The 70435-nt window shown below is 46.8% G+C and overlaps 5 protein-coding genes, 1 long non-coding RNA gene and 2 pseudogenes across 7 annotated transcripts; 6 read left to right on the top strand and 2 right to left on the bottom strand.

Moving 5' to 3' along the window:
* The first annotated feature begins 14005 nt into the window (after positions 1-14005).
* LOC123088216 (pentatricopeptide repeat-containing protein At3g13880) lies at positions 14006-24655 on the top strand. Of its 2 annotated transcripts, XM_044510409.1 has the most exons (5): positions 14006-15810; positions 16515-17894; positions 22961-23036; positions 23817-23956; positions 24323-24655. In XM_044510409.1, the coding sequence occupies exon 1, from the start codon at positions 14052-14054 to the stop codon at positions 15660-15662; it is 1611 nt and encodes a 536-aa protein (XP_044366344.1). In that variant the 5' UTR covers positions 14006-14051; the 3' UTR covers positions 15663-15810; positions 16515-17894; positions 22961-23036; positions 23817-23956; positions 24323-24655. The 2 variants fall into 2 exon arrangements, with proteins under 2 accessions (XP_044366344.1, XP_044366343.1); XM_044510408.1 differs by having other exon boundaries at positions 22961-23956.
* On the bottom strand, positions 19425-25308 carry LOC123084319 (ATP-dependent zinc metalloprotease FTSH 4, mitochondrial-like; annotated as a pseudogene).
* LOC123084320 (uncharacterized) lies at positions 25307-27955 on the top strand. The gene is made up of 3 exons (XM_044505985.1): positions 25307-25312; positions 25407-25758; positions 27181-27955. The coding sequence occupies exons 1-3, from the start codon at positions 25307-25309 to the stop codon at positions 27471-27473; spliced, it is 651 nt and encodes a 216-aa protein (XP_044361920.1). The 3' UTR covers positions 27474-27955.
* A 2216-nt stretch (positions 27956-30171) lies between these two features.
* LOC123083216 (uncharacterized) lies at positions 30172-31042 on the top strand. Its single transcript, XR_006439244.1, has 3 exons — positions 30172-30490; positions 30581-30639; positions 30728-31042. It is a non-coding gene; the product is annotated as an uncharacterized lncRNA (long non-coding RNA).
* Positions 31043-34536: 3494 nt separating this feature from the next.
* On the top strand, positions 34537-38289 carry LOC123084322 (sulfite exporter TauE/SafE family protein 2-like; annotated as a pseudogene).
* A 1889-nt stretch (positions 38290-40178) lies between these two features.
* LOC123088217 (cytochrome P450 704C1) lies at positions 40179-44136 on the top strand. The gene is made up of 6 exons (XM_044510410.1): positions 40179-40529; positions 41057-41272; positions 41621-41905; positions 42357-42692; positions 43204-43404; positions 43840-44136. The coding sequence occupies exons 1-6, from the start codon at positions 40185-40187 to the stop codon at positions 44029-44031; spliced, it is 1575 nt and encodes a 524-aa protein (XP_044366345.1). The 5' UTR covers positions 40179-40184; the 3' UTR covers positions 44032-44136.
* A 124-nt stretch (positions 44137-44260) lies between these two features.
* Positions 44261-45696, bottom strand: LOC123088219 (uncharacterized). Its single transcript, XM_044510414.1, has 5 exons — positions 45414-45696; positions 45265-45332; positions 44993-45177; positions 44595-44721; positions 44261-44510 (listed from the first exon to the last, which is right to left on the bottom strand). The coding sequence occupies exons 1-5, from the start codon at positions 45601-45603 to the stop codon at positions 44391-44393; spliced, it is 690 nt and encodes a 229-aa protein (XP_044366349.1). The 5' UTR covers positions 45604-45696; the 3' UTR covers positions 44261-44390.
* A 69-nt stretch (positions 45697-45765) lies between these two features.
* On the top strand, positions 45766-48272 carry LOC123088218 (nudix hydrolase 14, chloroplastic). Its single transcript, XM_044510413.1, has 6 exons — positions 45766-46158; positions 46271-46348; positions 46748-46840; positions 46931-47023; positions 47242-47340; positions 47824-48272. The coding sequence occupies exons 1-6, from the start codon at positions 45781-45783 to the stop codon at positions 48073-48075; spliced, it is 993 nt and encodes a 330-aa protein (XP_044366348.1). The 5' UTR covers positions 45766-45780; the 3' UTR covers positions 48076-48272.
* Positions 48273-70435: the final 22163 nt, after the last annotated feature.

Consider the following 70435-nt stretch of genomic DNA (forward strand, 5'->3'; position numbering starts at 1 on the left):
CTCTTCTGGTCGCGTGACACGGCGAGGAGGTCGAGGGAGGACCGGCGGAGCTTCCTGGGGCGTCGGTGAGGCTAGGGGTGGCCGGTGGCCATGGGTACGGCGACGATGGCGGCGAGCTCCGCTCGGTGCTGTGCGCGAGAGGGAAACAGAGGAGGGAATGGGGTCCAGGGGGAGAGAGGGGAGGTGCAGGGGGCGAGGGCGTCTCCGTGGCGTGAGGGGGAGGCTCGGGAACGCCTCGGTGGAAGCAGGAGGTGGCCGAGGCGGCATCGGCGCTCGCCACCGAGCTGCTTCGGTGCGAGGGGAGGAAGAAGACAAGGGGGAGGAGGTGGGCTGGGCCGGCCAGGTGGGGGGGGGGAGCTGGGCCGGCTACAGGTAAGTGGCCCAGGTACTTCCTTCTCTCTCTCTCTTTTATTTCTATTTCAGTTCTGTTTTCTTTTTTTTTAATTCTTTTGCCACTGTTTTGAATTAAAATAATAATTCAAACAATGCCAAAGCTCCTCTGAATATTTTATATTGCTAGATGGACTTTTCCAAAAGCTTATAAAATATTTCAGGGGGTATTTGAAATTATATTCTAATTATATGAATATAATTCAAATTCAAATAGCTAATGAATTAAATCCAAAGTCCCAAAAATAAATCCTTAAAAATGTTCAATATTTTGGTTGGGACCAGAACCCTTACCAAAAATTATCAAACATTTAAGAAGAGCCTTTTGGAGCAATGAATGAGATTTCTAGGGTTTTTGCCCCTCTTTTATTTAGGGTTTTGAGGCTTCCAATATTCCTCAATTCAAGTTTCAAAAATATAGACATGATGCACACATGAAGCTAGCCTAGAGCAATGCCAGAAGCTAGGGATGTGACAATCGAGCAGAGCACGCTCGAAGCAGAGGCGGATCGATCGCAGCCGGCCGAGAGGTGGCCGCCCAGAGAGGAACTTGGGCCGACGCGGGCCAAGGGAGCGAGAGGAGCGCCCTCCTGCGGCCAGATCCACCTGCCCCGACCGGATCGGGCAGAGGAGGCAGCTCCCACGAGCGGGGGAGGCGAGCGAAGCCCGCTCGGGATCGACGGGATCCAGCGGAGGGGGCAGCGCCCACGAGCGGGGGGAGGCGCTCGAAGCCTGCGCGGGATCGACGAGATCCGGCAGAGGAGGCAGAACTGGGTAAGAGTACCCTGTTCCGCGAGAAAGCCACGCAACAGCTGAGAGATATACTCTCTAGCAGAGTCAGCATGAAAAGTACGAATGGGCGTGGAAAACTGAGTACGAACCATGGCAGCAAATCGTTTATATATAGAGAGAACCTCGCTACGAGATTTCATGAAGTAGAGCCAAGTGTAGCGAGAGAAATCATCAACAAAAAAACATAGTAGCGATGGCCACCTTTCGAGTCAAAGGGAGCAGGACCCCAGACATCAGAATGAACTAAGTCAAAAGGATGCTGAGAGATAGACTCACTAGTAGGATAAGATAACTACGTCTGTTTGCCAAGCCTGCAACCATTACAAGGTAAGGAGACATCTCCAGATATAGGCCCTAAGAGGCCTTGACAAACTAACGAAGACAAGCGAGAGCCACAGATGTGACCAAGACAATGATGCCACTGCTGGAACAACGCAGACGAAGAGGCAGCAAGAGCATGGGAGTCGGCAGAAGTGGTGGCAGCGGAAGGAACACAAAGCCAGTCAACCTCCCAAAGACCCTCTGACTCACGGCGCCGGGGGCCAGCACCAACCAAAGCGTTGGTGCGACAATCCTGAATGGAGCAAGAGTCAGTATCAAGAATGACACGACAACCAGAATCAGTGAGTTGGGCAGCAGAAAAAAGATTCATGGTAAGGCGAGGAACATGGGAAACACTAGGAACAGAAAAGGATGGAGTGGAAAGAAGACCACGACTAGCAACAGGAAGAGGGGTGCCGTCGGCAGTAAGAACATTAACAGGTGAATCAAGAGGTCGAAGAGAAGACAGCATAGAAGAATCAAAAGACATATGAAAGGAAGCTCCAGAATCCAGAACCACGAGGATGTACCTGACTGTGTAGAGGTCTGTGGTGATGTAGAGGGGGGTGCAGTCATAGCAGCAGCTGAACCAGTCGACGAGGAGCCAGAGGAGGCAAGTAGACGCTTGAGGCGTACAATGTCCTGGTCAGTGAGTGACTGAGTCGAGGAAGATGCAGGAGGGCCACTGGAAGAGTAGTGTCTCTGGTCTCGCTTCTTCTGGCGACAATCAGACTCTGGGTGACCTGACCGGGAGCAGTAACCAGAGAAAGTGTCACGGCGCGACGTACTCTTCTCAGCAGAAAGAGGACGGCTCACCCCTCCCCCCCCCCCCGAAGGAGTAGGCAGGAGTGGTGGAACAGTGTGGCGAGCAGATGACACAGGAGCCCAGGTGGCCAACACTGAAGGAACCACAAGTAACCCAGCAGAGTGAAGACGGGTCTCCTCAGCACGAAGCTCAGCAAGCACCTCCGAGATAGGAACACGACCACGAGCAAGCAAGTGAGCTCGGCGGGGCTCAAACTCGGAGCGGAGACGAGATAAGAACTCATGAACCCTCTGAAACTCCAAGTCAGACCGCGTAGTCTGACAGCAATGGCAAGTGCCACAAACAACAGTCCTCAGTGAGTCAAGCTGACGCCAGATGGTAGAGCACTGAGAATAGAACTCATCAACAGACGAGTCACCCTGCTGGAGAGCATGCTCCTGACGCACCACAGAGAGGTAGAGAGCATCACCAGAGGGCTGATAGCGCTGACAGAGATAAGACCACATTGCGGCAACGGTGCCGAGCCCCATGAACTCCGAGGCAACTGAGGGAGGACACTCGCAGTGAGAACAGCAGCAGCTCGAGCATCATCATTGCACCACTGAGTGTAAGCTGACAGATCATCCAGGTATAGAGAGAGAGCATCAGAATAAGCGGATACCTGCTGATCATAAGCATCAACCGCAGCATCATCCAGAGCCTTGGCAGCATCCCGGTCAGCCTGAGAAGCATCAGCAGTAAGGACCGGCGGCACTGGGGGGATTGGGTCCACTGGCGCAACCGGGCATGGCGGGCAGGGAACCTCGCCAGAGAGAACACCCCACAGAAGGAGTCCACGCATATGGATGCGCATGAAGCCCACAAACTCAGCATAGTTGGTGCCATCAAAGATCACTGAGCACCGAGGAACAACAACATAGCCCGCAGAAGACATGACGGAACTCTGTGTGGCTCTCCTTTTCCTTTTTTTTTGAGTCAACTCAGGGGATCGAGCAGAGCACGCTCGAAGCAGAGGCGGATCGATCGCAGCCGGCCGAGAGGTGGCCGCCCAGAGAGGAACTTGGGCCGACGCGGGCCAAGGGAGCGGGAGGAGCGCCCTCCTGCGGCCAGATCCACCTGCCCCGACCGGATCGGGCAGAGGAGGCAGCTCCCACGAGCGGGGGAGGCGAGCGAAGCCCGCTCGGGATCGACGGGATCCAGCGGAGGGGGCAGCGCCCACGAGCGGGGGAGGCGCTCGAAGCCTGCGCGGGATCGACGAGATCCGGCAGAGGAGGCAGAACTGGGTAAGAGTACCCTGTTCCGCGAGAAAGCCACGCAACAGCTGAGAGATATACTCTCTAGCAGAGTCAGCACGAAAAGTACGAATGGGCGTGGAAAACTGAGTACGAACCATGGCAGCAAATTGTTTATATATAGAGAGAACCTCGCTACGAGATTTCATGAAGTAGAGCCAAGTGTAGCGAGAGAAATCATCAACAAAAAAACATAGTAGCGATGGCCACCTTTCGAGTCAAAGGGAGCAGGACCCCAGACATCAGAATGAACTAAGTCAAAAGGATGCTGAGAGATAGACTCACTAGTAGGATAAGATAACTACGTCTGTTTGCCAAGCCTGCAACCATTACAAGGTAAGGAGACATCTCCAGATATAGGCCCTAAGAGGCCTTGACAAACTAACGAAGACAAGCGAGAGCCACAGATGTGACCAAGACAATGATGCCACTGCTGGAACAACGCAGACGAAGAGGCAGCAAGAGCATGGGAGTCGGCAGAAGTGGTGGCAGCGGAAGGAACACAAAGCCAGTCAACCTCCCAAAGACCCTCTGACTCACGGCGCCGGGGGCCAGCACCAACCAAAGTGTTGGTGCGACAATCCTGAATGGAGCAAGAGTCAGTATCAAGAATGACACGACAACCAGAATCAGTGAGTTGGGCAGCAGAAAAAAGATTCATGGTAAGGCGAGGAACATGGGAAACACTAGGAACAGAAAAGGATGGAGTGGAAAGAAGACCACGACTAGCAACAGGAAGAGGGGTGCCGTCGGCAGTAAGAACATTAACAGGTGAATCAAGAGGTCGAAGAGAAGACAGCATAGAAGAATCAAAAGACATATGAAAGGAAGCTCCAGAATCCAGAACCACGAGGATGTACCTGACTGTGTAGAGGTCTGTGGTGATGTAGAGGGGGGTGCAGTCATAGCAGCAGCTGAACCAGTCGACGAGGAGCCAGAGGAGGCAAGTAGACGCTTGAGGCGTACAATGTCTTGGTCAGTGAGTGACTGAGTCGAGGAAGATGCAGGAGGGCCACTGGAATAGGAGTGTCTCTGGTCTCGCTTCTTCTGGCGACAATCAGACTCTGGGTGACCTGACCGGGAGCAGTAACCACAGAAAGTGTCACGGCGCGATGTACTCTTCTCAGCAGAAAGAGGACGGCTCACCCCCCCCCCCGAAGGAGTGGGCAGGAGTGGTGGAACAGTGTGGCGAGCAGATGACACAGGAGCCCAGGTGGCCAACACTGAAGGAACCACAAGTAACTCAGCAGAGTGAAGACGGGTCTCCTCAGCACGAAGCTCAGCAAGCACCTCCGAGATAGGAACACGACCACGAGCAAGCAAGTGAGCTCGGCGGGGCTCAAACTCGAAGCGGAGACGAGATAAGAACTCATGAACCCTCTGAAACTCCAAGTCAGACCGCGTAGTCTGACAGCAATGGCAAGTGCCACAAACAACAGTCCTCAGTGAGTCAAGCTGACGCCAGATGGTAGAGCACTGAGAATAGAACTCATCAACAGACGAGTCACCCTGCTGGAGAGCATGCTCCTGACGCACCACAGAGAGGTAGAGAGCATCACCAAAGGGCTGATAGCGCTGACAGAGATAAGACCACATTGCGGCAACGGTGCCGAGCCCCATGAACTCCGAGGCAAACTGAGGGAGGACACTCGCAGTGAGAACAGCAGCAGCTCGAGCATCATCATTGCACCACTGAGTGTAAGCTGACAGATCATCCAGGTATAGAGAGAGAGCATCAGAATAAGCGGATACCTGCTGATCATAAGCATCAACCGCAGCATCATCCAGAGCCTTGGCAGCATCCCGGTCAGCCTGAGAAGCATCAGCAGTAAGGACCGGCGGCACTGGGGGGATTGGGGCCACTGGCGCAACCGGGCATGGCGGGCAGGGAACCTCGCCAGAGAGAACACCCCACAGAAGGAGTCCACGCATATGGATGCGCATGAAGCCCACAAACTCAGCATAGTTGGTGCCATCAAAGATCACTGAGCACCGAGGAACAACAACATAGCCCGCAGAAGACATGACGGAACTCTGTGTGGCTCTCCTTTTCCTTTTTTTTGAGTCAACTCAGGGGATCGAGCAGAGCACGCTCGAAGCAGAGGCGGATCGATCGCAGCCGACCGAGAAGTGGCCGCCCAGAGAGGAACTTGGGCCGACGCGGGCCAAGGGAGCGGGAGGAGCGCCCTCCTGCGGCCAGATCCACCTGCCCCGACCGGATCGGGCAGAGGAGGCAGCTCCCACGAGCGGGGGAGGCGAGCGAAGCCCGCTCGGGATCGACGGGATCCAGCGGAGGGGGCAGCGCCCACGAGCGGGGGGAGGCGCTCGAAGCCTGCGCGGGATCGACGAGATCCGGCAGAGGAGGCAGAACTGGGTAAGAGTACCCTGTTCCGCGAGAAAGCCACGCAACAGCTGAGAGATATACTCTCTAGCAGAGTCAGCACGAAAAGTACGAATGGGCGTGGAAAACTGAGTACGAACCATGGCAGCAAATCGTTTATATATAGAGAGAACCTCGCTACGAGATTTCATGAAGTAGAGCCAAGTGTAGCGAGAGAAATCATCAACAAAAAAACATAGTAGCGATGGCCACCTTTCGAGTCAAAGGGAGCAGGACCCCAGACATCAGAATGAACTAAGTCAAAAGGATGCTGAGAGATAGACTCACTAGTAGGATAAGATAACTACGTCTGTTTGCCAAGCCTGCAACCATTACAAGGTAAGGAGACATCTCCAGATATAGGCCCTAAGAGGCCTTGACAAACTAACGAAGACAAGCGAGAGCCACAGATGTGACCAAGACAATGATGCCACTGCTGGAACAACGCAGACGAAGAGGCAGCAAGAGCATGGGAGTCGGCAGAAGTGGTGGCAGCGGAAGGAACACAAAGCCAGTCAACCTCCCAAAGACCCTCTGACTCACGGCGCCGGGGGCCAGCACCAACCAAAGCGTTGGTGCGACAATCCTGAATGGAGCAAGAGTCAGTATCAAGAATGACACGACAACCAGAATCAGTGAGTTGGGCAGCAGAAAAAAGATTCATGGTAAGGCGAGGAACATGGGAAACACTAGGAACAGAAAAGGATGGAGTGGAAAGAAGACCACGACTAGCAACAGGAAGAGGGGTGCCGTCGGCAGTAAGAACATTAACAGGTGAATCAAGAGGTCGAAGAGAAGACAGCATAGAAGAATCAAAAGACATATGAAAGGAAGCTCCAGAATCCAGAACCACGAGGATGTACCTGACTGTGTAGAGGTCTGTGGTGATGTAGAGGGGGGTGCAGTCATAGCAGCAGCTGAACCAGTCGACGAGGAGCCAGAGGAGGCAAGTAGACGCTTGAGGCGTACAATGTCTTGGTCAGTGAGTGACTGAGTCGAGGAAGATGCAGGAGGGCCACTGGAATAGGAGTGTCTCTGGTCTCGCTTCTTCTGGCGACAATCAGACTCTGGGTGACCTGACCGGGAGCAGTAACCACAGAAAGTGTCACGGCGCGATGTACTCTTCTCAGCAGAAAGAGGACGGCTCACCCCCCCCCCCCCCCCGAAGGAGTGGGCAGGAGTGGTGGAACAGTGTGGCGAGCAGATGACACAGGAGCCCAGGTGGCCAACACTGAAGGAACCACAAGTAACTCAGCAGAGTGAAGACGGGTCTCCTCAGCACGAAGCTCAGCAAGCACCTCCGAGATAGGAACACGACCACGAGCAAGCAAGTGAGCTCGGCGGGGCTCAAACTCGAAGCGGAGACGAGATAAGAACTCATGAACCCTCTGAAACTCCAAGTCAGACCGCGTAGTCTGACAGCAATGGCAAGTGCCACAAACAACAGTCCTCAGTGAGTCAAGCTGACGCCAGATGGTAGAGCACTGAGAATAGAACTCATCAACAGACGAGTCACCCTGCTGGAGAGCATGCTCCTGACGCACCACAGAGAGGTAGAGAGCATCACCAAAGGGCTGATAGCGCTGACAGAGATAAGACCACATTGCGGCAACGGTGCCGAGCCCCATGAACTCCGAGGCAAACTGAGGGAGGACACTCGCAGTGAGAACAGCAGCAGCTCGAGCATCATCATTGCACCACTGAGTGTAAGCTGACAGATCATCCAGGTATAGAGAGAGAGCATCAGAATAAGCGGATACCTGCTGATCATAAGCATCAACCGCAGCATCATCCAGAGCCTTGGCAGCATCCCGGTCAGCCTGAGAAGCATCAGCAGTAAGGACCGGCGGCACTGGGGGGATTGGGGCCACTGGCGCAACCGGGCATGGCGGGCAGGGAACCTCGCCAGAGAGAACACCCCACAGAAGGAGTCCACGCATATGGATGCGCATGAAGCCCACAAACTCAGCATAGTTGGTGCCATCAAAGATCACTGAGCACCGAGGAACAACAACATAGCCCGCAGAAGACATGACGGAACTCTGTGTGGCTCTCCTTTTCCTTTTTTTTGAGTCAACTCAGGGGATCGAGCAGAGCACGCTCGAAGCAGAGGCGGATCGATCGCAGCCGACCGAGAAGTGGCCGCCCAGAGAGGAACTTGGGCCGACGCGGGCCAAGGGAGCGGGAGGAGCGCCCTCCTGCGGCCAGATCCACCTGCCCCGACCGGATCGGGCAGAGGAGGCAGCTCCCACGAGCGGGGGAGGCGAGCGAAGCCCGCTCGGGATCGACGGGATCCAGCGGAGGGGGCAGCGCCCACGAGCGGGGGGAGGCGCTCGAAGCCTGCGCGGGATCGACGAGATCCGGCAGAGGAGGCAGCACCCACACGACGGAGGAGCAGGGGAGGCGCCCGAAGCCGCTCGCTCGTCCGCGCAGCTCAGAAGAGGACCACAAGCGAGGGGGTCAGCAGGGGCGCCCACGCGGCGACGGCAACGGCGACCGGAACGGCAGCTGCCGGAAAGGTTGGCCGAATGGAATCGAGGGAGACGAGGAAGAGGGAGCACGGAGTTGTGAGCGTGCGGGAGCAGGAGAGGAACCTAAGCATCTGATACCATGTTAGGAATGAGCAACTTAGCTTTACTGAGGGCCAATGGCCAGTACATATACAGATGTGGTAAAGTGCAGAAAAGCGCTTTATATAATGAGGATATACAGAATGAACTATACACATACTTATCTAACAATGGCATGTTTTACTTTATCGAGCTTCTGAGGGTTGGGACTGTGCTTTTGTTGTTTGCAAATAAAAGTCCTACATAGATATATTTTCTTTCTCTTTTTGTAAGCTAAAAGTCTCAGATAGATTTGGCCCTGTTCATGTGCCATGTTCAGGCCATCTCTTCCCTGAACCATACAGAATCTGAATTTGTGGTGCACTGCAGAATTTGAAATTTCTGCGCTCACCTTTTCTTTTACATTTCGCTCTGCTTAGGAATTGTCTTGAATATTTCGCAAAAAAAAAAGGAATTGTCTTGAACTCTTGATGGAGCACTGTCTTGTTAATCTGTTAGATAGTAGCTTTGATGATGTTATTTCCTCGCTTCCTGTTTGACATTCTAGATGAGGTTATTTTTGTCTCTGCGTGTAGGATCTCTCCGCTTGATGTTTTTTTTTAGTTGAATCAAACTTGTCATATTTACTTACTTGCAACGCACCCTGTACTATGATTTCTTTGATGCCTTTTCTGGGCTCTAGCAGTGTAGCTGTAAAACAAGACTGATCATCTCTTAAAACTGCGTCATCATTCAGAGGTGCATGAAGGTCTAGGTGTTTTCTTATCTTGAACACCTTGAAGAAAGGCTTGTGGTTTGGCAAACACCTATAAATTGCTGCCATCGCAAGCTTGCCCTGCAGACAACCGGCATAATCCATGTAGATGTAGTGGTCGTTATGATTGGCGCGGTTGACCCTTTGCATGGCTAGCCGATGTTCTCCAGTGATCATTGGTGCACCGTCCTCGTTCATGCCAATGTCAAACTTGACGGGTGCACCTTCATAGTCTAGGCCATAGAGCTCGCCATTACACAAGGCCATGTCGACAAGGCTTTCCCTAGGGCAACCTTGTACTGTCCACCCACTGTCCGCACAACCAACTCTACATTTAAGTGTCATGGCGGCCATGATACAACTGTCTGAGGTTGGCGGCTCTGAGAATGCAATTTTCAAGGCATAGACCTTGCGGGGTGCATCACGACAGCCCTCGCAGATGACCCTCTCCTGTTTCTCACCCAGCATCACCTCGGCGCCGGAGAAGAGGTTCGCCACCCTGAACGAGCCCATCGTAGACGAGACGACCCAACCGCCGTCGTGCCCTCCCGCCAGCCATGTCCACACCCCCTCCCCCACCCCGACGGGCTTGCTTCGTAAGTCGACGACGGTGCCGTCCTCCGGGCAGTGGAGGCGCTTTATCATGTTACCATCTTGCCGCGACAAGAGCAGCCACGGGAGCGCCGCGACGGGTGGTGCCCCGCGCGCCGCGGTCCGCCGCGACCGGCAAACGGCGGCGAAGCGTGCACGGCCGCGTGGGGAGGCGACGACGATGAGGATATCGTGTGGGAGCGTGGACGACCATGGCTGCCGCGCCTGTGCGCGCGGGCTTCGTCTCCTGTTCGGCGGCGGCCATCTGCGTCGGCATCGTTGACGTACGCGCTACCTCTACCGATTTCGATCAAATAGCAAACGAGTCGTAACAAACTTCGGGCACGAATCGTATCGCCACCAAAGTTAATTGCTATTTTTTTGCGGGGTAAAGTTAATTAATAATTATATACCATAATAACAAACTTTCTGTTTCCTATGAAAAAATATATCTATATCTATACTTAGACCTACCTATTTATTTTTTATATGTTCATTTATATTTACTTACTTTTTTTAACTAATAAAGGGAATATGATATTCTTAGTCCGCCACCAATTCTTAGTCCGCCACCGATATTTGCACAAAAGTCCCTATGTTTTTTAATCAACCTGCAGTCCTTGATTTTCATTTTGGATGTTGATATTCACCTTTTTCTTTTTCTTTTTGAGACAATCTCATGAAGTTTTATTTAAATTGTCACAATGTTTACAGGGATGAAACTGAGATCACCGGGTGTCCTAACCAAACATGACCAGCCCACCTCTAAATTTAAAGCATACTTCGCTAAATTGTGAGCTTTAAAATTTGAACTCCTAAACTCATGGATAAAATTACATAAAGTAAAAGGACTACTGTAGTGTATAGTTTCATGTATTATGGCTCCATAGCTAGCCAGGCTCTGCTACTTGATGTTGTCCACCACCACCTTGCAGCCGCATGCAACGTGAATCCTTTGTTGGTTAAAATCTTCGGCTAGGGCTAATGCCTCCCGGACAGCAAGTGCCTCTAACATCGTCGGATTAGTTATACCTTACCTCTGAACATGATCAATCAATCTCCCATAAATTTGACATCATGCTCTCGGCAGACCGCTACAACAGCCATGTTCACCTGACTGTCAGTCTGGGAGCTCCCACACCAAATGAATCGTCCGGTTGTATCAATCGATCCGATCGAACGAATACGTTTGCGAAGATAATACTACACACACGGAAAGAAACAACGAAGTTTTATGGACCCATCTGCGTGCCCTACTTTAATTGGCCCCCCCCTGATTTTCACCGGTGGGCAAGCCTCACTTAACCAAATCTCAGCCAATCAACTCTAACCACCCCGTCAATCCCCCATGAACTGCCTATGAGTCTAGCATTGCTCTGTTCGGGGCTACAATCCGTCACTTAACCAAATCTCAGCCATTCTTTTTTTTTTTTGAGGTGAAAATCTCAGCCTTTTTTTTAGGATCAGGTGAAAATCTCAGCCAATCAACTCTAACCACCCCCGTCATTCCCGTACAAACCCAACCGCCCCAACCTGAAAAAAAAGGCCACGTACAGCCCATTAGCCTAGTGTTGCACAAAAAATGTCCAAAACCAAAGAAAAAACAATGATAAAAGATACAAAACACAGAAAAATACATAAAATGGTTTTGTTCAAACAAACTTTGCATGTTCAAAAAATTAAAATTTCCAAAGTAACCAAAATTAAATTTCTGAATTTGCTGTGTTAAAAATATATTTCAATGGTTTAATTTTTTTTGCCACATGTATTGAAAAGGGAAACGTTTACAATCGGTGCACCGGCGGAACATTGCGCCGGTCCGCTGCACACGTGCCATGCGAACATGGGTCCCAGACACGTCTTTATCCCTGCGCTGCTCGTCCACAGAAATCTTATTCCTTGCATCGTCTTTTCTTTGTCTTCTTTCATCTGCTCAAACAGCTTGCCCGCCTGCATGCCTCCTTTTCTCTCGTACGCGTTGTCGCATCCTAGCTCCGGCGAGGCGACCGCCAGCGCACCTCCCCTGCACGACCATGCTCCAAGAAGGCGTACAGTCGTCAACAGCGCCGCCACAGTGAGCGTCGCTGTGGAGCTACACGAAGCAAAAAAGAAAAGGCTACAACCGGCATCGGTGAAGACGTCGCAACGCTGCTACAGGAAACAACCGGCATTACATCCTGCTACAGCCCTCACGCCTCCGCGGCACCGCCATGGAATCCGCCACCTCTGGAAGCCGCAACCAGCTGAGCCAGAAGCTGCGACCGTCGTTGAATTTTGCTACATCCACCACGGCGAAGCTACGACCTACTACGGCGGTTCCTTTTTTATTGCAAGGTCCTTAGATTTTGCTACCACCAGCGAGGGATTTTGGTACATCCATCATGGTGGAGCTGCGACACGTGACGGCGACAAGATGAATTGCTGCAACCATCATCAGTTTTGCTACAACCGGCAACAAAATTTGCTACAACTAACTGACCACTTTGCGTCTTGTGACAACGACGACAATGGTTTTTGCTGCAACCATCATCTCTTTTTGCTACGACAAGCTAAATTTTTTGCTACAACCTATTGGCCATACTGCGCCTCACGATTAAGAGACGACCCGTTTTTTTTTGCATCCGCCGTCTACTTTTGCTACTACCGGCGAGGTCGAATTTTTGCTGCAACCGCCATCTACCACCATCTACTTTTGTTAACCTGCGAGTTCATTTTTTTGATAAGTTGCAATCTTTGACATGAAATGGTTCAACCTTATATTTGAAAAGCTTCAACCCGGCGACAAAAAGCTGGAACTGGCACCTCACTATTGATGCAATGGCGGCGCTCCTTCGTTGGAGCTATGACCTTCACCGGCAGGAGCTGCATGCAGCGGAGCCGGCGAGAGCCACGGCGAACCGGGGTGCTGCAACAAGGCGGGCCATACTGGGAATAAGCGACGGTGACGCTGGAGAGGAGCCGGCGGCCGGTAGGACGTCCTGGAGACGGGGCGGTCGAGGGCGGCGGCCGGCGGCGACGAGTGCGGCGGCCGGTAGCGACGTGGGTGGCCAGCAAGCTGATTGACATCTGGGAGATCACCGGAACTACTCGTGATGAAAATACGCCATGGTTTTTCTAAAACTAGCAAAAGCGGTCGGGGGAAGAAGGCATTGGGGCTATTAGCAAACGAATCGTACGTACCCGGTGCGACCCGCCGAAATTTCGGCCGGCGCACCGGCGCCTATCACTCGCCTATTGAAAATCATAGAGATGCATACTAACATAACAAAATTAAAAAAATTGCCATGTTTTGGAAGAGTAGTGCTTTGAAATTGAACGTAAGAAAAATAAACAAAAGTTGCCATGTGTCACAAGAATCTTATAGTTGCCATGTGTAACATAAGTTAGAGCATCTCTAGCAGACCTCTTAAAAACGCCAAACCTGTAAAATTCTAGCGGATTTATGGTTCCGGATCAATTTTGTGTTCAGAACAGACCCTGTAAAAGTTCATCGAATCGTAAATATTTTACAGGGCATCGAAAACGTGAGCCTCAAACCTATATTTATACTGTTTGAAGGGGCAGTATACAGGCCACAAACTGGCCGGAATTCTCCGCTCTCCACGCGCGCTGCCGTCCGTACCAGAGGGCTCCAGCCATCAATCTCTTGTGGCTCCGGTGAAGTCCGGCCTTCTCTTTACGTTTCCTCGCCTCAATCCCAACCAGATGGTCCAATTTCTCACGGCGGCGCGCGTGTGGGCGGCGGCTGACGGGCGCGGGTGAGCAATCTGAGCGGCGTGGCGCAGGCGAGCGGGCGGAGAGCTGCGTCTTGCGTGGCGAGGACCGGCGGCGCGACGGGGATCTCGGGAAATATTCTCTTTTACCGCTCGGGTTCTGTTTCGCCGCAGCCGATTTCGGGCTTTAAACCGCGGTTTTCTCGGCCCTTATTCGGGGTTTAAGGTTTACGAGGTCCGCTAGAGATGCTCTAGCTGCGAGCTTGATGTAAATGTTTTAACCCTGGTGTGATTGCACAGTAGTTTGGAGGCTGTTAATAAAATGTCTCTCGAGTGAGTGAGACGGGGGCCCAGCTGTCAGCGTGACACAGAACTTCGTTCACATCCCCATCTTTCCTACTCCAAGTGTGATCTCCAAGGGAGCAATGAAGAAAAAATGGGGAAATTAATAAACCTCGTCCGTCCGGTCGTTCCGACGACCGATGCTGCTCCCGCACCGGAGACCCAGCCACCGTCTTCTCCGGCAGCAGCCGACCCCGCCCCCGCCCCCATCCCAAACGCCGCCGCCGCCCCGTCGCCGCGTCCCTCCTGCGGAGGCTCCGCCACCACCTCGCCGCCGCGCCCCTCCCCTCGACCCGTCGGCCTACGCGGGCCTCCTCCGGGCCGCGTCGAGGGGGCGGTCGCTGACGCTGGCCAGGCTGACCCACTCCCACATGCTCCGCGCCGGCTTCCATCCGGGCCTCTTCCTCCGCAACAACCTCCTCGCCGCGTACTGCCGCGGCGGCGACATGCGCCATGCCCGCCTCCTGTTCGACGGAATGCCGCGCCGGGACGCCGTGTCCTGGAACACCCTCATCGCGGGCTACTCCAGCCAGGGCGGGGCCGGCGCGCGCCTCTCGCTCGCCGCCTTCCGGGACGCGCGGGCCGGCGGCGTCCGGGCGGACAGGTTCACCTACGCCGCGGTGCTGGCGGCGTGCGGCAGGGCCGGGGACTGGAGGCATGGCCGGGCGGCGCACGGGCTGGCCGTGGTGAGTGGGCTTGCGCAAGACGTGTTCCTGACCAACTCCGTCATCGACATGTACGCCAAGTGCAGGATGATCGACGAGGTGAGGCTGGTGTTCGACCGGGCTGAGGAGTGGGACGAGGCGTCGTGGAACCTGCTGCTGTCGGCATACGTGCGCATGGGGTGGCCGGAGGTGGCCGTGCACGTGCTCGTCTGGATGCACCGGTCAGGGGTCAAGCTTGATAGCTTTGCCTTGGGTGGGATCCTCAAGGCTTGCTCCGAGCTCCAGGGCTCCGAGGATGTCCGGAGGATGCTGCATGGCTGCGTGGTTAAGGTTGGTTTGGACTTGGATATGTTCGTTGGGAGTGCCATGGTGGACATGTATGCCAAGAACGGTGGACTTGAGGAGGCGATCAAGGTGTTTGACTGCATCCCGAATCAGAATGCGGTGGTCTACGGTGCCATGATCGCGGGGTTCGCTCGCTTAGGTAATGACCCTTGCCCTGAGATTAGAATCGAAGCTGTCAGGCTTTTCTCAGACTTGCTCCGGATGAGTGTAAAACCGTCCAGGTTTACTTTCAAGAGTGTGCTCGAAGTCTGCAATTTGACCAATGCGGTGCACTGTGGGAGGTTGATACACGCTCATGTTATATTCAATGGGTTTCAGGATGACGAGTTCATAGCAAATGCGCTGATCAACTTGTACTCCAAAGCACGGTCAGTAAGTGACAGTCTGAGATGCTTCCAGATGACTCCCAGGCAAGATGTCGTCACATGGACATCCATGATTACAGCATTCGCGCATGATGAGAATTTCGAGAAGGCACTAGGCCTGTTCCTAGAGTTTCTTTCTGTTGGAAAAGAGCCAGACCAGTTCACCTTATCGAGTGTGATGAATGCCTGTGCTGCTCTGAGTCTACCAGCAACCTGTAAGCAGATACACTGTTATACGGTCAAATCTGGACTCGGTCAGTTCACTGTGTGCGGCAATTCTCAGATTTCTATGTATAGGAATATAGGTGATGTTGAGGCTTCAAAGAAGACATTCAGCAGATTACATGTCTGGATATATTCTCATGGTCTGCAATGATTTTGAGCTACGCAGTCCATGGCCATGAAGGCGAGGCTCTAGTGCTCCTGGAGAAGATGAAGGATTGTGGTGTCGTGATAAATGATAATGCTTTGTTTGCCGTTCTCATTGCTTGCAGCCAGCAGGGGCTGGCAGAGGAAGGTTTCAGGTACATACTCTTGCAAAGTAATGATTGATCTGCCTGTTTTGTTGTTTCTCAAAAAGTGCTTTGTCTTCCTCCTGTGAATTTTTAGTATCCTCATGTGTATTATATATGCTAGTAGCAACTTATGAAGGACCTTTCTAATTTACATTAAACGTTCAATATTCAACTCATCCTACACAGAAAGTATATGCCATAGCAAGGGAGATATGATAGTCTGGGAATTGTGTTGTGCAATGCAACATAGCTAGGTGTAGCTCCAAAAATCAATTTGCCAAATGCCCCACATTCTTGCTCCAAAAAGACATGTTAAATTAGCTATTTACTTGCGCCAAACCTAGGGGTTACTTATATTGTGATATCATACCTACCCTCCAGATTGGAAATGTAGCTTGCGTTCAGTTTCTAATGTGAACTATATTAATACCTTTCCTAGTTACCAATGTCCAGGGACTGGTATGATCATCAGACATGAAGTAACACCGCCAATGCCGGTCCCAAGCCCGGATGCAAAAGGTGGAGGGTTCAAGTTTGACATACCCTTCCTGAACAAAATTATGTATGCTCAGAACTAAAGTGTATGATGCTAATTGAAGAATGTGCTATAAAGGAACTTTAGAAATAGGGCAGTCTCCTCTATTTCTGGCATTTATATCCAACTTCTCAACAATGTTCACAATTCATCAAGTATCTGTGTTTTTGTAATGCAGACATTATGAGAGCATGCTATCAGATTATGGCTGTTCCCCAAATACGAAGCACAAAGCTTGCGTAGTTGAACTCCTTGGCCGTGTTGGCAAGATGGCTGAGGCTGAAGATTTCATAATGGGGTCTGGATCAGAAAATGACCCAATACTTTGGCATGCACTGTTGCGGGCATGCAGAATCCATGGGGACAAAGAGAGAGGTATAAAAACCGGAGAGAAATTAATGGAACTCGAGCCCTTCGCTGTTACTTCATATGTGGTGCTGTACAACCTCTACATGGATGCCGGCAAAATCTCATTGGCTATGAAGACTAGAGGCCTGATGAGAGAGCGAGGCATGAGTAAGGAAGCCGGGATTAGTTGGGCCGAGTTTGGGGGATCCATCCATCATTTTACTGATGGAAATAACTCCTGCCGACACAATAATGCAGTTCATGCCAGATTAGAAGAGATGCTGGTCAGTGTGAAACAGAAGACCGAGCGTGGTGGAACGGACATTTGGGAATTAGGATTCCAGATTAGAAAGGATGGCGAGACCTCACTTTCCAGACATGGTGAACTGCTGGCGGTGGCTCTTGGGCTGTCCACTTTGCCATCTGCTGCTCCTGTAACAGTTATGAAGAACCAGAGGATATCCTGGGAAAGCCATGAAACACTGAAGTTGCTATCAGCAAGGGAAAACAGGGGAATAATTATCAGAGATCCGACCCATTTTCATCGTTTTGATCAAGGTTCGTGCTCTTGCAGAGACTACTGGTAGACATAGGTGATATATAACCTTGGGAGTACAAACCTTAGAAGGGCCAGCGGAACAGTTTGGCTATTCTTGCAGCTGAGGTTGAAACTGGTGTCTGGCAGTTGGGATCAGAGGAATGAGAGGATTACAGTAAAGGGTACAGTGACATTCCACTGAACAGAGGCTGTGTCATTCCACTGAACAGAAGCTGTGAACATGTAGCATACGATTGTGCTTGATGATGTCCAGCTCCAGCCACGCATCACTTTGCGATTAAGCGTCCACGTCCCGAGCTGTTCATCTCTGCTGAAATCGTAGGATTGCTGGAGATGTGAAGGCAGAACTGCTTCCCTGCATCTCAGCTAGAACTGTGGCTTAATTGTATATACTTGGGGCATTTTTGTGAGCAAAATGTGCTGACCTGAACAGCCGGCAGCTGCTGTTTTTTGCGCCATGGTCGAATCTGAGGCCCATCTGCAGCACGTACACTATAGTCACACTACTGTAGAAGCTGTGGTCAGAAGTGTTAATATTGAGAAGTTCCTGATGGGGAGAAAAGCTCATTGCGAAACGAATGAGGTGCTACACTCTCACCAAGATGAAAGAATTCGCTGGGATTTTTTTGCACAGGCTGACGTAGGTTACAGGTACAGTTGCAAACACATGCTACGTTTATGCAACTTATGATATTTTTACATAGCTGTTGAACTGAAATTATACCCTTGTGCTCAATCGCAGAAATTCTAATAATAAAATCCTTGGTGTACATTCGTGTTTTAGATCCAAATGCAGGAGTTTTTACTGATTCAAAACACATATCATTCTCTTCAGACTTAAGAAACAAAAGTCATACATAATAAATAGAAAACAATCTCCTTAGGTCAGAACTATTTAGCCTCTCACCTTTTAGGGTGAAGGAGGTGTTTCTTGATTCTGCCGACAATTGTTAAAACCGTTTACTTGCCTGTATACTAGTTTGGTGATTTGCGCTAGAACAGGGTTGTGCTGTGTGTGTGTAGTTACCATATTGTATAGGGGCTTCTTTGCTTATTTCCCTCTTGTGTGTATGTACTGGCTGTTGGCCCCATTCAATACAAGAAGCTCATTTCGTAAAAATCTGGTCTCCAGTGAGAGTTTCATGCTCAAGGAGGGCGCTGGCTAGCACATGAAGCTCCTTACTGTGCGTCGTGAGAGTCATTTTCGCATTCTTGTAAGCCTTGTCCAATAGCTGATTCACCTCCTCATCGACCTGTTCAGTCTTCTGCCCCCTCATGGTCATCCTCTTCCACCGCGACTTTAAAAAACAGGGGCGGGGGGGGGGGGGGGGTGGTGGTGGTGGTGGTGGTGGTGGCAAGCTTAGCCCTGGAATTTTTAACACCTATAACACACAGAAGATTATACTAAAATAGTAGTAGGTAATTATTTTTTTCCACTTATAATACACATGGCACCCCCACTAGATCCTTCCCTGCTGCCACCACAATCGTCGTCGTCATAGGAAACAAGGCCGACCCACCCACTAATAGCATACCTGGTGACCCGTGACCATGACTATTGCAAGTGCTTCGCCTGGCTTAGATCAGCCAATGCACCAGCAGTCACCTCGCTCTCACCAAGCTGAATAACTCGGTAAGAATTGTTTTGCACAAGCTGACGTAGGTTAGCAGGTATAGTTACAAACACATGATACATTTATGCAAAGCACCTAATGATATACTCCCTCCGTCCCAAAATTCTTGTCTTAGATTTATCTAGATACGGATGTATCTAACACTAGAACATGAATAGATACATTCGTATGTAGACAAATTTAAGACAAAATTTTTGGGACGGAGGGAGTATTTATACAGACTTTTGCAGCTGAAAAAATGTATGTAACTAGGACTGAAATTGCAATTATTTATCCTTATGCTCAGTCACAGAAATCCTATTCAACTCTGAAATACAAATCTCAGGGGACGAAGGGGTGTGTGTGTGGGGGGGGGGGTGTCAAGTTCATGTTTGAGATCCATAGCACCAGTTTTTTTTATGATTCAAAGTTTCAAACACACAATATGCAAAAGTGCAAAACACTTCAGACTTGTCTGAAACAAAAAGTCAGAGACATCTAGACCGTACATCTCCTTTGCATTTGTTGGCATGCAGCTAAAGGATCAAAAGACGGAAGAAAAAACTTGTTAGGACAAAACTGTTTTGCGTCTCTGTTCTTTTCTCATTTAATTACTTGACGATACAAGTTCATTTATCTGGTCTGCGGTGAGAGTTCCGTGCTCGAGAAGGGCATTGGCTAGCACATGAAGCTCCTTGCTGCGCGCCGTGACTATCTTCTTCGCGTTCTTGTAAGCCTTGGCAAGCAATTCTCTCACCTCCTCATCGGCCAGAGCCATCGTATGCCCACTCGCAGTCGCCGCCTTCTTCCCGCCGCCACCATCATTGTCGTTGCCGTAGGAAACAAGGCCGACCAGCTCGCTCATACCATACTTGGTGACCATATCTTTGGCCAGTTTAGTCGCCTCGCTTAGATCAGACACGGCGCCAGAGCTCACCTCGCTCTCTCCAAACATAAGCTCCTCAGCCACCCTGCCTCCCATGAGTATGTCCAATTTGGCCAGCATCTTCTTCCTTGAGACTTTGTACACATCTTCTTCCTCCGGCAGCTGCGTTACCATGCCAAGAGTGTTCCCCCTTGGGACAATGGTAGCCTTGTGGATGGTGCGAGCACCGTCCGTGTGGATAGCAACAAGGGCCCTCCCTCCCTCGTGGTACGCACTCATCTTCCTGCAATTATCAGGTAACACTGCTGATTTTCGCTCGCTGCCCATCATGATCTTGTCCTTGGCGTATTCAATGTGATCCATTGTAACAGCTTCTGCCTTATCCTTGGCAGCCTTCAGCGCAGCGTCATTCACCAAATTTGTAAGGTCTGCACCTGAGAATCCCGGTGTCCCCCTCGCAATGGTCATCAGATTCACACCCTTGGCTTTGACCTGAAAAGAAGGATCATATAGAGAAAGGTCACAGTCTTGCAGTGAAGACTACGAAGATGCCTTATCTTTTTGGACAGAGTATGTACCTTTGCCATACAAGCCTTGAGGATCTGTCGTCGACCCTCGACATCTGGACTAGGAACCTGAACATGACGGTCAAAACGCCCAGGTCTAGTAGCAGCTTTATCCAGCAATTGGGGGAAGTTGGTCGCCCCGAGAACAATGATCCCGTCATTCTGCTTGAAGCCATCCATCTCAACAAGCAGCTGGTTCCGGGTCTGGCTCCGCGACTCTGAAATGTCTGAGTTCCAGCTACCAGCAATGGCGTCGATCTCATCAATGAATATTATGCAAGGGGATCGCCTTTTTGCTGCACTGAAGAGCTCTCTCACTCTTTGAGCCCCAACACCCACATACTTCTCGTCGAATTCGCTGCCGCTGCACGCGAAGAACGGGACGCCGGCTTCCCCGGCCACAGCCCTCGCCGACATGGTCTTCCCTGTGCCTGGTGGGCCAGAAAGCAGAACGCCCTTTGGAAGCTTGCCACCAAGGCGCGTGAAATACTGCGAAATCAAGCAACGATAGAATCAACATCAAGAAAGAAAAGAAGGAAAGTTGAGTTGACAACACCAGCCAGGCTGCCTGCATGCAGGGGTTTGCTAGCTGATGATGGCGACGTGTCGCTCTCACCTACCTTGGGATTTTTCAGGTACTGAACAATGTCCTCAAGCTCAGCCTTGGCTTCGTCGACTCCCTTGACATGACTGAATCTCGTGGTTGGTTTCATGGACACGTCATTCGAGTCATCCAATCGGTCGAATGTGCCCTGCTTAACCAGTCTGTCAGCCAGACCATTGCCGTAATAGATCACAAGGCCGGTGGCTGCAATGGTCCGCAGGGTAGGCCAAAGCTCCTTGATCAACTGGTCTTTGAACTGCCTGCGGGCAAAAAAAAAGCAAGTTGTGGAACAAATTGCGTGTTGGTGGGATGAATCAAAAAGGAGAATGGTAGCGAAAGAAACCTCCAGGGTGACGAGGGCTTTTACGTAGTCGGAGAGAGCTGGAGACTGCGACGGATTCTTGGATTCGAAGTCCTGCACGACCCCCTGTGCTCTCCGAAGAGCAGGCCTCGTTCCGTATCTCCTCTGTAGGTTTCCGCCTGCATCAAGCATGCACCATGTGTATCATAAGTTGTACAGAAGGAAGCCTATATAACCAGTTCCTCCATGGCAATGGCAGCAGCCAACCTAACAGGATGCAGGTAACTGAAAACAGTACTAGTTCTTTTTTTCTTTTGCGTGTCATCCTTTGGCAGGGGCATGCTAATCTTCTCGCTGTCTGTCGGGTAATTGGCAGTTGCCGCACAAATATATTATCTCTCCCTAATAATAAAGCACGGATTGACTCTCCGGGTTCACCGTCACAGCGTTTTTACATAAAGGTCCCCGTGCCTTTTAGGAATTAACCCGCCGTCCAATAAAGGTCCCCGTGCCTTTTAGGAATTAACCCGCCGTCCATGTAACAAGTCAACCGAACCGGTGCGGGTGATAGAAAAAAAGAATGCAACCTTCCAATCCCGTCTCCACCTTCGGTGCGCCGCCACCCCCTGCCCTGCCGCCGCGCACCGGACTGGCGCGCGTGGACATGGTGCCTGGCGGGGGAGGGGAGTGCCGCACCGCAAGTCTCGCGCCGGCGGTATGCGCGCTCCTCGAGCGGCTGGAGGCGGCGTGGCTGCTCGACGCAGAATGAAGGCGGCGGCCGGGGCTTGCAAGGGATGTATTCGTGTGCGACAGGGGCTGGGGAGGCGGATCTGGAGGCGTTTGGCGAGGCGGGGTTCGCCTATGACGACGAGGATGGCCGGAGCGCGGCTTCCCGGGAGGATCCATAGCATCTGCGGCTCCAGGACAAAAAGGAGACACGGTGTTGAGGGAGAGAAGAAGGGAGAAAGGAGGGGCGGTGCGGCGACCTAGGCCGGAGCTCACCAGTGTCCGGCAATGCTACTGCATCCCTGGTATTCCTCCTCTCACCTCTCCCGCCTTAACGACATCGGCACAACCCCCGCACCACTAGCTCGACCTCATATTTCCTTCCCAACGCCCGGCACAGCCCGCCCTCCTCTCCAACTTCTGGCATGGAGAACCCTCCTCTCCGACTTTCGGCCTCTCCCGGACCTCTGGCCGGTGCTGCAGGATGTACACAATACCTGCCCTCCATGCCATTGCAACTTGCAGCCGCGAAGTCCATCGCCTTGTCTAGATCCAGTGGCCATCTACACGGATGCACGCCAACTGTTCGGTCAATTGACCCAACAGATAGGAGGTAATTTTCTGTTTTTTTTGGTTCCTTCGGTGTTCCATCCAGCAGTAATGTGAAAGTGTTCGTTCATATACATTCTGATTGATTATATATTTAGCGTAGAGAATGGAGAGAAAGAGGAGATGTTGTCTTCCGCATGATACTGAACTATTGAAGCGACATGAAGATGAGCGTATCGTGCAAGAGTAGATCCTGGCCACCGTCCTGTGCCTCGGCGACCAGTACGACCACGTCCTTGCGTGCCTCCTCCTGGCTGATCCGGTGCCAGCAACTGTCATCTTCCCAAAATTTAAATGGGCATTTGGATGTTCTTAATTTTCTTTCTTCTGAAATGAACATAGCTGTGAGTTTTTTCTTGGGTGGAATCAAATTCTGATGGAATTTACAATATACTCTATTGTTGTTTTTTAGCTCTTACACATCTCGACGCCCCACATCGAGCGCTAAATCCAGGAAAACAGTCCCGCCCCGCTGCCGCTCCCCATCGGTCAGCCTTTTTGTTTCTCATTCAGAGCTCAAGAGTTCAGTAATATGAATTTATCATGTGGCTAATTTTCCATATGATTTTATTGCTCTTGAAGGGGATTAGAAGCTTCCTCACTGGCTAGAATCACAAAGTATTAATTTTGCTTTTGGATATGTGCATATTGCTATCGGGATGTTAGAAAGAGAGAACATAATAACAGAGATGTACAGTTTTGAAATTTGCGTTGTATTTTCTCACCACATGTTACGCAAATGACAGTGCACTTTTTTGCACTAGATGTTAACATTATTTGGTAGCCAGTTCCAGGTTTCTTCTTTTTAATCAATATTGCTACTTGCTACTATTTGTTTGCTCTTACTATTTCCATTCTTGAATAGCCGATCAGTGTACTACACAAATGTTGTAACTGAATCATTGTTTTCTGAGATGGCAATAAAGTCAGATACTTGTACAAAGTGATGGACTGTTGAAATGTGCATTGCTGTTGTCACTTTTACAAGTTGAAGCCCCATTCAGAGGCCGTTTTCATCAGCAGCATACAGCTGACCACAGGGTGGAACTTGATAACACTGTTGATTATTGGTTGCTATAGAAATTCTAGGAAAGCTAATTCTGGGAGTGAACCATGAATATTACGGGGGTCAGATTAAATGAATGTTGTGTGCTAACATGGTGCACCGCTGGAGATGTATTTAGTATTCGCTTCTTGAACTTAGCACTTGGAAAGTTAGTTGACACATATCTATGATAATATAAGAAGTAATAATTATCTCACAATAGGAAGAAGTAAGCCCTGTTGCCGGTGGACTACTGGACGTCGATATATCGATACGGTCTCCTACAACCGCTGTAGAGGAGCGAAAACTTGCAGCAGCATCTCCGACACCCTCCTGACCATGACCACTTCGTTGACAAGAAAGGTACTACTGCCTATTCCATACCCCCTTCACAAGAAAGGTACTGTTGCTCCCTATTTTTTTACTACTGCTCCCTTTTGATTCAAATCCATGAACTAATAAGTTCATGAAGAAGTTTCTATTTGCTCCGTGTTTGATTCAAGTCTGAAAGATTCATATTTTGAGAGGCTGAAAGTTCATATTCTTACTTGATAGTCAAAATCATTCAGAAGGGTTTAAGGTTTCAGAAAAAGGACGGTATTCTCTTCACAATGAACTTGGTCAAAGTACATAATGCAATTTCTCTATGTAGTGGAATTTGTTATCGGCTAGAGGGAGTTATGGGTTTAGAACTTAACATAATTACTTACTGTCTATTTATTGCTACAGATTGAAATGTTTGCTTCTAGATACTCAAGCATGGGTGGCAGCATGGATTTATTTACGAAGGGTGGTAGACACAACCATGAGGTGTGCACACACATTTACCTGCATTCTTATCTTGACCATGGGAGCCAATTCTAATACATGCCAACAGTAGAGAAATGTATGATCATGAGAGAAAGGAGTAAGCCTATAGAATTTGTGACTATGTATAAGGGCTCTTCACCAAGTGTGTGCACTGTACTTTATGGATTTTATTTGTGAATTTTTCCATGATATGTTGCACAAAGTCGCAGAATGTAAACATGAACAAATTAATGTTTTGGATGGATTCTCTGAGATGCCTGGCTCCCGTTTTTCAGATAGCATAGAACTTCAGGTGCAGAACACTCATAGATAAGGCTAGGTAGTTATACAAGACTGTCATAGCAGCCATCCGTAGATTAGACTGTAATCTGAAGGTGGTCTACAAGAAGGTGAAGCTGATGCTCTTGTGATGGTATCTCGTCAGTCTAACAGATCATTCATTTAGAGGTGTTGATGCTTTTTTGGTGGTATTTCGTCAACCAAACCGATCATTCATTCAGATGTGCCTCCAGCATTCAATTTTTATTTTCACTGAAAAGTTTTGCTGGCATCAAAATATTTTATTTGTAATCATTTTCCTAATGGGACCAAATTATCTCTTCACTGCAACTTCATGACATGTAAATTAGTAGCCTCGAAGTGTGATACTTGAATTTATCTACTCATTTTTAGTCAAAGGTCCCTGTGCTTTTTAGGAATTAACCCGCCGTCCCTACTTTAGTTAAACGATTCGTCCAAGGCGTCTTCGTTTCCAGCCGCGCCGCACAAGGATGGATAAGGCGGAGCAGTGGAAGGAGCGCCGGGGAGGGGGACACTCCACGTCGGCGGTGCTTGGGGCTCTGACGAGCGGAGGCGAGCGGCGATAGGAGAAGCTCCGCGGCGACGCCCTGATGGCCATCAGCCATGGCCGTTGTGGCTTCGCGTGCGCCCGCGAGCGGCTGCGCGTGGCTGGATGGTGCGCACGCGGCCGCCGACCTTCGCCCTCTAGCGCGCCGCACACTAGCCCCGCCGCTGCGCGCTGCCGCCCCTCTCCCTCCCTGACCCCCAGCGCCGCAGCACCTCCCATCCCCTTCTCCTTCCCAACCCAGCGGACGGCCAGAGGAGGAGGAGGAGGAGCTGTCTTCTCCCACCCTCCCCTGCAGCAGTGAGCCCTCTACAACGGAGACGGCGCCATCTCGCCGTGCACGCCCCCAATTTGGACGGTGGAGCAGAAGCCCGCGCCCCTCCTCCCCACCACGGCACATCCTCTCCAGGTCGCCAGATCCGGCTTATATCCCTGCCGGCCGTGGTACCACTGGAGAGTGATTTAGTGCTGACACTCTTGGTTCTATGGATTGAAATAGTCCAGTATACAGGTACGCATTAGAATTTAGTTATTGGTTATGGATTCATGATTCTCCCATGTGTATTTCAGTTTAGTCATAGCAATTTAAGTACAAAAGAAACAAAAGATCTGTAGACTAAAGTTCCTAAAGCAAAATTGTTATGGGATTCAGTTACTATATATACAAGTAAATGCTTAGGTAATGAAAATAAAAGGTTGCTGCAGCGCCTGTCCGACCAAGTTTTTGGTTGCCTGTCCCACCAATATACACACAACTTTTGGTTGTTAAAGCAAAACTATTATGGGATTAAGTTACTACAAGTAAATTTTAAATTAACTACACGCAAGACTGCTTTTTCTGGTTGCCTGTCCGACCAAATTTTGAGAGATAGACTCATTATAGTGAATTGGCAAGAAAAGGTTTGCAAGTATTGATCATGCAGGTAGTTGCTGGTGGTTGTGTTGTAGCAGCTGCAGTATCTGTGTTCCTGGAGAATCTTGATAAAACTCTTGGATCCAAGGAACAAATGGTGATTGCTGAATTTGCAGTCTTTGTTCATCATACCAAAAGTTTGATCAGTTATACTTTTGTATGTATGATACTTGAATCCTGAACCACATGGTTTACTAATGGGAGTGTGGCTGTGTGATGACAAGTTTTCTCTATTTTTTTTTTACTTTTCATGATTAGTAAAATCCTTGCAGCTGGTAGTCTTTGAAAGATTTTGCCCCTGTAATATCTACAATGCTGATTCTAGATTGCTCCGCTAAGAGCTCAGTTGAGCATGGCTTGGGTGCTGATCTTGTTTGTCATTGATGCGTGCTAAATAGTAACTGAACCTGTTAAATTTTGTAAGGATGCAGAAAACACGTGGACACATATATCTGCTATCTTATACTATTGTTGGTACCTTGAGGCCTCACAGTGTGGTTCATGGCTAGCATACATCGCTCTATGTGAATTTCTCGTCAATATAGAATGTTTGGCAATATAATCAGGTTTCTTGCTTGCGATATATCATGTTTCTCGCTTTCTAAAATGAATCTTGGTGGTCTCAGAATATTGTCATGCGAATGTCATCAGTAATAGAGGCAATCTTCACATGATAATATTTCTTGCTGTTGTATATAGGCTTGTAGGCATTTTGTTGTGGCATATATGCTTCTATATTGAAGTGCATATGAAACATGAAATTATTTCATTGTCTAGATAAAAGCTTTTGGCCATAATGTGATTGATAGATATGACTATTGATTTGAAGTCATAGTGTCAATATTGCACTTTCAACTTTATGGATAAATATAATACAGTCTACAGTGTCAACTGCATCTGCTATACATGTCCATGCACTCCCCTTACTTTGCTAAATATGTGCACTAAGAGAATTTCAATATCTTCTGTAAGCCAACTGTGAAGATTTCGATTGGTGCATGAATATTCTGTGCAACACAGATAGCTTATATGCAAGGAAGGCGCTCCAACTCAGCCAGCTCCAGCGACGGACCATTTGGCAACGAATCTTCTCCTTCGTATCCAACTCTAGAGCCAACAACAACAACACCAGCAATGGGAACAATACTGCTGTCATGCAGCCGGCGGCTAACAGCGGTGGATCATCAAGAACAGGGAGTCCATGGCATGGTTGCGGGCGCAAAAGCAGGCTTACTCGAACCAGTTGGATATGGAATTGGCCCAGCTGCGCAGGGAGAACCAGATGCTCATCCAGCGGCACAGGGATCTCATAAACGTAAGTATGCACATTTAATTGACTGATGAGTTCCTCAGCCTTACTCTATGCCAATATTTCACTTAGGAAATATGTTAAATTTCTACTCAAATGAATAGACATTTTGGATGGTTATGTCTAACCAGCTGGTATGACTAGGAAAATAACTCATATTATTTTGTGTAGCTGCACCTCTAAATTACAAACCTCTTTTTTGTAACCACTCTGTAATTGCCTTTAAATAAATTTATTGGTATTATACTGTTATCAATGTTACACAATTGCATGGCCTGTATTTTATGTCCATTTTAATCGTTCTAGGAAATATATGTGATCCTTTTTGGTCAAAAAATATATGTGATCCTTGCATAGAAACCAATATTAGGTTTTGTGGGTCTCAATTTCTCGAGATTACAAGGAGCATCGCAATTAAATGGTAGGAGTTTTGCAGCATAGTTGTTGATTTCGACTATGTCTTTGCCAGATTAAATCCATTTTCCTCTTGCAGGATAGATAAATGTTTTCCTCCTCATGTCCTGACTATGGAATGAAAGACAAAAACGTCTATTGGCCATTCCCTGGCAAAATCTACACTGCCCATATAATATTTTTTTTCGAAACGAACTATAATATTTATTTTGAGTGCTTAAAGCTGCATGTGATGTTGCCTTTTGTATACATAGCTATACCCACACTCATGCAATCATGTGTTTGCATCTTGTATAATGGTTGATTTGTTGCTTTGGCATGCTACTACTTTTGACAAGATCTATCTGCCTTGAGGATTATCATCTGATTGGAAACTTTGTAACGTTTGACAGCGAGAATATCTATTATGGGGAGTCAGTGCAAGGCCGGCTTTCTTAGGGATCATGTTGCGGTTGCATTATGTGATTTCATGAATATAAACTAAATGATATTGTTTGAATTAATATACATATTCCTTGAACAACTTAGAAATGTATTTTCCTACTAAGAGAATAATGTAACACAGCAGGAAGAAAAGAAAGTAGCTCTGCATAAGTTTGACCTAACTAGCTCTAGAATTTGAGCAGGAAAGTCTTTTCTGTTTAGGATTAGATTAGTTTCTCGAAAGCCCTTTTATGTCTAGGCGTAGGGAGTAGCTCGTGGTCGATGAGATTTGTTTCTAAATTTTTAAATGTTCTCTTGCGTGGCACAATGACAAGTGCGGTGTGCAATTCATAACCTTGGGATTGATCATGTCTGAGTGCGTTAAGATCAAGTGGACACGACAAACATCATCATCGAGGGTGGAAAGAAAGATGAAGTGGCAACAAGGTGGGGCAGCTTGTTAAAATAAAAGACATAGATCTGTGTGGGTATTGAGCCATATTTATTAGGTTAGGGCGTATTATTGTTGTCTCACATTGCAATGCACGGGCTCGGCCTGCCCGATACGCATGTGGAGGACTAGGAGCTTGGTGTTTTCTCTGCAACGAAGCACAAACGTCCCGCGGTGCAACACACATACTCTTTTGTTATTGGATAAAATAAATGGTGCTTAATGTTGTTGCTTTGCATCGCCTTTTTTTGCCCGGTGCAACGCACGGGCATCTGTACTAGTATGAATTTAAATCTCTAGACTAGATCTACATACATACGCCAGTGTGTTTTGCAGCAGGTACCCTGAAGGAAGGAAGGAACAGCAGCCGCCGCACCGCAAACCTGCCTCGCAGCCTGCGACAGAAACACGCGCAGAAATCAAGACAAGACGACAGGAGAACATAACCTTATGGCATCCAGCCCCAAAATCATCACTCTGAAAGAAACGCCGGAGGACAGTGCGTTGCGGTTTCAGGCAGCATTGGGTAAGCCATCAGGTACACAAGGGAAACGAATGCCTGATGAAATTTGACGAACAAGGCAAAATTCATGCTTGCTCGCTGGAGATAAGGAAGAAATACGTACCTTGGTGAGGGCGAGGCGGCAGGCCATGTTGCTGCCGATTTTTGGGCCTGGTTTCCGCTGCCTCGTCTACTTGTCGTGAATCTCTAGGCTAGATTTATATGGCCCGATCCATCACATCATGTGGCGTGTGTCTATCTTTGCAGTCCCGGCTCTACCACGCAGGCCCGCAGGAGCCGTGCAGGCAAACGAGGCACGGACCATCGATCTGTGCAAGCCCGCGTGCGTCAAACCATGTCGACGGCGGCCAACGATGGACAGGAAACTAGGGCGGTGCTGGTCCTCGGAGTTCCCCGACGATCTCCTCATCGTCATCTACAGCATGGTAGCCTCCCCGCGCGGCCGAGCACGCTTCGCCGCCGCCTGCAGGTCGTGGTGCGAGATTAATCTTTTGGCGGCCGGCTTTTGGTATATATCCACATATACATTCGATAAACTCTGCGAGATTAAATCTCGATGAGATCTCCTGCAATGTACCGAGATTCAATACATCACCAACATCCATCTCTATTTCCACGCGGATAGAATAGATATACAATTCCAAAGACTCTCTTACAATGTAAGTGTGAAGAGACACATGCTTGAATACTCTCTTATAGATTCTTCATTATAAGATGGCAGGGTTTCAAATCAATTCACAATTTAATATTTGTTCTTCAAGAAAAGCTTGGAAGCAACCGGAAAGTAGTGAGATAAAATAATAACACAAAAATATAATTGCCAATAAATATGAAGATAAAAGATAGTAGTATATTTTTCACGGGCAAATAGCTCCTGTGCGACGTGTTTGATGTGAATTTGCTTGAGTGCGACGTTGTTCGAGCGAATGGCTGTGGTGCGACACATTTAAGCAGGTAAATAGCCCAGGGCCACATGGGGTGTTAAATGTGGTTAAATTGGTCGTCAACCAAGCCCGTTTATGTTAGGACATGTGGGTCCAACTTAATTGCTCCTCAAAACAGCTGACCGTGCCCTGCCGCCCGACCGTGCCGGACCCGCCACTCTGCCCCCTCCCCCCTTCTTCTCCGGTGGCGGCGGATCTTGCGTTCTCAACGGCGGCGGCGGAGCCCTCGTTCTCAACGGCGGCGGAGCCTTCGTCCTCAAAAAATGGTGAGTGAAAACCCTAGTCCCCCTCCCGTTCCTCTCTCGGCGCCGTAGATCTCAGCTCGTTTCCTCTGTTTTCGCTTGTTGGATCGATAGGTTGTGAGGGGAGCCCGTGGGCATACTGAGATGGAGCCCCCAGATTCAACTTCGAATAGGTAATGCTCCTCTCTCTGATCCAATTTTGCATGCAATTAGGGCCTAGTCTGCTCTTTCTCACGGGCTCACACTGTCCACCACTGACAGAGGGGATGCTGCCGCTCGGACCTTCGAATTGACGGTCAATTTCTTTCCATCAAAGGCAAAATTAGTTGATGGTAGCATTCAGAACATTGAGAGAGACACAATTGTTAAATGGGAGGTTGAGTTTACAGAGATTGATCCACAAGTTCTACAGAACATGGGAGAGAAGGCAGTGAAGAAATGGGTGGAAAAAATTGGGGAGAATGTTGTTTGGGGTCCAGAGCAAGAAGTATCACTGTTGCGGTTTGATGATTGGAAAGGAGAGTATGTGAGAATGGAAGATGGTGAACAGATTGTTGATGAAATCGATCGGCAAAACGGCTGGACAAGCAAACGAGCTAATTTTTTTGCTGAGCTGGTTGATCTGAATATTTTTTCGAAGGTTGGATATGTGCCATCACAATTGGCTGCACAGATGGTAGATGATGATTGGGCTACACAGAGGCCATTGATTCCCATGTGTACTGAACTTACAGTAATAGCCGAAGAGGGACAGGTGACTGGAATTGAAACTGAAACTGCAGCAACTGTTGATTGGAATGTAGTTGAATTAGATGAGCCTACTGATTTGGTCATTGCACCAATGCCTGACATTGAGATGGCCAAACTTTTTGGCATTCCAGTTGATGACAGAGATAAGCAGGAGAGGGGAGAATCTAGTTTTCCTGCTAATGTTGATGATGTAGATGGACAATTGATGGAACAAGCTGCAGATGAAGTAGATGATGCACATGATGATGAGCTGGTGCATGTGTATGACAAAGAAAACCCTGTCATTGAAGTAGGCAAGTTCTTCACAAGCATGAAGGAGTTTAGAATGTGTTTCAAGACTTATGCAGTGAAACATGAGTTTGATGCCAAGACTGTTTGGACTGATAGAAAGAAGTTTTATGCGAGGTGCAGAGGATTTGATGGTAGTGTCAAGCCTTGCAAGTGGTACATATCTGCTAGACTGCAACCTGATGGAAGTACTGTCAGGGTTAACCAAATCCCCAATCAACATACTTGTATTACAAGTTCACAGAGAGTATCAACCATGACATCACAACTTTGGGTTGCAGAAAAGATCACCCCAATTTTAGCCAAAACACCAAACACTACTGCCAAGAAACTCAAAGTAGACTTGGAAAAGATGTACCCCATTAAACTGAAATATACCACAGTGTGGAAGGCAAAACAAAGGACAATGAAAAACTTATATGGTGATTGGGCAAATACATTTAGGATGCTTTACAACTTCAATGCAGAGGTGGAAAAGAGGTCACCTGGTAGTGTTGTGGAGATAGATACAGAGGTATCAGCCAAAGGTGAAGTCAAGTTCTCCAAGTTTTTTATGGCTTTGAAGCCTTGCATAGATGGCTTCAAAGCAAGGTGCCGTCCATATTTGAGCATAGACTCATCATTTTTGACAGGCAAGTGGAATGGTCAGTTGGCAGCATGCAATGCTCTAGATGGACACAACTGGATGTTTCCTATTGCTATTGGCTTGTTTCAGTCAGAAACAAATGCTTCATGGACATGGTTCATGATCCAGTTGAAAAGATGCCTAGGGCCAGTGTCACCTTTGGCCAAGAACCTAGAAAACAGTAACATCAGTGGTAGTTAAATCTGGCCATCAGTTCCTAAAGCAGAAAATCGAGTATATAATATTGCATTTCAACTAAAGTAGGGAACACCATGCTACTCAACTACTAATCACTTGTGCTTTCAGAAGAGTACGGCAACTAACAGCAAGCAGTTACCAGACCCTAATATAAGAAAGTTGCATGGTTTAAAATCACTTCTCAAGTTATAAATTCATTTTTCCTTTAGAGTATAAATAACCATTTTCATTTAACGAGTCTTCTTCCAATGATCAGGCAGGACCTCGTATCTGCTTGGGGAAAGAATTTGCATACAGACAGATGAAAATTGTGGCCGCTACACTGATACAGTTCTTCAGGTTCAGACTGGAAGATGAATCCAAGGGTCCAATATACAAAACAATGTTTACTCTCCACATGGATAACGGCCTCCATCTATTTGTGTACCCCCGTGAAATTTAAGCTTGGACATCAGAACAAGCTACTAGATCCTCTGTTGTTCCACTGAACTATGTATGTTATCAACATCTACTTTTTCAAGTTGTAAAAATAAATGTCACCGGTTGAAGTTAAATCCTGGTTAGTCAGATTATCCGTACTATTTACCTTTGCAAGAAACAGAGTAAATTAAACTGTCAGAATTTCCCGCAAAAAAAAATTTAAACTGTCAGAAAGCAGAGAGATATCCAGACTGGTGTAATGTCAACCCCAAATTTGTATGTTTTGGATGCCATTCAGCTAAATTTCCATTTACATGAAATTTGTGCTGATCCTAGCTAGGTAATTTTCCTCCATATTTAGTTCAGAATGCATCAGACTGTAGGTGTTCAGTGAGCATACCAGGAGTATGAACCTGGATCGTCCCCCAGATAAATGTCATGCATAGAAGTACAAACAGATGGAACTAAGTCCAACTGCTGTGTCGTCATATAGATGTCGCTGTCAAGTTGCGAGTCCTTGACTGCCAATCCACTCGAGAATTAGTTTTGGTCTCACCACAATCCAGTAAAGTGGTATTGTGTCTCCATCAATTCCAACACTCTTGTCTCATTTCAGTTTTGTGATACATCAAACACTTGCAAAGCGTCTAGATACATAGTTGACCAAACTGAATTATTAGCTAATTAAATAACATCATATATTCATCTATAAGTGTCTTTAGTGCCTCTAAACTACAAATAACCAGAGAAAGCGGATATTAATTATTCTAGACAGAGTCAACCGAACTCTTTTATTCCTTTCCTGTTGCCGATTGGGGTCTATGCAAAGACATTGCCATTTTTGTTATCTGTTTGTGCATATACCAGCAAAGACGCCAACACCCTCAATACTACATAATACCGGCAACAAATACACTGGCCTCCCTTCGTACAACGATCGATAGGCTGGACCAGTCACTTGTGGACACCTATCAGGCCAGATGTCCCCAGGTTACGGAAACTGGGACTAAGTAGTCACTGGCCTCCCCTTTTTTCTCTCGGGTAGTCAGGAGGTTAGCCTAGAGATCAATTCCAACACTCTTATTTCATTTGAGTTTGTGATACATGAAACACCTGCAAAGAGTCTAAATACATATAATTGACGAAAACTAATTTCTTTACTTAGTTAATTGACAGAATATAAGTAGACAGTGTAGTCGGTGCCTCTAAAGTCTAAACTAGAGACAAAGAGTAGAACGCTGCACACCATACGGAGCAAGTGGACGTTATTATAGATAGACAGAGTGTTAATATAGATAGACAGAGTATGCCCATTGGCCACTGCTAGGCGCCGGCGCGCCGGCCGAATTTTCGGCCGGTCGGCCCCCAGCCGTAGTATTAGGCCACGTCCTGCCGTTGATTTCCTCTGTTTCCTCACGCATCTGCTTTGGATCTCGTCCGCGTTGACCAGCCGATTGCCTCCATGGCAGACTCCGTGCTTGCCGTTGCCTACGCTCGTCCTTGGCTGCTCGTGTTTGCCGATAACCAGCGTCGCCTGCCCTTGTTGTCCCGGCTGCCCGCGCTCGCCGGCCATCCGCTCTCGTCCCTCAACTGTTCGCCTTCGTTTGCCAGCAGTCGTGTTGTGTACGATGCAGCACGGCCGTCCCAAAAATCCTGGAGTTGTCCTAGTATCACCGATGTGGTCATGGCAACCACGGTTGCCGGTGCTAGCATCCCGAGCTGCATGTGGTAGCAACTCCGGTGGCGTCGTGTGGCCGTCCGACGATCGTGCTGGTTCCAGCAAAAATCCATGCCGGATGTAGCAAATTATGTCGCCGGATGCAGCTCCGCTGCGCTCACGCTCAACTGCTTCCAGCAAAAAGTAAGACGGCTGTAGCGATTTGAAGCAGCGATCGTAACATTTTTTCTCCCTGGTTGCAGCTCTGCCGCACCGATGGTCGTACTCGTTACTCGATTGGTTCCAGCAAAAAATGATTCCGGATGTAGCAAATTATGTCGCTGGATGCAGCTCCGACGGCCGGTTCCCAGCACATAGTCTCTGCGATGTAGCAAATTTGGTTCTGGTTCCAGCACATTGCATAGCCGGTTCCAGCACGGCCAGCCGCCGGTTGTAGCACCGCGACACTGTGGTCGTAGCAGTGCACAACGCCGGCCGTAGCACTGCCTCGCCATGGTTGCCATGGCTATAACCCTCGCTGTGCAACGAGACCGTGGTTGCAGCAAAAAAAACAAGCGCTACCACTGGCTCGTTGGCAGCCTGCGCAAGGTGGGGATAGAGAGTAGCCTGCGAGATGCGGGAGAGAAACCTGCGAGATAGGAAGGGAGAGCAGTCTGAGCGAGCATGGTGGGTGGTGGGGAGAGAGAGGAGCTGTGCTAGTGCTGGAGGTGGGAGACGATGTGAGGTAGAGAGGAAGAATCAGAGGAACGAGTTGGACCGGGACTAGATAAGGCTGCTGGATGCATGTTGGTGTGTGGACCCATAGGAGATCCACGTATGTGGAAGGTGACCGGCGCGTCGTTCGGCCGGTGCGCCGGATGTAAACGATTCCCATGCCCATCCGCATATTTGCCGAGAAAAATGCACCGTCAGAAGGGCCAGTACCCGATCTTTATATGCCCGTGCGTTGCACCGGGAGAATCAAAACACACCTCCCTAGCCCAATGACCCAAGATAACATTCTGTTGCATCAGCCATGTAATGTATATTTTACCAATGATCTTAAAATGCATGTATGAGATGCTACACTTCAATCCTGAAAGAATTGATTAATTTAAATATCTAAATTACCTTCCTAGTTAATTTATAGTATAATGAGTCATTACCTTCATCATTTGATTTATCATTGAGAGCCTAAATCATGAGGATCGTACATGTATGTACATATATAAGAAATTAAGGTTTAATTGGTAAGTTACCATACGCCCGTTACTAAGTTACCATATGCCCATTACTGATTTTCGTTACCAAATTTCTTCTAAACTTACATGCACGGAGACCTATAAAGTCTAAAGTACAACTCAATTTTCTTTCATATAGAAGGAAACATAATAAACAGATTTGCACATACCACACTAAAATGAATTTTTTATTTGAAGAGGTCACAATAATTTTCATGAAATCAGGTGTATGATTCGGAATTTCTTTTTTAACCATGCATGCTTCAGATTCCATGGAAAGGCATTATTCCCAGTGTGTTGCAACAGAAAAAAATCATCCCTCATACGCACACCTGAGAGCATCGGCGAATCCCTTCAAATCTTTCACAATGCCCCACGAGAAACAACATGATAAGTGGTGTAAGTTCATAAGGTTGTATTATTTGTGAAATGTATTCAACATGTTTCCAATTTATTAGACTACAGAAATATCAACGTTAAGCCGGGATTTTCAAAATACCCCATATAAAGAAGATATTAATAAAGGTTGCATCATAAATGGAATTTTAGGAATGATGATTAATATAATAGCATATTTGAAATCTACACATCTTTTTAAAGGGATTTCCATATATAACATGTTAGATTTGGCGTTAGGATTTGAAAGTGATTAATATAGTACCATATTTGAAATCTACACATCTTTTTAAGGGATTTCTATATATAACATGCTAGATTTGAAGTTAGGGTTTGAAAGTTATGAGTATTTTTGACATTGAAAGTGATTAATATAATACCATATTTGAAATCTACACATCTTTTTAAGGGATTTCTATACATAACATGTTAGATTTGGAGTTAGGGTTTAAAAGTTATGATTTTTTTTTGAAATATATGAATATGTCCAAAAATAGAGTAACTGGTACATTGTGCTGCCCATCTGCTAAGTGACGCTGGAGCGAGTAGTAATATCCTACGCCTACCAACATTAATAGGAGAGAAAAATAAAAGGAGGAAAAGGGAGCAAGGGGACTCGAACCTAAGTCTCCCAGGTAAACAGGCGAGCCTCACACCACTGCGCCACACACATGCAAGCTGTTGATTACAGGGGCTTCACTTTAATAACTTGAGTAGGTCGCGGATTTTAGAAAAGGGTAAACCGAACCGTTTTTTCCACTTACCAATGGCATGGTGGGTAATTATTTACAACTTCAAGGGCACTTTTAATGACGGACGACCAGAAGCACTCCGTACTTTATTAGTAGGGAAAGATATACTACCTCCGTCCGGGTTTAAAGGTCCCGATAGCCACCCAACGTCGTCCCGATAGTGCCTGCTTCTCGGGGTGAGCGTCGGGGTGGTGTGCAACGTCATGTTCCCCGAGTGGCTCATCACCGTGTGCTCTTCACCGCGTTCCTCTCCTTGGCAACGTTCAAGACATACGGCACCGGGCTGAAGCGGTGGCGAGCGGAGTCGGCAGCAACGGAAAGGGGGGTGCTTGAGGGAGCGAGCACCAGGGAGGGCGCCGAGGAAGCGCTGCTTATTGGCCAGAAAGAAGGGGCCGGCCATGGGTATCACTGGGTGGACTTAGCGGTGCTTTTCTCCGTCTAGCTTTGCTTCTTCGTCATTCATCTCTTCATAGGAGGTGAGGGTGCCAAGGTATGATAATCTCTCGACTACAGAATCCTGATTCCTGAGTCCTGACTGTTCCTTATCATGCAATTAACTTTTTCCATCGTCATGTCTTCAATCCTCCAAATTAGTAGTATGTTTCTTAACTAAAATTTATGAGGACTGGACACTTCCATCAGGGGGCCTTTGACATAAAGCCATGCGGCGTTGCATACTGGCTCATCACAGTCGCTCAAATCCCTGTCGCCGTGGCTTTCACGGCATGTATCGTGCACCAAAAAGGAAAATCGCAGACTCAGAAAAGCCAAGTGGTTGAGCTGGTATGCTGCAACAGCCAGTCTCCAAAAACACCACCTTTCTTCACTTGATCTGCGATAACAATTTTTCCTTTTCTGTTTGTCTGACGACACACGAAGGCAAGTTCCATGAAGAGCAGGCTGGACGCTTTGCCGGTGTACGCCTTCCCGGTGGCTGCTCTGCTGACCGGTGTGATGGGCGGACTCTTCGGCATTGGAGGAGGACTGCTTCTCAATCCTGTCTTGCTCCACATTGGAGTGCCCCCAAAAGTAACTCTTTCTTTTTTGGGTGTTAATGTCTTGCTCAAATCAACAACTAACGGCAGGCTCCGTAGTTGATAATTTTGATGGTTTTGATTCCGATTTTATTTCTCAGACAGCGTCAGCGACGACAATGTTCATGGTCCTCTTCTGCGCCTCCATGTCGATGGTCCAGTTTATAATCCTGGGAGTTGACGGGATCGTGGGCGCGTTGGTCTACGCCCTCACCTGCTTTGTGGCTTCCATCGTTGGGCTGGTCGTGATAGAAGGGGCCATCAGGAGGTCGGGCAGGGTTTCGCTCATCGTCCTAATGGTTGCTGCCATCTTGGCGCTCAGCGCCGTCGTCATAGCTTGCTCCGGCGGGGTCCATGTCTGGGCGCAGTACACCACCGGGCAGTACATGGGCTTCAAGCTCCCATGCTAAAGCAAGAAACTAGAAGGGATTAAGCACGCTTAGCCGTGCAAGGGAGATCCGAGTTGTTCCAATAACCTTTTGTTTATCACGCTCTGCCGCACTGTTAAGGCAGTGGGTTTGATATAAATTGTACACTTCACTATGCTAGGATGTTTAACTAGTGAAGAGTTCACATGTAACACTTACACTATTTCAACTGCTAAGTTTGTGAAACAAATATTTTCGATATAGACATGACCCATGGATTGTATTGTTATCCTAGGATTATCCTAACAGGTCCTGAGTTAATGAAAGGTGAAAAAATGACAGATATGAAAAAGAAAATCTATAATGGATTGTGAATATGCATCTAAATTGTGTCATAACAAATGTACAATGGTAAGCAATGCAAATACGAGGCATAAATACGGCTTTAGACTGAGAAATGTATATCATAGGTACCTCATGACAGGCGTGTACATTGGTCGGATAAATGAAAATCTGTGTAAGATAAGAGACAATCAACCAACTTGAGCACCAGGTGTGACCTACAACAGTACATAATAGAAGCGGTAATAAGTGTCAATACTAATTTACTGGAACGATTTGCAGCAGGAACAAGTTCACACATATCAGCAACAATGGGTTTACTAAAATATATGCACTTTACAGAACGAAAGAAAAAAAAATCTTTGACTTGTCCTGAAGTTGCATAGTTAAGCACAAACACACACCAGCAATCAGCTCAATTAGAGTATCCATGTGTGGTTGCTCGATTAGAGTAAACTAAAGAGGCCTTCTGAGAACTAGTTTTTGCCCCCCCCCCCCCCCCCCCCCCGGCGGGGGTAGAGGGAATTTTTAAGAAAAATAAAACCTACCTGCACGATGGCTCTCCAATGGAGTTTTCATTCATAGTATTTAGTTCTCAATGCATCAAAATGTATGTGTCAGTGATCGTATCAGAACTCAGAAGTAATAAACCTGGACTGTTCCCCATACCAATGCCATACATAAAAGTACAAACAGATAGATCTAACTGCTATGTCATCGTGTAGATGTTGCTGTCAAGGTTGCAAGTCCTTGACTGCCAATCCAATTGAGATATAATTTAGTTTCGCCATCATCCAGTTTGCTGAACTCATGCAAACGCAATCAGCTATGTCACTGCTCCTTCTGACTTCTTCAGCTTGCTTGTACTTAGCAGCCAAGTAGGTACATTCCAAAGACACAACACAACAATGTTGTGCATTTTCCCCCTCAAAAACATAGCAAAGGATTCGAAGGAGAGCCTTGGCAGAGCGGAAAAGCTGTTGCCTTGTGACCATGAGGTTCGGGTCCTGCAGACTCTTGCAGAAATGTAGGAGCTAAGTGCACCAGGCTGCCCTGTAGAAACATAGCAAGGATGTACATAAAGAATACTATTATACGCGTCCTAAGGCCACATGCCAGTGACACATATCACTATTTTGGATACTTAATTTTGTTGAACCAACAGCTGAATCTTCAACACAGTTGCCATTATTATTCATTCTCAAGGGTGGACTTGATTCTTCTCCAATATCCTGGTATTCCTGATTAGATTCTTTATCCTGAAGTAGCAGAATATATTATGGTAAGTGAAATATGCATATGGAGGACTTGATTACTAGGAAAGTTCCAAGCCTAAATTATCCACACAAAGTCTTACCAAACACATAATTTGCAGATACAAATTAGACCTTGAAATCTAATCAAAGCATAAGCGATTTGTTTAGCCACTTGAATAGTTTGACCACATGACTGCCCACTTACTATCATACAGGACAGTCCAAAATGCCAAGAATATAGAAACATGCATGTCAGTGTTCTAGTCTAGAAGACAGGGACATTAACATTAACTAAACCCAAAGAGATAAAGTGGATGGCTGGCCGAGTAGATTACATATATAAGATGCATATGGTAAACATATATTCAGCAAGCAGCAGCAGGCACCTCTAATGGCTTCTCAGCTCTCCTCCCTTGCTGCGTCCATGGGGATCTGCTTAGTTTCAGTTTTAGCCATAGCCTTCCTGGTAATCACCCTCTACATCCTTGGCGTTGTTGCGTCCTTCGCAGTCTTCTGCACGAGGGAGTTCGCCCAGAGAGCCCAAGACCGGCCACCGCTCATCGGGACTGTGCTTCGTCAACTCAAGAACTTTGACAAGCTCTTTGACGAACAAGTGTCATATGCGCTTCTGCATCCCACCAGCAGGCTGGTCTATCCCGGGCACAGTGAGATCTTCACCTCTGACCCCGCTGTCATCGAGCATTTTCTCAAGACCAACTTCAGTAAATACAGTAAGGTGATTATCCATGCTGATCGTATCTGTTCCTCCTCTGCCTTTCTTAATGATTAATAACTAGTCCATGTTGATCGTCTCTGTTCCTCCATACAGTGAGGAGTAATAGATAGATAGTTTATTCTGAATTTTGAATTTTCGATGATTAAATCCTGAAGATTTATACAATGGATGATCAAGTCAAACTTTGAGTAGTTTCCTCAGTGGTAACTACATGCTATAATTTGCTATTATATGACTGAATAAAAATGTATTTTGCAAGGTAGTGAGACATTCAGCTGACAGTTATTAAGTTCACAGAGCAATCTCCATTCAGAATAGGATGACTAACAGCATATTGCCCTGAATCTAATCGCAAAGAGGCAGCTATTAACCTTAAGCCTACATACAGGCTAGTTGGGTTGCTCATGTTTTACCCCTACAAGAAAAAGATCATGTTGAATAGTTACTGCAAATGTATGTAAAAGTTAAAAAAAAAAAAAAGAGCCTATGAGCACAATTTTTTGATGACGTTGGAGCCTATTTCACAGGGGGATTTCAACACACGGGTCATGAGGGACCTCTTTGGGAATGGAATTTTCGCAACTGATGGTGAGAACTGGCGACACCAGAGGAAGCTAGCAAGTCACGAGTTCTCAACCAAAGTGCTACGTGACTTCAGCAGTGATGTTTTCAGAATTAATGCTGCAAAACTGGCAGAGAAGATCTCATACGCAGCAGCTAACAGAATTACCATAAACATGCAGGTTCTTCCATAACTATGATCGATAAAAAAAATACAATATTGTTAAGTGCTAAGATCATATTTGCACCTTTTATCTCTTCTCCATTTTACTTTAGCACTTTAACATACAAAAGACTAAAGTGAATTTAATCCTACACCCAACCAAACCCAAATTCAATCTAGCTATAATGAGAAGAAACTGGAGCAAGCATTTCACTAAAAACTTGTAGATTGGATTATGCATAACTCAAGTTTTTGAGGTAGCAAAAAATATATTTAAGTGGCTTGAACAAGCTCAACTGCAAAGTTCACAGACCAAGTGGTTGTTTCGTTCTTCCTATTTCTACCTTTTGATTGCAAATTTTATCAGGACCTTTTGATGAGAACAGCAATGGATTCCATGTTCAAAGTGGGGCTTGGTTTTGAGCTTAACACACTATCCGGATCAGATGAATCTAGCATTCGATTCAGCAAGGCGTTCGATGAAGCAAGCTCTCTTGTTTACTACCGATATGTTGATATGTTCTGGCAAGTAAAGCGCCAGCTTAATATCGGATCAGAAGCCAAACTCAAAAAGAACATTCAGATAATCGATGATTTTGTGATGCAGTTGATCCACCAAAAGAGAGAGCAAATGAAGAATAGGCATGACCAAGTAAGGGCAACGAAACTCTATCTCACTATAATTTGCTACAATCTGTGTAAGACATAACACAGTTTTATAATGTCCGAGTCTCGAGTACACAGATAACTTGAGGAATAATGTTTAACTTGGCATTGAAATAGATATTGGTACCCAAATCATTTCAAATACACATCCTGTAATAGGCTTGGCAGGATTAGTTGAAATATATAATATATATCACATGGCATCAATTTCTAACACCTTAGAATATGGAGTAATTTTAAGGTAGTACAATGTTGGTCATCTGGGTTTTTTATGTGCTATGCTCTTATGATTTATGATGTGCTTTATAAATCTGGAGAAAGTTCAGAATATGGTCAGCCAAAAATTCAAGAAACATTCTTCAAATAAATAAAGCTGTAGACAAAGCTGCATATACCATGCTGTATTAACTATGTGTTCTCTTTTATGATGCATGCAGAAAGCTAGAGAAGACATACTATCAAGATTCATACTGGCGAGTGAGGAGGACCCAGTGACAATGAACGATTGCTACCTACGTGACATAGTCCTCAGCTTCCTGATTGCTGGGAAAGATACCACGGCAAATACCCTATCATGGTTCATTTACATGCTCTGCAAGAACCCCATAGTGCAGGATAAGATTGCCTATGAAATCAAGGAATCTGTTGAATTGGCGCAAGAAGATAACATGGAGACCTTCACTGCAAGGTTAAAACAAGGTGCCATTGACAAGATGCAGTACCTCCATGCTACGTTAACTGAGACACTCCGGCTGTATCCTGCTGTTCCAGTGGTATGAACAACTCCAAACTTCGACATCTATTCCTTGTAGGGAGTAGACTACAACTAAAATGAGACATGACTTGTTATTTTGGGCCTGGCACTATATACCCACTTACTGCACTAATCATAACCTGAAACATTGGTAAGTACCGGATTAGTTTGTAGAGTAAGCATACCCTGTATTGTAAATTATATAATAATAATGATAGATCTGAGCATGTAAAGTTTATACTACGTAGTTTATGCACTTTCCCAGCTTTTGTCCAAAAAAGAACAAAAATCAAGAAGGGAGTAGGATTGTAGCTGTAGAATGAGTTCCAAAATAATAATTGAAGTGAGAATAATACCAGAATAGCTGCTGTTGAAAAAATAGAAAGAAATAAATTGCTTGATACAATGTTAAACTGCTGTCAAAATCATTAAGAGAAATATTAAATTTGAAACTTCTACAGTTTTACACAGAAATATATTATCTCCAGAATGGCATGGCCATTGTTAAGAAAAACTTGGCAATTTTACAGGATGGCAAGATGGCAGATGAAGATGATTTGCTACCCAATGGTTACAGAGTGATAAAAGGAGATGGAATGAACTATATGATCTATGCCATGGGGAGAATGAAATACCTTTGGGGTGAGGATGCTGAAGAATTCAGGCCTGAAAGATGGCTAGTGGATGGAATCTTTCAGCAAGAGAGCCCTTACAAGTTTATATCTTTCAATGTAAGTATTACTTGAGAAATAATCTCTGCACATGTTTATAAGGCCTATAATTTTATTCAGTGAGCATGTCCAACTCTGACAAATTGGGTTAGCCAGGCACAGGCGAGAATATCACTATAAGTTGGTACTTGGTGAAAAAAAAATTAAAAAGTCACATTGCTGGTATTTAAATATGACCCTTCTGTTGCTAAGACAGAAAATCAAGCATTTTATTTACAAATAAAGTAGGAAACAACATGGTAACTAATTGCTAATGGATGTGCTTTCAGAAAGTACTGCAACTGACATCAATCACTTACACACAAACTAATAAAAAAGTCTGCCCGTGTTAACATCAGTTCTCAAGTCAAAAACACAAGCAAAGATAGTTCTATTTTTCCTTTAGAGTTCAGATGGCAATTTTCACCATTTAATAAGTCTTCTTTCCATGATCAGGCGGGCCCACGTATATGCTTGGGGAAAGAATTTGCATACAGGCAGATGAAAATCATGGCTGCTACCCTGATACATTTCTTCAGGTTCAAACTGGAAGATGAATCCAAGAGTCCAGTATACAAAACAATGTTTACTCTCCATATGGATCAAGGCCTTCATATTTTTGTGTACCCCCGTAATATTTCAGCTTGAACACCCGAACAAGCTACTAGATCTTTTCTGAGCGTACTGTCATATGTACATCTCCAACAGCTACTCTTTTGACAAGTTGTAATAATAACGTCCAGTTCTCGCGAAGAACAACAAAGTAGCATGAGTTTATGCTCCTATTCCCATTCCAAAAGCAAATAATACGTTTTCCTAATCCCAGAATTCCCGATTACCCATAATGATATAATAATTGCTTTAGGGAAGCAAAACAGAACACACAACCTCGAATCAAACAACAATATAACGTTTCACAATTGCTTACAAGAGAGTGCGCAAGTTGTTATATATAAGCAACTCTGATCTAGCATAAGAAGGCACAAGATAAATGGTTACACGGGTGTTTATTCAGCTAGAGTGGGAAGCTGGAGACCGGGCCTTGATGTCCAGCCTTTGATGTTTCTGTAATTCTCAACCACCTCTTTCCTTAGCCTCTCAGCAGAAACATCCAAATGACTCTTCCGCTACAAAGCCAAGAACAATACATTTAATCCACGAAATAACAAAGTAAATGAGTTCACATAGAGGGACATGAGAAAAGAGGGCACCTTTGGGAATGATAGCTTTGGTGGAGCCTCAACAATATCACCAAATTTGACCTTTTCACGCCCAGGGAATTCCAGATGAGTCTCGGACTTACCAGCCTTGCGCTTCTTTTTCTTCTCATCCAGATGTCTGCAACCAATGACACAATATATTTTATCATCCATTCATTATACGTTGCTACGAGTGAATGTGAGGTTTTCTTAAGCAGGTGCCTACTACACTAGAGCATTTGCCCTAGTTCAAAAATGTATGCGATTAACTTAGCATCACTTGAAGCAAGATACTGTGTACATGGCATTTTATTTGCACCAGGCAACATAGAAACAAAACAAATTGATGCAGAAGGCTACACGATCCGAGCCAGGTAAACCAGGACACATCAAATGGCTAGGCAACTCACTTCTTCCTTTTCTGCTTCTTGGAAACCGAGACATTCGCCTCGAGCTCCTTGAAACGGAGATCCTCGACCTTCCCCCGCTTCCTCTTCTTCTTTCCACCGTCGGCGTTCGCGTTCTCGTCGGCCGCCGGTGCACCCTCTGCTGCCTTGGCATCCGCGGCAGCCTCCAATGCCGGCTTCTTGGTTTTCTGCACAATCATTCACCAGCCACTAAATCACAATGGCACAGGCGACAGAAGCTAATTTTGCAAGACGAATTGTGTTAAGCACATTACCTTATCCTTCCCCGCCTTGTCCTTGGCCGTCGCATCGGTGCCGTGCTTCCGGGGAGCCCCTCCTGGTCCTGGGCAACGAGCGAGACGGTTAGCGGGCCAGCGCTGCCGCGGCCGTAGGAGAGGAGGTATGGGGGGTAAGGGAAGCTCACCTGAGGAAGCGTCGGCCTTGCCTCCGCCGGTGGTGGCGCCGTCCTGCTTCTTCTGGATGGCGATGAGGCGGCGGAGCTTGGAGGGGAGCGCCTCGAGCTCCCGCTGCTTGGGCGGCGGGGGCAGCCGCGCGTCGCCCCCGTGCGCCGCCCGGTAGTTCTTCTCCCTCCGCCGCACCCCCTTCCCCGTCATCTCCTCCTCCTCCTCCGCCGCCGCCGCCGCCGCTCTCACTACTGCTTGGTTTGTTTCCGCCGCCGCCGCTACTGCCACGCGGGGTTAGAACAGAGGAGGCGAGGTTACAGCCCCCCGAGCGGGCCGTTGGGCCGGAATTGGCACTCTGGGCTTCCTCGGCCCGGCCCGGACCGGCCCATGATAAGTGGCACATGGCTCGCGTGCCCGGCGAGGCTTCCAGCAGCAGAAATGGCCGCGGCGACACGTGCGGCAGCACACTGTCTGCTTGGCCTCCGTCGCCGCTCGCCGCCGCTGCCTCTCCTCCCCTTCCCCGGCCGGAGCAGCAAGACGGCCGTGCGCATGGCCTCGTCAGACGCGCCGCAGCTCGGCGCCGCCACCGTGGAGGTGCCCGGCGCGGCGGGGCCCGTGCGGGTCGTGGCGGCGGCGGGCCTCCCCGAGGCGGACTTCAGGAAGGCGCTGGACTCGGCGCTGTTCCGGCGCTGGTTGGAGAGCCTGCAGGGGGAGAGGGGCCTGCTCGCCCACGGGAAGCTCAGCCTCCGGCAGATCCTCATCCAGGTGCGGTGGCTGGTGCTCCCCTCTTTCTCCCGCATCGAAATGTTTGAGCTCTAATAACGATTTCGTTGGGGGATTAGTGGACGGATGGCACATCTGAATCTGATGCGTGCAGGGGGTGGACATGTTCGGGGAGCGCGTGGGGTTCCTCAAGTTCAAAGCCGACATCGTCGACGAGGCGACCAAGGCCAAGGTGATCTGGATGCCCCTTAATTCTACTTTTATGACCCTCCGGACTTGATTGGCAGTAGTAACAGTCTGAATTATGCAATTTTAAGGTGTTTCCTGAACTGAAATGCATGCGACTTTCTCGTGTCTAGCTAGTTCTCTGTTAGGATTGCTTAGAAACAAACAGCGTTTGGGAGCAACATGGGTAAGTAGAGATCATGGTGCAAATAGGATAGGACAGGGGAGGAGCTGGGATAGACCAAGGTGGGTATAGGCTGGAACACTGTTTGTCGGCACTGCCTTTGCATGATGGATTTAGAGCTAATTGAGATGCTCGTGAAATCTTTATTCTAGACCAGTTCCTACATAATCAAAGTACATCTTGTGGATTTTTGTTGGTCTTATGGATTGGCAATATATTTAGATTCCAGGGATTGTCTTCGCAAGAGGGCCTGCTGTTGCTGTGTTGATTCTCTTGGAGTCCAAAGGGCAAACTTATGCCGTTCTTACTGAACAGGTATATATATTACTGTGATTGGCAGCGAAAGGTTGCATATTCGATGAACAAAACATTCTGTTGATTATTGACCCTTCCGAAAATGTTCAGGCTAGAGTTCCTATTGGAAAGTTTATATTGGAGCTACCAGCTGGAATGCTAGATGATGAAAACGGCGACTTTGTTGGCACCGCAGTCCGAGAGGTTAGTATCTTCTTTCCCCAGATATACAGTTTATCCACTGAAGCTTGCATGCTGTTGCAGCTAGTGAGTCGCACCAGCCCAGTTTTAGCTCGATTTGGTTCATAAGACATATACCAATCTCGCTGCCACTGCCAGGAATCTGACTTAGTTTCTGAAGTACTAGGTATTCAGTTAATGTATACATCACTGTTCAGTAATTATACCTGGATTGTTGGCAGGTCGAAGAAGAAACTGGTATAAAGTTAAATCTAGGGGACATGGTTGATCTTACTGCTTTGCTGGACCCTGCTACTGGGTGCAGAATGCTACCATCACCGGTACGTGGCCTACATTCCCTTCATTTCCTCCAGTTCACAATCAAGGCAATAACTTCTGCTTCAGGAAAGAATAACATAACTTAACTCAGTTTGGCTTAAGTGCACTGGGCAGACCTGATGATAACATTGTACGTGCGTAGTTGGGGTTCCTTGTCTCATCGTACCATATATATTTTTGTTGAGAATAAAACGCAACACAAAAAGTAGAAAACAGCCAGATGAATTCAGTTGGCAATAACTTTGCAGATCTGTAATAATCCTTCTAAAATATGCTGCTTGGAAACATAGCAAAGAGTACTGCATAGCAATTCCGGCATGTGATTCAGCAAAACTTCTGTAACTGGGATGTGCTTTTGGCACCAATACCTGGAATGGAAAAGTTCTCTTGATCCATGCCGGCGCAATTTCGACACCTGTTCCAAGAACTTACACTCACTCCTGGTCGTGCAATACCTTGACTAACTAGCTTCTTATTTTTATCAGGGTGGCTGTGACGAAGAGATTGGCCTGTTCCTTTACCGGGGGCACGTGGACGAGGAGACTATCAGGGCTCTCCAAGGAAAGGAAACGGGCCTGCGGGATCATGGCGAGCTGATCAACCTGCGTGTGGTCCCCTACGACCAGCTTTGGCGCTTGACGTCAGACGCAAAGGCACTCTCGGCCATAGCTCTGTACGAGATGGCCAAGAAGGAAGGCGTCCTGCCGCCGTCTAGTGGCTCGTCGTCGAACCTATAAACACCAAACAGGGCATAGTGTGTGTTCTTCTGTAAGTAGATGTAGAACATTGGTGATCAAGTGCACCGTAGTCTCCGCTCATGCCCGCCTGAAAGGTAACAAGAAATATATAATGCTAGACCATGCTTGTTGCAAAAAAAAGTTTCAGAAATATTTGACTTTCCAAGAAAAAGTAGTAAAAAAGGTCAGTCTGAGTAGATGCACCTATGTTCAATATTTTCTTTTCGAGTTAAAAATTAAGCATTGCAGGCGAACAAATCAGTTTACAAAACTTGTGGCAGAATCGTCATAATTCTACCACAAACACTATGACATATAACCGATAAAAATATACTACTGCTAGACAAATCCTTGAAGAAAGGGATTGAGATCCAGTGACTTGCTGTGAGCAAGTCACCGGTGAACAGTACGGCGACTGGCTCTCCTTTCCCCACCATCGGATCGAGGGTCAACGGACATATCCGCGTGAACAGTACCCTGAGCTACAGTGCCTTGTCTACATAAGATTGCCCACAGTACCCCGGTCTACAGTGTCAGCTACAGTGTTTCATGCTGCATCACTCAATCTGAGCCCCCCCTAATCCAACGGCTGCCAGCCCACCAATTACGCCGTGCCTTGCTGTGGGCAAGGCGCTGGATCTCAATCATGAAGAAAGCATTGCACGTGTGCCGATGCTTATGAGTTCAACCAAAGGTCAAACATTAAATTTTCATCTGCGGAGCTTCGAGCCAACACCTTCAACATTGGGTGATGTGCTAGTCACGGTCGGTCAACCATTGACTAACCACCTATCGAGGCACTTCCTGTTGGAAATTAGGTGGGTAATCTTATCCAAACCGAGAGAAAAGTGTGATTTGGGTGGTTAACCCAAATCTTGTTTGATAATTCATCTATTGATCGGAGTACCTGTTGGTAATGTTATGGATCCGTGAAGGTGTCCACTTGAAATTAGAATGCTATTTTGTTCATATCAATGGTTTTCCCTATTCCATGTGGTTGCCTTTTTTGCTATGTCTACGCTCCTCAAATGACACATGTTACCTTCCTAATCCTGTTGATGCTACTATTTTATTTGTCAACAAAGAATAAATCTTGCTACTACGAACAGATATAGTAACATAGGATGCTTCTCGCTCTAAAGTATGCATCTTGATAGGATGTCATCCTTGGCTTTTGTATGCACCATAAAAGATAGAATTGAACATCTATGAAATTTGAAATACTTGTAGACCAAGAGATCCTATTCCAATACTCAGTTTGACTTTATGCTAAAAAAAATAAAAAATATCAGTCATTAGAACCGTTGCATGATCACTTCCATTCTTCATTTTCTTTCTCTTTCGATGGATCAACTGTTTCACAAAGTCATTGATTATCTTTATGATCTTTTTCAGTTTGGCTTCTGCATTCTGACCAGATATTAAGATACCTTTTCAGTTAATTTCCAGAACATATCAACATACCAATAGTACAAAAGAATTTGATCCGATGTTAATCTCAAAATTGAATCCCACTTCGAAGATTGAGTCCATAGTTGTTCTCATCAAAAGGTCCTGAGGAAATGTGCATTGCAGACTTGGTATGCAATCGAAATGGTAAAAGTTCAGAGAACTGCCAGCCAGCAAATGCGCATCAAGTCAATGAGCTATTGGTATGAGCATGCTACCTCAACTTCGAACTCAGGGTCAATTAATTCGTATCTTAACTTTGCTCACTCAGAAATCTGAGTAATCCATAGCCCGGTTCAGAAGTTCTGAAGAAACCATGTTTACTGCAGTTATTTCCCAAGAAGAGCTCACTGAATTTTGGTTTCACCATTCAGGTCTAGGATCTGATTTGATTCTCTCTTTTGTAGGTTATGAAGTGCTAAATTAGACAGCCATAGACTGAACTATTAAAGCTAGAAATATGATCTTAGCACTTAAAAGATTATCCTATTTATATTGCTGATGATCATGGAAGTATCTGCATGTTTATGGTAATTTTGTTAGCTGCTACAGATGAGATATTCTCTGATAATTTTGCAGCATTCGTTCTGAAAACATCTCTGCTGAGCTCGCGTAGCACTTTGGTTGAGAACTCGTGGCTTGCTAGCTTTCTCTGATGTCGCCACTTCTCCCCATACATTGCAGCAGTCATTCAGTTTAGTATCCTTTTAGGGGAATTAAATGATATATGATTGGTCTGACTACCTTGAATGTGAAGTCAAGGTTAACCGTCTACATTATGATGGTTAATTGATTCAGGAGTACATGGCAACATGTTGTTCATACTACTCACGTTTTGACTCCATCCTCTATAAATCTTGCAGGATCTAATTAAATGTCTGACGATTACAGACTGATGTGTCTATCAGCAATTCACCATGCTATTTGTTAAGAAAGAGAGGTGGAACAAGGATGATCAGCAAGGAAGATCACCCTACTGAATTGACTGAAGTTTGTCTGCTCAATGACGGCAGGGTCAGTGGTTAGAATATCGGTGCGCCTCGGGTAGACCAGCCTGAATGTGCCATGTAGGATTGCGTACTTCACACCCTCGTCGAAGATCCTGTTGAAGTTATTAAGCCGGCGGAACACGGTCCGGTGAGCTGTGGGTGGTCATGGGGTCTCTATTGCAGAAAAGAAAAACAAATGACGAAGGATCCAACCAAAGTTTAAAATAGTGCGCTAAGCCTCTTAGCGGCGGCTCAGCCAAAAGCTATGAAAAGATATGGCGCAGCTATAGCATGCTAAGCCTCATTTAGTGTTTCAGCATAAATCAATTAAAAATGAACAATAAAAGAACTAGTTGTTCTACATACAAAAGAAGTAGTATTGTAGAGATTTAGATATAGCAGAATCAGGACCATTCATTCGTTGAAATATATCAGAGCTGCAAGGCCAAAGATTTTGAGGCTAGCATTTACTAGGATGTTGTTTTTGTAAGAGCATAGGGTTACAGTGATAAATATCCAGCAACAGTCTGGTTCTTGCATGCTACAAAGATGTTCAGGATTACTTGCAAAACTGGTTTGTGAAGGCTATGAAGATGTTCAGAATTAGTACTACTTATTAAAGTTGACTGAAGTCAAACTTAGTAAAGTTTGACAAGTATATAGAAAACAATATAAACATTTATCATAACAAATCTATATTATATGAAAGTACATTCTATAATAAATCTAATAGTGTTGATCTATTATTGTATAGGTTAATATTTTTGTTTAGAAACTTTGTCAAAGTTTACAAAGCTTGACTTTGAGCAAAGCTAATACACGGGGTAAATAAAAACGGAGGAAATAGTACTAATGTTGAAAACAGACTATGAAGCAGTCCAGACGTGCGTGATGAACATTGAAGCATTCCTAACTTTTATTTATCACACTCTTTATTATATTATAAACCTATCCTACTACACCTATAAATTGCTTCTAGTTTTATTACTTGTTTGTAGGTAAAGCAAATATTGGTGTGTGTAGAGTTGTATCGGTGGTCGATAGAACTTACATAGAAATCCGTGTAAACTTTTTTTTTTTAATTTTCTCTTTTCCTTTTTGTATGTTCTTTAACCTAACTGAGGCTTCGTTAAGTCTTAGTCCACTGAGATCTAACCACACCCCTATAATAAAGGCTTTTGGACCAAACAAAGATCGCAATCTCCTATTAATTGCAAAAAAAAAGGGTAAAAGAGCCATCCGCATGCACGTTAAGGCAGCTCTAATCTAGCTACTATGTGATTACAAATTTACAATGCACGTCAATTAGGCCAGCTCTGATCTATGCGATTATATATCCCTATTTCTAATGGAGCAGTTGATAGGATTGTGTCCAGGTTTTTTTTTCGTCCCATCACTTTCGTCCCGTTTTTTTTTTGACTGGTTTTTTTCGTCCTCTCCCCTAGGCCCGCGGGTTTAGTTTCGCGTCACCCTCTCACATAACGAAAAAAATCTGAACGGATCAGAATTTTCTATGCTGGCGCAAGTTATTTAGTAATGCCTTTTATGTGAAAGAATCAATCTTTAAAAATCAAATCTAAATTAATTAACCTTACCTTAAATCGCTCAATCACATTAATTAGGAAACAAAATAACCGATTTTAAGAAAACTAATGTGTAAATCATCTCTACTCCTAATGGACGACTTGGTTGAATAGTCCTACCACTTTTGTCTGATTTTTTTTCGTCCGCTCCCACCACCTCTTTCACCGAAAAAAACCCGACCCGCAGTTGTTTGCATCCTTCTTCTCGTCGCTCCTCACCTCGACTCTCTCTCTCTCACCTCTAAATCTCGGCCGCCCCTGCCTTTGATTCTGGCCAACGCCATCCGGCTCTCGCGTCGGCCGCCATGCGGACGAGGCGCAGCCGCAGACGCCGCCGCCGATCCGGGGACATGCCTCCGCGACGCCGGCAACCACCGCCGCCGCCGTCGTGGATCACCAGGACGCCGCCCCCGCTGGCGCCTCGGATACGTCGCGGATCTGCAGCCCACCGTCTTCACCCGCCTGCGCCGCCCACCGTCTTCGCCCGCCTGCTGCCTGTCAGACCAGTTTCAAGGTTCAGTTAACGAACGGCCAAGATGAGAAGCTGTGGGAATATCTGACGGCTCGCTTCGCTCGCTTGAACCGTTACGCTGTAGCATTTCACTGTGCCGTTACTGTTGCTTTCCGTCTGTTGTCAGCTGTGCTATAAAGCCAGCGCTCCGCTTCTGTAATAGCTAGCATTTTGATTCCTATGATGAACCTTACACCACTTTACAACTAATACAACATATATCTCGAATATACTCTCCGTTCCCCCGAACCCCAGTTTCGATCTTCCTCAACACCATTTTTATAGTTCTGTTTGTGATCTTTAGTAGGCCAACTTACTTGAAAACAAGTCATATATATTACTATGCGCTTTTATGTAGATTAATTATTACTCCCTCTGTAAATTAATATAAGATGTTTTAGATCACTAAAGTAGTGATTTAAAACATCTTATATTAGTTTATGGAGGTACTATTGAACATTTCTTAAAACGAAATATGTATGTGGCGGATTGCAAAAACAATCTAATGACTCTAATCCCGTCGGATCGTGGTCCAGAACTCCCAATCAAATCGTGCATCACCATGGCCCCTTCTCTCTCCATGTCATCCGCTCGTCCGCGTCCGTCTCTGGAGTCGCACACCATGAAGCTACTCCTCCCGCCAGCAAGTTCACGGCGTTGTGGGATCTCGCCGCCACACGCCTCCATGTGCAGGTTGATCCCCTCTGACCCGACCTCATGCTCGTCCTCCATGGCCGTTGGCACCCGCCATTGAGCCCTCCCGTGTTGGCCATGCTGCTAGTGCCCACGGCGGCGGCTGCTTCCTTGACGCCACACGACCGTGCCTGCCTCTGCTCCTTTCTTGCACTGCTACTTGTCAGTTATGGTGCCGACACGAGCTTCCCGGTGCTCATAAATGAAGGCCACAATCAGGTGTTTCGCGCTTCCCGCCGTCGATCTGTTCCTAGCCTTGTCCAAGTGAGTTTGTGTGTTGTGTTGGTCTGTTCTTCACTTCTTCTGAAGTTTGGCCTGTAATTAACATCTTCTTCTTCTGAAGTTACTATGGTGTGTTCTTCTGCCAAAATCCCACCACATCACTAGTTCTGAGAAGTTTCTGTACTTATATGATTCAAGGAAAAATATGCAGACTTGGTGCCATGCTATTTTTAGCCAGAGTTCTTGGCAAAAGGTGTTGAAGGTTATGCATGAGGTGGAACAGCAGAATAATCAGGAAGAACTTGACATGCAGCAGTACCATAGACATGAGGAATTTGAGAATCATATGTATCCCTGCTAAACATAAACATTCAGATGTCTTAAGCAATCACATTACCATTTGTACTATACATGAAGAAACTCCACCAGCCTTCGTCCAAAGTACTCCTGGAATTCCTGATTTGCTGCAACAGTTGCAGTGCTAATGCTGGTGACATAAGGCCTAATCTCTAATGCAGAGTAACTGGCTGTCCCTTCAGTGTCTTAGGTACCATCACCATGGTAATTTTGACCCGGTGAAAAAAACATTTGTTGAAAAACATAACCTCGGTAATTTTCTGCGTACATAACATTGGTAGTGTACGTACCACAAACTACTTTACATGACTTACATACAAACAAAGCGGTAATTTTGAGTCGAAGGAAAAAAAGTTGGAATCATATCTCCGGTGACTTTTGTGAAAATAGTATGATAATATATGCCCCGCAGACCTGATAACTTAGGTGCAAACACCATGGCTTTTTGGACCCAAGGAAAAAAAGTTGTTGAAAACATACCCATGGAAAATTTTGTTTAGCATGGTAATATATGCACCACAAATCTGATAACTTAGATGGAAAAACTATGGTAACTTTGACAATCAGGACGAAAATTGTTGAAAAGATTCCCACAATAATGTTTGTGTAAATAGCATAGTAACATACACACCATGGACTAGATAACTTAGGTACAAACACTGTGTTAACTTTAACCATGGGGGAAGAAAATTTTAAAAATACACCCTTAGTAACATATATATAAATAATATGATAATATACGTACCGCAGACACGATAAGTTTGGTGACAACACCATGATAATTTGGACCTGAGCAAAATATTTGCTGAAACATAACCCCGGGTAACTTCTTTGTAAATAGCATGGTAGTATACGCACCACCGACATGATAACTTACGTCAAAAACACCATGGTAACTTTTTAAGCCGTGGAGAAAAACCGAGGAAACACACCCCAACAACTTTTGTGTAGATAGCATGATGTTTTAAGCATCGCGCTCGCGATAACATATGTGAAAATAACTTGGTAAGATATGAACCACGCATACCTGATAACTTACATACAAACACCACAATAACTTTGACAAAGGTGGTAAATAAGTTTTTTTGAAAAGCATCGTGCTACCCCCGATAACTTATGTGACAATAGCTCGGTAATATACGAATCGTATACCCGATAATTTACATACAAGTTCATCTGCACCGTGCTACCCCTGATAACTTATGTGACAATAGCTAGTAATGTACTCGGAAGTGCGTCGGTCACAATACATCCATTGCCGGTTCATCTGCATTATGTAATTAAGTATATCAAAAACCATTAAAGAACATCAGGAATAGAGAAATGACCAAATTAATACAAGTTCATCATCACATTAAAACCAAAGTACAGTAGTGATCAAATGTTATTACTAAATAAATACATAAAGTTCATATATAGTTCTCGTAAAACAACACACAACTATGTAAAACATTTAAATACAATGCCAGCCAGGGTTTTCAGGGTCCCCCGGTAACTTTGTGGAGGGGGCAGTCGCTCCTAATAACCGCTCCTTTCGGGGCCGATTCCGCGGAGGTCGGGGCGGGAACCGGCGTAACTATCCGCCTAGGCATCCGAAGACTACGGTTGAGACTGAGGTGGTGGCCGACGGAGGACCGGTTCTACCGCTGGTGGCGGTGGAGACGGTTCAAGCCCTGGCCGAAGTCACGTTACCGGAACCTATGCAGACTGGTGATTCTGCTTCTGAGCATGGTACGGATAAGTCAAAGGCTGACAAGTTGTCCAAATGGGCGGCTAAGAAGAAGAAGCTTACTTGTTTTTGTTGTGGTGACACGGGGCACTTTATGGCTGAGTGCACTGCGGAATTATGTGATCTGTGCCGGAAACCTAAGCATTCCGCTGCCGAGTGTCCTCTTTTGCTTGGGCCTAAGCCTACTGTTCAGATCTACGGGGTCTGCTGCTCGGAGTTGATGTTCTTCGAGTCTCCCAGTGTGGCACCTTTGGCACCAGCGGTAGAGTCCTCTTTCCCAGGGGTGGTGAAGGTAGTTCATGGACCGTTGACCGAGGCGCAAATTATTCAGCAGTTGCCGGAACTCGCTCCGGGTAATTTTCAGTGGTCGTTGCTCAAACTAAATGATACATCTTACAAAGTTGATTTCCCGTCTAAGGAGGATCAGTTGCGAATCCTCAAGTTCGGTATGAGCAGGGTTACATGCACTAGTTTTGTGTTGCAGTTTGATGAGTGGAAAAAGAAGGAGCCGCAGGGCACGCCGTTGAGGCAGATTTGGGTTCGTTTCTCCGGGGCGCCATCGGATCCCCTGGATAGCTTCTTGGTGACGTGGAGTTTGGGGTCTTTGATCGGCAAGACTGTTCAGGTGGATATGCCATTCACTCGGGCCAACGGGGTGGCGCGTTTACTTGTCGGTGTTGCTAATATTGAGTTCTTGCCGAACGTGGTGCCTTGGACGTATGATGGTGTTCTGTATCAGCTGGATGTTCTATATGAGGATCCTAGCTGGTTCGATGAGTTTGAGGATGATAATCCTATGGACACGACTGAGGGAGGAGGTGCACCGGGAAACCAGGATGATTCGGCTATGGGGGATGATGATGGGGCCAAGGATCCGGTCGGCCCGTCTGGTTCTACTGACATTGCTCCTGCTCGGTCTTCTGGTGTGGCTCCGGCGTCCACCTTGCATCTTGGGTCTTTGGGACCGTTCTCTGCACCGCCTAGGCTTCGGGGTGTCTATCCGGGTTCCGTGGATCCCGTGGCTCCCCTTCGTGCGCCGGCGGTTATTGAGTTGGGAGATACCGAGGGGCAGGTGGCCCTTCCCACGTCTCCTACCTCGCTGTCGGCTATCGTGGATGGTGCTGATCTGGCAGCCATGGCTAGAGGTGACGGCCAGGAGGCCCGGTCCCCTGTGATGCCGACGCCGATAGCGCCACCTCTTTCTCGATTGTCCGTTGGCTAAGATTCTGTGGCGGTCGATTCATATTGCGTTTAATATTAATCATCCCACCTCTATCAACATGTTATTTGGAACGTGGCTTGATGGGGTTGATTCCAATACTGCAAAACACATTCGTGTTGGCGTCTGTGCTTTATTTTGGGCAGTATGGAACTGCACAAATGATTTAGTCTTTAACAGATCAACAAACATTCACTTTTTGCAGGTTATCTTCAGGGCCACGGCGTTCATCCGTATGTGGTCGCTACTCACTCCGATGGAGGCCAGGGAGCATTTGGTTACTGCGTCTACCCGATGGGAGATGGTAGCGCGGGATATTTTCAACCGGTTTGGATGGCGGTCATGTAATAGGATAGGCATGTAGTGCTCCTATTGTGTTTGCCAGCCGGTTGTGGCTTTGGGTTTTTGCTCTTTTGAGCTTTTTCTTTATTTTCGCACCTCGATACTTGGCGACTTTGTTACTACTTTATCTTTTTAATAATATGAGCCGTATGCATCTTTCTGATGCAGAGGCTGGGGTAAACCCCCTTTTCAAAAAAAAAAAAACAAATGCGATTAAAATCGCAACTAAGGTAACAATTGATCCAACAGCATAATGATGCCAAGCTTTTTTATCAATGGCATATTTTCTAATCTTCCTAATCTTCAAGCGCATTGCATCCTTCTTGATCTTGTGATCATCGACGACATCGGCAACATGCAACTCCAATTTCATCTTCTCTTCTTCAATTCTTCTCAATTTTCTTTCAAATAATTGTTTTCTTTTTCAAATAAATTTAACCTCTCGACAAGAGGGTCGGTAAGAATTTCCAATTCACATACCTCCTAGATAAAAACATCTGTGTCAAATTGGTCGGCATAATTGTCATAAACACTAAATGAAAGAAATAGTTATAAAAGATAATATACCACATCCAAATCATAGACCGGAGGAGAGCTAACGGGGGGGATATCAAAACCATGGCACTATATAATAACAAACAATAATATAAGTAAGAAAATTCTACAAGTAGCTATCTAAATCATACAAGTAATAATTTTTTTTAAAAAAGATAAGAACAACAGGCTCACCACGGTGGTGCCAGCGACTAGATCGGCATGGGCGGTCGACGGTGGTGAGGATGGGGACGGGGACGGGCTAAGAGGAAAAGGCTTAAGTGTGGCTCGGGCACCTCATATCATGTTTTTTTTTGTGAACTCTCAAGTGTCATCATGCTCTCAGGCATTTCATCATACACCTCATGTGCATAGAAAGGGAGAGCAAATGTAGCACACACCTCCCACCTTGTATGAGCCAAAAAGTAGAGGAGGAGAGGGCGGGCAGGGGGATATATATAGGTATTTTTATAGTCCCGGTTGGTGTCTAGAACCGGGACTGAAGACAGAACTTTTAGTCCCGGTTGGACACACCAACCGGGACTAAAGGGTGGGTGGCAACCCCTTTAGTCCTAGCTGGTGTGTCCAACTGGGACTAAAGGACCCATACGAACCGGGACCGATGCCTACCGAGCCCCGACCGGCTTCCTGGCCGCTCGAACCGGGACTGATGTTCACATTAGTCCAGGTTCGTAATGCGAGCGGAACTGTTGCTCTGATCTGGGTAGAACCAAAGCTCTGTTTTTTACTAGTGAATGTTTTTTGTCTGATTATTGCTGTCTTAAAAACTGAGGCAACCCATGTGATGGAGCTTCAGTTGTACAACCGACTCTTGATGTAGAATACATGCTGGTCAAGACGTAATTTTGACACATCCTCTAGTTTGATATGTAGCAAGCACATCTCGATGAATGACTTCCAGGCCACCAATTAATATTGTAATGGTCTCAACACAAATATATGATTGTAAGCATAAGTCCTTATACCCATGCCTATTTTTATTATAAGTGTTTCTAGTGTTAACTTGATTCCGATCTGGTCAAAAGCTAGAATTTAATTCTTTTGCAAAAGCTTGTTAGAAGCCCTTAACTTAAAAGGTACCATCCCCTCATGAGTTCGATAACTCAGGGTTACCTCTACTCAAAACGCGAGAATCCTTTCTGCCCTTTTATCGGATCATTACAGGAACCTAATCAACCGACAAAGTCGTACACTCTCGAGTCTCATTTTCATGTTGTTATTGGGTGATGCAGTAGAAATTTTATTTATAGATACATTAGCCTTTGCGGTCCTGAACACTGAGGTTGGTCATAGTGGGAGTAACATACCTAGTAACATGCATGATACATAAGAAAAAAGGTGATGTGGTAAGTAATTAAGGAGGAGAGAGAGAAATAGAGTAACATAATATATTACCATCACATAGCGCTTTCAAATGAGAAATAACTCTACAAAGTAATAAATGAAGGTCTCTATGTTATCACACCTATGACACTACCCACTATGAAGGTAGTAACATAGACTAGTAACACATGCATGTTACTACTCTAAGTTACTCCCCACTATGACACTACTAGAAAAACCCCTACTAATGGCGCACCTAGTATGGCCATTAATGGCGCATCTGTGGTGCGCCATTAACAGCACGCCATTAGTAATTTTTACTAATGGCGCACCACCTGGTGCGCCATTAGTATCTGATATACTAATGGCGCACCGCGGGTGCGCCATTAGTATAGGCCAGGGTGCGCCATTAGTATGCCTCCCAGGGGCCATGTATATCCAGGTGCTTTGGCATACTAATGGCGCACCACCACTGGATGCGCCATTAGTAACCGCGGCATACTAATGGCGCACTGCCCAGTGATGCGCCATTAGTATGCACTGTCATACTAATGGCGCACTGTCATGTGGTGCGCCATTAGTATGAATATTAGGTTTTTTTTGTTTTTTATTTTCTGTTTTTTGCACAGGTTACAAAATATATAATTTGACAAAATATAGACAGCACACATCAACAACAGATTCATCGAATACAATAGAAGATTAGTCTTTGAATACAATTCATCATATTAGTCTCCGAATACAATTCATCATATTAGTCTCCGAATTGAAAAGACCGAACAAAGATAGAACATTATATTACAAGTCTCGAGACCGCGAGTAGCGAGTTTGTCTTCACATTACAAGTCGATATCGATCATCTAAACTACCATCACATAGAAAAGAGCTGCGGTCATCACAATGAGCATCATCACGATGAAACTCGTCTTCATCCGGTTCCTCCAACGCTCCCTCCCCTCTCCCTCTAGATAGCGGGCGTATCTAGATTCGGTCTCGGCCCTAGTGGTGTACCCTTTGTAACTGTTACCGCTGAATCGGTGAACCTGTCTCCGACACTCCTCCCAGTCATCGTAGACTCCGGGAACCTTACCCTTGTACAGACATACGTCGGCATCGCTATGCACTAGCCAAACGAAACGTTAGTACCAATTCACAGACAATACATAAGCAATATATAAGTATGCAACAGAACGATCGGAAGAGAAAAGCAAGACATTAATAGCATCGATTACATCTAAGTTAAACGACTCTCGAAACCAAAGAGACATACTACAAGTTCATTAAAGTTTAATTACAACATGAGCCAATCAATGTTTCAGAACTAGACACAGCATCACTGCTTTCGACTCGACTCAAGGGACCGGAGCGTGGATGAAGCCGCCGTCTATTGTGGGAGTCATGAAATAACGGTCGTTGTCAGCCTGCATTTGTAGCATTGTGTCGATGTCACTGTTGGACGGTTGATTTCTGAGGTAGAACTGCCCCGAGGTACGAAGGACATTTTGATGGATGATTTCCGCAAACTCCGACTGGATGCGAAAGAATTCTTGTCGGAGGTCCGCGTCCTGGATTGCCGACACGCTCTTTGCCCAATCTTTGAGTTTACTCGGTAGCAGAAGTTGATGATGGTCCCGTACGATCGCCCGCATGTGATGGATGGCGTAGTAGGCACCCTTCTGACCGCCAGGCGGCTGCTTGACGCAGCAGAACGTCGTATTGTGAGAGAACACGTGCTTGCCGTACTTACGAATAGGCCTGGTGAAGGTGCCTCCAGATTTGGCGTAGCCGGGGAGAACATCATCAAGAACCTTCTTGACATTTGTGTAGTCTACGTTTGACTGACGGTCCGGGTCGAAATACGTGGCCATGGAATATTTGGGGCTTAGGAGGATGAGCGTGCAACGTGTGTCACTGCAAAAAACACGGAATGTTAAAAGAAAAACGATCGAAATGTAAGAATTCATATGTTACGGGCTGGTTGAGGGGAGGACTTACTCGGGAAAGTAAGGCACGAGGAAGTTATCCTTATCTTGGTTTGCCAGAATGACGCCTTCGAGGTAAGAACTCGCGACTTGCCGGTCCCCAGCGCTGCCCAAGATCTTGGCACGCATGTAGAAGGGGTCGACTATCACGATGTTCGGGGTCTTGTCGCGAATGATCCGCATCTCCATACTCAGCGAAAATAGCCGAACGAAGGTGTAGTGCAGCGGATGAAGGTTCAACATAGCGTGGATGTCATCAAAACGCAGGACGATCGTACGCCCGATGGAGTTATCCACAAAGCCCTTGCCCTCTGGCACCTTGGCCGCGAAAACCGGGTATGCCACATCCTTCTCTCTGAGATGCCGCTTCTCCAAAGCAAGAACACTGTCATGCAGACTCCGCATAGCACCGGTTGCAGCATTGAGCATATTTGTCGGTAGCATCGCCCTACCCGCCACATGCACCCTCCTCGAGATATCCTGCGGTGAAGGTGGCCCGTCCTGAGCACGGATCGTACTCGGTGCCGGCTGGCTCGCACCCTTCTTAGTCTTTCTTTTGCGTGCCTTCTTCTTCTCCTGTAATGGGACCGAGTTTTGCTCACAGACCGCCTTCTTGAGTGTGTTGGGGCTGATAATATTTCGCACCTCGCCTATCTGAGGCTCGGTGAAGTCGGCAGCTGGAGGCGTCTCCTGAGAGCTGAACGCCAGACGGCGCCTGTTGCAACTTGGCTTCTCCGCGGTACCAGCTAGATCGCACACGTCTTTTGTTGGGTTTGGTTCTTGAGAAGGAGGCCCCATGAAGTCGCCATCGTACCCATGATCGGCAAAGTACTGATCGACGTTGCCAAATGTATCATCGTCGTCGTCGTCATCGTTCTGATCCTGTGCCATATGCATGTTTGGATCCAGTGGCATAGGGATGTCCGGCACCATTACGGCGGTCTTGCCATGGGGCCGACTTGGCGCCGGCACGACTGGCGGTGTTGTCTTTGGGGTGGTGTCCCCCGCCCCCAAACGAATCTGGCTCTTCGGCCAAAGCAGGGGCCAGCTCAGGCAGGCGCTGAGGGTCATCACATCTTCATCGTCGGCCCCGATGGGTCGAATCGGAGGTAACAAGTCGTCGCAGCCTGGCAGCACCCGAACCAGTTGAACCCTAAACAAGTTGGGTGGCATCTGGGTACCGTGGAATAAGGGGTTGCCCGGTTGAACGATTTTGCCCTTGGCGACATCGACCAACTCGTTGTTCACGAAGTGGAGGAGAGTGCACGGAACGTCGGCGACGCCCTGCGAAAACATGTAGGGCGTCAGGGATGCCCAGTCAAAGGCAAGGAGATGAAGTCCTCGGCCGAGAAAGGCTTAATTAGTTACCGTGATGATGGCGTCGAGCTCGGCTAATGTCGACGCACCGCCAATGGCGGGCGTGCAGTTGACGGAGGGGCCGCTTGCTGAAGAGGTGCCGGCCGGCGTACACCCGGGTGCATTAAGCTCTCGTGCCGGCGTCGGAGACACCAATGCCGCCTCCGCCGGAGGCACCAATGGCCCCGCCATCGCATTATGCGAGTTGCTGGCCGTGAAGCTAGGAATCGGGGGCGGCCCCTGTTGGCCGCCCGCAATCCACGCACTCAACCCCGAGATCAAGGTAGGCACAAGGGCGGTGATCGTCGCTCCGAGTCGTTGTTCCACTTGCTCTTGGACAATCTCCGGAATCCGCGCCACCTGTGCCTTGAGTTCTTGAACCTCTCGCGCCTGGCTTTCCGAGCTGGTCTTTTTCTCCTTCCGCACACCAGCGGTATAGTATGACCCCCATTTTGTCGACAAGCCTTTGCCGGCCACACGACCAGCTGACGTCGGCTTACAGAGCTTATCCTTGTTCTTCATTACATTCAACCCCCTATTTAGAGTGGTGTCCCAAGGGTTGCTCTTAGTCGACCCCGCGCTACTGCTTTCAGTCGCCTGCGGAAGGAATGTGAACCATTTAGAAATTCGGCTTCATTAATTAGAATGCAACCATATGGAGCTAATTACGCGGGGGTGTATTCCTTACCAGAACAAGCTCAAGCTGCCTGGTCTTCGGATCTGTGGTAAGCTCCTTTGTTTTCGGGTCCTTCTTGTACCGGGCCCTGACAAAGTTCCTGGTCTGCTTGTCACCGTATTTATCGAAGAGGGGCGGTAGGCCTTGCTCGGCACGGTCCGCCTCCTCCTTGTCCCATATAGGCTTCGCCACTCTGTAACCGCCGGGACCGAGTGTGTGTTCCCCTATGTTCAGCTCCCGCATTTGTTTCCCCCACTCACTTGATTGGGAGCTTGCGGTGCTCGAGCAATTGATCTTGAAGTCGTTGTAGTCATCTTCGGTGATCGAAGGATTTTTCTCCTTGATCTTCTGATAACTCTCACCTTTCTCGATCATTCTCTTCACATTGCTTTTCCAAGTAGACAGGGCCTTGCTCATCTTCGTGAGGGCAGCATTGTTCACTTTATTCCCTTTGAGGTTTGTGTTTTCAAATTCAGCGGGGAACTTGTATTGTTCGTGTAGCTTCGTGAAGAGGAGGTTGCGCAAATTCCCTCGGTCAGGATGCCTCAGGTTCTCGGTGTTGATCGAGACGGTGCTCCGGACAATGCACCCGAGCTGAAGCGAGTACCCCTTGACTATTCGTTCGGGCGCCGTTGGATTCCCGTTGGAGTCCACTTCAGTAACTTCCTCCTTGAGGGTGCGGAGCACGATCGGGCGCCGGTCCTTCCGTTGCCTCTTCGGTTGGCTGCCATCTGTGCGTGCGCCGCCATCATCAGTGGTGGCATCCTCGGCGGCACCATCAGTGGTGGCATCAGTGTGGTCATCCTCGGCGGCACCATCCGTGGTCTCAGGATCGGTGGGGAAGGCGGCGGCCTCATACAAGTGAGGTTGTTCCTCCATCTCCTGGGACAGCTCCCAGAATGCCTTGCCGCCCGAACCCCCGGCCTCATCATTGTGGGCCATGTTTCTCTCCAAATAGAAACAAAGTTTGGTCAAAAAGTTGGTTATTGTCAAGGAACAAGATCATGGTCTCATCATTTAGGGTTTGTCGACACCGAGGCATCCTAAAATCTAAGCTTTTATCATTGAGGGTTTTTCGACGCCAAGGCACCCTAAAAGCCTAACCTTTCATCATTTCGGTTTTTATCGACACCGAGGCACCCTAAAAGCCATGCATTAGTCACAAGTACGCCGGGGCACTTGATCCTACTTAATTAACTACTAAGATACCCCGGACCATGCATTAGTCACAAGTACCCCATATGTCCTATTTTTAGCAAAGTCATGCTAAAATTCACGGAAAATTTCAGCACGACCTTTGCTGAAAATAGGACATATGGAGTACCCGAATTTGCCGGAATGGAAGTTAATCGACATTCCGGCAAACTCAAGGGCCTCTTGGGGTACCTGCAAAATCATTATCCCAGGTGGACATGGATGCAATGTCACATGTCACATGGATCCCACACCCACAGGAGCTGGTGAAGCTTCATGTGTATTTCACGAAAACCAGCCTGACTAAAGAGCTTTATGTAGAAAACAAATCACTCCACCAGCTCACACAGGATCATCCCTCTAAGCAATTACTCAAAATGGGCACTAGCAGCAAAATGAACATTTTACAATCTGAACTTTTTTTTGTCATCTATGTGCTCATTTAACTTTGATCCAAATAGTATCAAAGTTCTTAGAAACAAGCAGCTCTGCTAACAAAGAACAGTAAAAATGGGGCTTGCCTTAAGATGGGAAGTAAAGTTGCAAAAACTATCACAAAGAACAGTAAAAATGGAACATAGCTCAGCATTTGTATTGATAGGAACAAACATAAAATCAAACCATGGGCATCTACTAGGTAGACCAACATAAAATTTTGACTGGAGTTACATAAGGGGAAATTGATGTGATGAATGGCAGTTTGGGAGCTGAGCTGATCATGTCCATGTATTCTAATTCTACAGTAAGATGGCATTGCTGTTGGTACCAATTTATTTGTTCACAAAGATACATTTTTGGTAATGCATAGACAACATCACCTTTTATTTATCATGGTTGGTTCTGTTCCATAATTATATCAGCCCAGAGTGTCTTATTAGATATCAGACTGAATTGTAGTGCACCCATTCTAAAACTTTAAGTGAAAATAACCCTTGGTGTTTGATATGCATAACAATGAAAGATGTTGGTTCACATCTTTGACTGGAGTAACAGAGGCATAAAAGTAGAAATTACAGGTCAGAGGATCATGCTGATTAAGGTTCTGTTTTTATACTGTAAGTTCCAGGTAATTAGAGTATGTGGCACTGTCTTGTGTTGACTAACTCATAAATGATATTATCATCTTTACTCACCATTATGTGTATCATGGCTGAAATTCCACCGTTATAATACATGCCTGCTTGGCTAATTAGCAAGTAAGTAACTCTTACATTATCAAAGCTTGCCAGTTTCTGAAATCAATTACTGACAGGGAATAGCACACGCACACAGCAAACCTATAACTTAATGATGGTTATTAGGGAAGACAGGAAATGAGGATGGACAGAACCATATGTTTGGGAAATGCAAATAGAAGTAGTGCTATGAGAGTAATTTTTTTTCAATTTTCATTGATGTTTCAAATTAGATCGGTGCACATGTGGCTGCAATTTCTATTGGTCATCCAAGATGGGTGTTCATAGTAAAGTACTATATAGTGGCACTAACATAACCAAGGATTGCTTTTAAAAAAACATAACCAAGAATCACCTTCCACGTGGCTTATTCTCTTTAGCCTGGCTTCCTTCTGCAAAGTGGGCAAATACTTCTGTCTGCTGCAGTAGGTACTTCAGTCGCCCTTTCCCTTCTTGTTCTGTGATCAAAACCACGATGAGAATGCAATACACACCAAATAATATCATATACAAGAATTGCAGAAATTAAACAAGGTCAGACCCACACTATCTATTCTTTCTTCATGGCAGAATATCATATACAAGCACGAATTTTGTTCACATTTATATAGCAATAAATATTTTTACACTCATATAGCAGCACTAAGTATATTGCACTTAGAAGAAGATTTGCTTTTACATCCCACCCAACTTAACAATCCAAGTCACTGCTACTCATATTCAAAAAACCTAACTCCAATATAACCAGAAAGATTGTAAAACCTAACTCCATTATAACTCCAATATAACCAGAAAGATTGTAACTCCAATATAGCCAGAGTTATAATGCAATATTTCTTTCAGTTTATCAGTGCAAGTATATCATTCCACAAGCTTCAGAGAAGAGCAAGCAGGAGTACACTACTGCACAATTTAACTGAATTTTTTTACTCCAATAATACGGGTACACTTGCTACTGTAATGGAATACCTGATCTTTGATTCAAGTAATAGTGTATGATGAATTTGATTATTCAGACTTAAGTTTCTTCAAGTGATGTCACTAGTTTCAGTTAACTGGAGTACTACAGCAAATGGAGTACCTAATCTGATCCAGTTAAAGTCTCCAAATGGAGTACTACAGCTCCTGCACCTGCTTCTATTATGTTTGTCTTGATAAGGAAGATTATGTTTCCATGTATAGTTCTAAAGGACTACCAGAACACAAAGGCACCTGCTTCCATGTATAGTTCTAATGTGCATTTTATTTTCTACTTGTAGCCTTGTAATCTTAATTTAAATAAATATAACAGGGTGTGGGGCTTTGCCCTACTGCGCAACTCAAAACAAATGAACTGAATCGCATGAACATAAGGCATAAGATAAATTTATCCCCATGGAAATAGAAAACATTTTGAAAAAATCACCAATTGCGCAGACCATTACAGTTGTATCAACATCACAAGTAAACAACAATTTGTTTTCGTATTTTGAGCTTTGGACAGAGTTCTAATACATGAATAAAAAGTGGTATATTATAGTATTTCACAAAGTTTCTGGAACTTGTTGAGAAGAAATCATGCACACAGAGTGACATATATTAACACTAAAAATGACTAAATATATACTAATCAGCCAGCTTAACTGGCAGGATTTTCCCCAATTTTTTTGACAGAGCAGACACGAACACTAAAACAGTAGAGTGGCATTTATCTATGATCAACAGATCCGCCAAAGAGCATAACAAATTTCTATATACATTTAACATAATCGATCATTCGAACTTGATTCTAAGGATTTGAGTTCAATTCGAAGGTCGCATGGACAATTCACAGAGAAGAGGGGGGAGCGGAGGAGCAGAGACGGGTACCTAATCTGATCCTGGTCGCTCGCCGGCGTCGGGGCGTCGAGGCGGCGTCGGGGCGTCGGGGCAGTGTCGGGGCGGCGGGGCAGCGGCGTCGGGGCGGCGAGGCGGCGGGGCAGCGTCGAGGCGGCGGGGCAGCGGCGTTGGGGCGGCGTCGAGGCGGCGGGGCAGCGGCGTCGGGGCGGCGTCGGGGCGGCGTTGAGGCGGCGGGGCAGCGGCGTCGGGGAAGGAGATCGAGGGCGAGGGCGAGGGAGAGAGAGGGGATCGAGGGCGAGGGAGAGAGGTGGGCCGCCGGGAAGGACTATGGATGGATGGAGGCACAATACTAATGGCGCACCACCCCTCGGTGCGCCATAAGTACATCCACACTAATGGCGCACCTCACCCTGGTGCGCCATTAGTAATTTTTTTTTTCTGCTCGAACCAACAGGTTATATTCCACCTGACCTGCTCCACATCAAGCGCCCTCTACTAGCTCGACTGGTCAGCAGCCAGTTCTCACACCAGGAGGTCTTGGGTTCGATTCCCAGGCTCCACAATGTTTTTTCATTTAAAATACTTATTTATGGACAGAAAATAAAAGTTATACAAATGGTTAAAAAATTGCCATGGTACGGTACAAATAAGAATTAATAAAATTGCCATGGACGAATTGAAAACAAGAAAAAAGCGGCCATGTATCTAAAACTATTTTTTTACATAGTCTGCCGTCTGTGAAAAAAGAAAAAAAAGGTTTTTATTGCAAACTTGCCATGTATCTAAAACTAATACTCGTATTTGCATAATCCCTCACCCCCCTGTTGACTCCCGGGTGGCAGCTAGATGCACTAGCTAATGTGATGGGTGTGCGTGGGTTCCCTGAGGAGAGCGTCCACGCCCATTATAAAACAAACGCGTGACTTCCCCCTCTGCCTTGAGATTCGTGTAGGGGAACGGACAATGCAGAGGAAGTTCACGTCAACGTGCAAAAAAATTGACGTCTGTTTTTCATAAATTGGGAAAAAAGGTTCTGTGGGTGTTCTACTCGAACTCCAACCAGACCGGAGCCATGCTCGCCGGCAGGCGGGGATACCTTTTATGAGTATTTGAGTAGGGGAGGGGTGCGGGGGGTCGGCGGCGGCGGTTGAGTAGGGGAGGGGTGCGGGGGGTCGGCGGCGGCGGTTGAGTAGGGGAGGGGTGCGGGGGGTCGGCGGCGGCGGTTGAGTAGGGGAGGGGTGCGGGGGGTCGGCGGCGGCGGTTGAGTAGGGGAGGGGTGCGGGGGGTCGTCGGCGGTGGTTGAGTAGGGGAGGGGTGCGGGGGGTCGGCGGCGGCGGCGGCCGGTGGATCGGGGGGTGCTCGGCGGCGAGGGGGACCGGATCTGGCGAGGTGGGATAGCGATCGAGATGGAGGGGGATCGAGATCGAGTGTCCATGAAATTTGAAAATATTCATGATAGTTCAAAAAGTGTCCATGAAATACAATCGAGAAATGAAGGCTACGATTTAAATACAATCGATCTTAGCTAGCTATCTGTTCACAATCTTCTTGCCCTTCTTTTTCGCAAATGGAGTTCTTCTGTGGAACGGACGTCCTTTAGGTAGGGTGGTCCTGCTTCTTCTTGTGGTGTATGCTGCTACTTCATCATCGTCGTCATGTTCGATCCTCGGGTCGCCGTACTTGTCGAAGTCTTGCTCATTGGCTACTCCATCCATTCCGATGATCTTCCTTTTGCCTCTCCTCACGACAACACGACTGGGCTTTGGCGGGTCGGTAATGAAGAAGCATTGGTCCACTTGAGAAGCCAGTACCCATGGCTCATTTTTCGCGGTGACGTTTGCGCCCGCGGTCTTGGATTTGGCTTCGGGTATAACCATGGTGGTGAAATACCGGTCTTCTTTTATGACGTTCTTGGCCCATCTGACACGGAACATCGGGACCTTCTCTCCAGCGTAGCTCAGCTCCCAGATCTCCTCGATCCTTCCGTAGTATCTGTCCTTGTCGTTACCGGTGTAGGATTCCATCGTTACCGCGGAGTTCTGATAACCATCGCTCTTCATGTCCTTGGCCTCGGTGTAGAATGTGTAGCCGTTGATATCGTACGCCTCATAGGTCATCAGGTTGTGCTCGGCGCCCTGTGACAAGGCGAATATGAGTTGTTCTTCCGCGGAAGAATCCTCATGTAAAGGGTACGACAGAAGCTTCTGCTTGAACCAACGCGTGAAACATGAGTTGTGCTCTTTGAGTATATCTCCGTCCGTCCTCTGTTGGCCTCGGTCATTGTACGTCTTCTTAATAAAGGTTTTGTGCTCTACCACCCAAGGATCGACCACGTCTATGTGTTGTAGCGCGACTAGGTTTGCTCTTTCAAAGTCGGCGAGTCGACCCTCGAAGTCGACATGCATTTCGCGGCGACCCTCACGGTGACCCCATCCAGCGAGCCTGCCGAGGTGCCTGTTGACGGGCAGACCAACGGGGTTCTCGATGCCTAGATAATTCGTGCAGTAGGAGATGCACTCTTCGGTCAGAAAGCCCCTGGCTATGCTTCCTTCTGGACGTGACATGTTGCGAACGTATCCTTTGATGACACCATTCATCCATTCGAACGGCATCATGCTGTGCAGGAACGTCGGCCCGAGTTGGATGATATCCTCCACTATATGGACCAGCAGATGCACCATAACATCGAAGAATGCGGGCGGGAAGTACATCTCAAGCTCGCATAGTATCACCACGATCTCTTCCTGTAGCCTTCTGAGTTGCCTCACGCCAATCGACTTCCGAGAGATGACGTCGAAGAAGTTTCATAGGCCAAATAGCGTTTCACGGACGTGCGCGTCCATGATCCCATGGATTGCAACCGGAAGTATCTGCGTCATCAACACGTGATAGTCGTGAGACTTCATCCCGCTGAACTTCTGCTTCGCTGGGTCTAGGTATCTGCTTATCTTCCCCGCGTAACCGTAAGGAAGTTTTACTCCTAGGAGGCAGGTGAAAAACTGCTCGATCTCCTCCTGACTTAGAGTGAAGCACGCGGGAGGGTAGTCATTTCCGGTCGTCTTGGCCTTTTTGCCTTTGCGACGACTTTCTGTGTCCTGCTTCGCCTCATCATCATCATCATCATCATCATCATCATCATCATCATATATAGCGTGAAGCTCCTGCCTGATGCCCATTGATTTCAAGT

This window comes from Triticum aestivum, chromosome 4A, assembly GCF_018294505.1.
Source record: "Triticum aestivum cultivar Chinese Spring chromosome 4A, IWGSC CS RefSeq v2.1, whole genome shotgun sequence".
In the NCBI taxonomy this organism is placed as follows: Eukaryota; Viridiplantae; Streptophyta; class Magnoliopsida; order Poales; family Poaceae; genus Triticum; species Triticum aestivum.

Bases quoted from the DNA above. Each gene is read 5' to 3' on its own strand.
- LOC123088216 (XM_044510408.1), top strand. From the start codon at position 14,052: ATGCTGCTCCCGCACCGGAGACCCAGCCACCGTCTTCTCCGGCAGCAG.
- LOC123084320 (XM_044505985.1), top strand. The intron at 25,759-27,180 runs GTACGCATTAGA...TGTGCAACACAG, and splicing joins TGAAATAGTCCAGTATACAG to ATAGCTTATATGCAAGGAAG.
- LOC123088217 (XM_044510410.1), top strand. From the start codon at position 40,185: ATGGCTTCTCAGCTCTCCTCCCTTGCTGCGTCCATGGGGATCTGCTTA. The intron at 40,530-41,056 runs GTGATTATCCAT...CCTATTTCACAG, and splicing joins ACTTCAGTAAATACAGTAAG to GGGGATTTCAACACACGGGT. The intron at 41,273-41,620 runs GTTCTTCCATAA...AAATTTTATCAG, and splicing joins GAATTACCATAAACATGCAG to GACCTTTTGATGAGAACAGC.
- LOC123088219 (XM_044510414.1), bottom strand. From the start codon at position 45,603: ATGACGGGGAAGGGGGTGCGGCGGAGGGAGAAGAACTACCGGGCGGCG. The intron at 45,178-45,264 runs GTAATGTGCTTA...ATGATTGTGCAG, and splicing joins ACAAGGCGGGGAAGGATAAG to AAAACCAAGAAGCCGGCATT. The intron at 44,511-44,594 runs GTGCCCTCTTTT...TTGGCTTTGTAG, and splicing joins CAAAGCTATCATTCCCAAAG to CGGAAGAGTCATTTGGATGT.
- LOC123088218 (XM_044510413.1), top strand. From the start codon at position 45,781: ATGATAAGTGGCACATGGCTCGCGTGCCCGGCGAGGCTTCCAGCAGCA. The intron at 46,841-46,930 runs GTATATATATTA...GAAAATGTTCAG, and splicing joins ATGCCGTTCTTACTGAACAG to GCTAGAGTTCCTATTGGAAA. The intron at 47,024-47,241 runs GTTAGTATCTTC...GATTGTTGGCAG, and splicing joins TTGGCACCGCAGTCCGAGAG to GTCGAAGAAGAAACTGGTAT.